The following is a 72,089-nucleotide window of genomic DNA, read 5'->3' as shown; positions in this document are numbered from 1 at the left end:
AGAAAAGAAGAGACAAGAAATCTTTCACCTGCATTCAGTGTGGAAAGAGTTTCACACGCAAACAAAGTCTTGATGTTCACATGAGGATCCACACTGGAGAGAAGCCGTTTAAGTGTGATAAATGTGGGAAAGATTTCATTCGATCTTCATCCCTTAAAGGACACATGAGGATCCACAATGGAGAGAAGCCGTTCTCATGTGATCAGTGTGGGAAAACATTTATCTGTGCATCACACCTGAAGTCACACCTGAGAGTTCATACGAAGGAGAAGCCGTATTCATGTTCTGTGTGTGGAAAGAGTTTTTCACAGCTGCAAAATTTACATAGACATGAGAAAATTCACACTGGTGTGAGAGAGTACATGTGCTTTGAGTGTGAGAAGACTTTTATTACAGCTGAACATTTAAAACTGCACCAGATAATTCACACTGGAGAAAAACCTTACAAGTGTTCACACTGTGACAAGAGATTCAGTCAATCAGGACATCTGAAAACACATGAGAGGATCCACACTGGAGAGAAGCCGCACACATGTGATCAGTGTGGAGAGAGTTTTGCTTTAAAAAGTAACCTGAAGCTACACATGAGGATCCACACTGGAGAGAAACCATTTAAGTGTGATAAATGTGGGAAAGATTTCAGTCGATCTTCAGACCTTAAACGACACATGAGGATCCACACCGGACAGAAGCCGTTCTCATGTGATCAGTGTGGGAAAACATTTATCTGTGCATCAAAGCTGAAGAAACATCTGAGAGTTCATACGAAGGAGAAGCCGCATTCATGTTCTGTGTGTGGAAAGAGTTTTTCACTGCGGCAAACTTTACATGGACATCAGAAAATTCACACTGGTGTGAGAGAGTACATGTGCTTTGAGTGTGAGAAGACTTTTATTACAGCGGAGAGTTTAAAACAGCACCAGAGAATTCACACTGGACAAATTTGTCCTGGGCACAGTGGCGGCTCTAGAGATTTTCTGTTGCAGGTGCCGTGATTTTGCCAAGTAAGACATGTTCCTGGATCAACAAATTTAGTTGATCCTGGAATAACATTCCTGTCCCAAAATGTAGTCCTTACCCTATCCTCACCCCTAAACCTAACCCTACCCATAACTTTTCCCTAAAATCAGAGGGAAATGATAGATGAATGACACTGATGTTGAAGCACCTCACTCTGGTTCTAAGTCTAAACTTGACATAAACTGTAAACTTGTCCCTCAAATCTGATTGGTTGATTGGAAAGTTGTTCCAGGATCAACAAGGATGTTGATCCAGGAACATGTGGTACTTAGTGAAATCACGTTCACCTGCAGGTGCTATGGGGATGCTCACTTAAGAGAAGGTGCTTTTAATTTTGGGGCGTTTCATTATGAAGGTCGCATCGGACCACCCTTGGTATACACATGCGTACACGCCCGCATTAACTATACTCGTTCCACGACTATAAGCATATACTGTATATATATAATGAAAGGGCTATAGACAGGGGCGCAACTCCCCAGTATCAGAGGGGTATGCAGCAACAATTTTGGCCATCATCAATCTGGTGCACTTTGAGAGTTAAATTAAAAGCCCCAACCCATATTCAGTGTGCAAATTAAAAAAGAAAAATTTAAACCTCTTGTAGTTAGTGTCAGTCTACATTACACTACTACATAATAATAGTTATAATATTAATCCCATGATACTAGCCTAATAGCCATATATTGTAAAACAAATGCACTGAAAAATAAAAGAAACTTTCATTATTAGTTTTGTACTAATTTCTATACTTGAAAGAGTATATTTTTCTATACTTCATATTTAAGATGTGATTGGGCCAGCCCAGTGTCAATCAAGAAAAGAACCAATGGGTCGCTGATCTATGTGTTTCATGGGGTGTCAGAAATAAAACGAACGCTGACATTTTTTGATCAATGCATTACACCGGCACTTTACACAATTAAGCAAAACAAAACAAATGGGCCGCCGATGTACGAGTTTTATGGGCCGTTAAGACAAAAAAAAAAAAAAAAAAGTATGAGATGTATCGGACCGGTAGTCCCGATAGCCAGTAGTCTATGCCTGGACGTCACACTTTAAATCCTACCTGTTGCCTTTCACCTTTCACCTTTCACCTTTCACCATCCACTTATTCACAGTATTTCATTAATTTTTTTTATTTTTATTTAAAGGTGCTGTATGTAACTTTTCTACTAAAATGAATCCTTTTTTATTGCATGTGTGTGAAGGGGTTGTAATCTCACATTAAAATGATCCACTTTGCAGGTTTTGCTATTACCTCGGAAAGCAAGTATTCTTATTTTTATGTGAAGGCCCCGGGTCGGATTTTCTACTGACTTTGCACTCAACAGCGACGACACTGCAACCTGACATGGACTTATGACTTGTGCAACTTATGACAAGTCTGATAACACTTAGAAACGACCTGCTCCCAGCACAACACAGACTCCAACACAAACTCCACATATTGATAAAAAACAAAAAACAAGGTCAGACGTGAATCGGACGAACTTCGGGTGAAAACACGGATCAACAGCGGCAGGGCATTTGAATCATGGAGAAACCTTATCTACAAACCTAGAATGTACATTTCCTGAAGAAAATGTGAAGTAGTGCTTGCAGTGGCACAATTCGGCATGGTTGATGGGGTTCCATACTCATCATGGTACGAGCATGGAGCATTAGTTCAACGTCAAGCTGATAAAAGTAGCCAATTATTGTAACGTTGCAGTGGGAGTTTACCTGAGTTTCCAGCATGTTGTGTGATGCTTTCTCCGGTGTGTTGCGTCTCAGTCTGGAAGGTACCCACAGTGCCGTTTATATACTGTCTATGCACAGTGCTCGCTCATAAATTCGAGCACGGTCAGCACGCGCAATGGCAAGAGCACGCGCTTGTAAACTTATTGGTTGCAATCTGAAACATCACCGCTAGAGGTCGCTGAATCCTACATACAGCACCTTTAAGTGTCATGCACAAAATTTGCGCCCAGCCCACATGGGCTTATAAGACACTGACATTTCAAATGAAAAGCGGACCTTATACCATTATAGACAATATCATTACATCTTAGGATAGAGCGTTCTTTGCCTTAAGGTCCAAGCTTTCTCCACAAATGTTGCCACACTAAACCAGTCATTACTAAACAACCAGCCCAACATATCCCCTTCAGATAACCAAAATAAATCAGGATTCTTACATTGAATCTTTTCAAACAAAACATTTCTCAAATCATTATACAAAGGACAGTAAAACATAAAGTGAAATTCATCCTCAACCAAACTCAAATCACAGACAGAACAAAGCCGGTCTTCCTCAGGAACCCCTTTATACCGACCCACTTCCACCTCCAAAGGCAGCACTCCTGCTCTGAGCTGTGCACACAGGGATCTCTGTCTCCTTTTCATATTACAATTCACATAGGGCTCTGTGGAAAAGCAGACCTTGAACTGCACATAAATTCTCAGTTTAGGTTTATTTAACACTTCTAACTCCCACTGCTTTTTATAAATATCAAATAATGTTTCTTTTATAATAGGTATTTTAAATTGTAAATTATTCTGAAACAAATTTTGAGAGTTTACTTTATATGAGATCTCATGAACATCTTTAGTCCAGGGGTGCCCATTAGCTTTATCCCAGTTAAAGACTTTCCTGGTAAGTCTATAGTCAGGTAGGCTCACCAAACAATTCCACAATCTAATCACTTCAACCCTTTGCCTCACCATACAGGGCTCCCAACCCATGTCTCCCTCTACAGCTACCTTAGGGGTGAACCTATGAACACCGAGAAAACAACGTAAAGCTCTATGCTGAACAGAGTTACACTCAGGACTCTCCATAAATCCCCACACCCCAGCAGCATAAAACAGCACAGGTGCAACCATAAAATCATACAGCCGCGTGAATATAGGGAAACTCAAATCAGGACATACCTTCATCTTATTAACCACAGACCCCAATGCCCTTCCAGCAGATTCCCCCAAAACTCTCCTGCCCACAGAAAACCTCATATTTTCTTGAAAAACAAAGCCAAGGTACTTATATGTTGCAGAATAGCTCAACAATGAGTGACCAAAATAAAATGCATAATCACTTTGACAGGTAGATGGCTTTCTGAAATGCACAATTTGTGTTTTCTCTAAATTAATAGTAAGTCTCCATTTGATACACCAATCATTCATAATATTCAACATTTTTTGCAACTCAATTTCTTTTTCTGCAATCAACACAATATCGACAGTGTATGAAAGAATACTAAGATTAAGGTCTTCAATAGTTATTCCCAGATTTGCCATTTTAATTTCTTGTGCTAAATCATTAACATAAAGAGCAAATAACGTTGGAGAAAGAACATCTCCTTGTTTCACCCCAAACGGAGTAGGAAACCAACCAGTCCTTAAATCATTCACCTGAACACAAGCTACTGGTGCTTTATACAGGGCTTTAATTGATTTATAAAATTTACCATTAATCCCGTAATTAATTAATTTATACTCCACAGGGCTCTACAGTGCGCCCATTTCACTCGCACATGCGAGTAAATATTTCGGCGTGCGAACGTGAAAAAATATTTGGGCGCACTCGTGCGAGTGACACAGCATTTTTCTATAGAAACAGCTGCAAATACATCATCATGAGGAGGGGCAGAGTTAGGACACTATATTACCGGGAGATCAGTTATTTAGGCCTAAATCTTAAGTAGCTAGTCTGTAGCCTCATAAAAAAAACTACAGTGCCCACACACGAACTATTTTAGGGCCCTATAATTTCCGCGCTCACGGACGGAAAAGCGGAATTGGCAAATTAACGCGGAATCTAGTGTCAACGCGGAATTTTACATATTTGGAATAAAATTCTGTTTTTGTGTGGGAGAAAAACGTATGTCTGAGGAAAATCGCATATTACTGAAAGAACGAGCAGAGAGAGAGGCCCGGTCGCGCGCGCGTCTTCAAACTGTCTTGCTCTCTCTCACTCCCTCGCGTTTATTAATCTAAATCAATTGAGAATTGACACAATGGTAAAAGATCGGAAGAACGAGGTTTCACGTGGAGCATTCGGATATTTTTTTTTCCTGAATTAGGCTACCGCTGGGTGTGAATTGTGCAAAAAAAAAAAAAAAAACTTTTTTACCTTTCCTTCTTCTCTGAAAAGCGTTCCGCCCATTCAGCTGACATAAAAAACACTTTCAATAAACTAAACAAAACCTATCCAATGATGAAATGTTTTCTGTGTTGACAAATCTTGTGCGATGTCCTAAAACTGCCGGGATAATCACACAACGCGTACAAGTCTGCTAATGATGTCCGATTCGCGAACTAATGACTCCTTTGAACCGATTCACTTTAATGAATGGTTAAAACAACTGATCTGTCCAACACTGAATCGGTTCGGTGTATAACAAAATCGGTAACACTTTACAATAAGGTTCCATTTATTAAACTCTAGTTAACTAGATCAGTTAACATTAACTATTAATAAGCTGCACTTTTACAGCATTTATTAATCTTTATTAATGTTAATTTCACCATTTAGTAGCCTACATTATTTAAATGAAAAGTTGTATTTGTTAACATTAGTTAGCTTAATGCACTGTGTGAAGTAACATTAAAAATACAGGGTTAGGGTTAACTAAGATTAACAAAGATTAATAAATACAGTAACAAATGTATTGCTCGTGGTTCATGTTAGTTAGCCTAATACATTCACAAATGTAAACAAACCAAACCACATTTAACATCTCTTAAAATGAGAATTTTGTTTGTAACCTCAATAAATTTATGGTCATTCCTATTTTATTTGTGTACATTTTAATCGTTAACATTAAAAACACTCTTTTTACGACTAAAATTACAGTAAAGGGTAAAAAAACCCTGAATTCCCAAAAATTTAAACGGAAAAAACAGAATTTGCAAAAATTAAAACGGAAAAAACGGAATTTGGGAAAAAATAAAACGGAATTTGGGAAAAAATAAAACGGATTTTATAGGGCCCTACTAATTCGGATCAGCACAGAGGGGCCCTCCCTGGAACTGGTTGATCCTACAAAATGTGCTGAAAATTGGCTGTCTGCTGGAAAGAGGTCAAGGCGACCAGGCTACAAAGCTTGGCCAAAGTGACTCAGACATGATCTTCATTTCAGATAAAATGTGAAACATACATAGGGCCTACATACAATGATAAATGAAATCTACATGATGATAAAATAGAATTAAATGAAAATCTTTTGTTTGAAAGTTTTGGTCTGATGTTCTTAACCTTACAATGAGCATTGTAAATTTAATTGTTGAATAATTCTAATAATAAAACTATAATGATAAACTTATACAACAAAAATGACTGTGCCCCCAAATATTTGTCTGTGCTCCTAATTTTTTTTATTTAGGCGCACCAGTGCTCCTTGTTCAAAAAGTAAGTGTAGAGCCCTGCTCCAGGAGGTCTCTGTTTATCCAATCAAACGCTTTTTTTAAATCAACATGTAACCGGGTGGTCAGAAAAAAAAAAGAAACACACACAGCAACAGATTAATCTTGTTTGTAAAGGGGGTTTATCTGACTGCTGTTTATTTCCTTGAAAGAAGTTACAGCGGTCGGTGGAAACACAACTGAGCAAAAATAAATAAATAAAAGTCAATAAAATACAAGAAAATAGGAAGTAAGAAAAACTACTAAATTCGGATTATTACTCAAAAAGTTACACAGTGCAATGACACTGTAGACTTACAGAAATACTACTAATAAAAATGTGGTGTTTCACTGGTTCCAATGTAACAAAAAAAACCCAAAAAAACCCTTTGATTACCAACAGATGAACACTGGTTGAAAACCAGTACGAAACAAACACATCCAAATAATTTACTTTGGAGTGTACACAACCAAAAAAATATCTCTTACTTGATCAGGCTGTATAGACAAAGTCCAAAAGAACACTTAAAGGGGGGGTGAATTGCTGTTTCATGCATACTGAGTTTTTTACACTGTTAAAGAGTTGGATTCCCATGCTAAACATGGACAAAGTTTCAAAAGTTAAGTTGTACGTTTGAAGGAGTATTTTTGTTCCAAAAATACTCCTTCCGGTTTGTCACAAGTTTCGGAAAGTTTTTTTCGAGTATGGCTCTGTCTTACGTAAGATAGAGCGGAATTTCCTTATATGGGTCCTAAGGGCACTTCTCCGCGGCCGCGCGCGCACTCGCAGACCAGAGAGAGAAGAGAGCGAAAGCAGTACGTTACCTCAAAGCGCTCTGCTCGGCTTTAGGGAAGTCAATGTCACCAAAGAAGTGGGTTTTTGGTTGGCAGGGCAAGACAACCCTGCACAGATTCCCAAAAAACCCAGCGTTAAGGGAATAGTGGATGGAGTTTGTTTTTTCGAAGCATCAACGGAGGTTGTGCACGACTCTTTGTTCCCTGCATTTCGACGATGATTGTTTTATAAACAAAGCCCAGATCGACTTATTTGCAGATCGTCTAATGCTTAAGGATCGAGCAGTCACGGTGAGTAAACTACTTCAAATGTCTCTCTGTGTTGTTGTTAGATCAGTTAGCACAGCTATAGCACACCGCCCACACGGCCCGCCCCCAGCCGCTCGGTTTTTTCCGGAAAGACTCGGTACAGCCAATCTTTAACTTATAAATATAATAAAACTAAAGACGTTTTGGAGATATGAAGGATGCAATACTACTCTATAGGTACTCAAGATTAACAGGAGATTGAGTGAAAATGAGCATTTCACCCCCCCTTTAAATAAATCTTTTTCACTTCACCAAAATCCTGAATCTTTATACACAAATGGTCAAAAAAATTAGGTAATGACACAGTAAAGAATACGGTAGTGACTGGAAATTTCCACTATCACCTGACACGAGGTTCACGTGGATCACACACGATCCGATCTCATCCAGAAAGACAGCATCACTTCATAATAAATCTTCCCGATGCCAACACAACGACATTGCACTCGGCTGCTACATCAGATTATCACGAAAATGGCTGCTCTACGCACATGCAAACAGGAAATCTCGCCAGCAGAGATCGGTGATCTCTTAAAGGGGCCATACCCTGTTTTAACATGCATTAAAAACATGCTGTATTTATACCTCTGGCCACATTCTCCCCTGCTAAAACCCATCATTGTCCTCAATGACATTCAGTGCTGGTTCCTGACCTCATTTACTGCTTCCCTAAAAAACACACTACCAAGGCTAGTCAAAACCTGGGAAAAGACTTCAGGGCTGATCGAAACAGAATTACAAACCGACCTGGGTTCATTAAATGGGTTTGGATGCACACCAGCATTGACACGGCTAGTCCTTCTTGGTGCAGGGACCGGTTTCCTTGGCACAGGTCTATCTGCAACAAGAACAATACCCTCTTCTCCCGTGTGCTCTAACTCCAAGGGTAGCTGTCCCTCATTCTCCAAAACACAATCAGGTCCCACTGCTAAAGTTTCCTCTGCTGACCCAGAGACTTCCAGTTCCACATCTCTCGTCTCTTCTATGTGAGGCCAAGTAACCTCTTCCAGTATTACACACTCTGGATCAACAGGTTCAGCTTCCACTGAATCAGAGGGAAACTTAGCTACTGGAGCTGTCACTCTACTCACTGCCTCTGCTGTTTCAACCACAGGTCTCTCGCACGGTCGCAAATCAACTCTGTGGACCCGTTTTTGAGGACCTCCCTCTACAGGCTCAACCGTATATGTGGTACCTTGTACCTCTACTACCCGGTGCACAACTGGAGCCCAGGAATCCTGTATCTTGTGTCTACCTACAGGGCGGTGGCGCAAGTACACCGTCTGCCCAACACCAACAGATGGACAGTAAACCTTGTCATTAAATGGAGCCAATCTCTCTGCCGCTTTCTGCTCTGCAAATGCTCTCGCCTTTTCATGAGCTTCCCTGAGTCGGCTCTGGTGAATCACAAACCAATCTTGCCCTCTATTTACAGGATGTTCCTCACCCAGGAGAGCATCTACTGGAAGGCGTGGTTCTACACCAAATAACAAGAAATAAGGTGAGTACCCAGTTGTAGCATGTGGGGTTACATTATATGCATAGATCAGCTCAGGAAGGTGTTCTGGCCATCGCCTTTTCTTTTCTGGAGAAAGCGTTCTTAACAACTCGTGGAGCGTTCTGTTAAACCGCTCACACTGAGCGTTGCCTTGCGGATGGTAAGGGGTTGTACGTGTTTTCTTTACTCCATACAATCGACACAACTCAGCCACCACCTCACTCTCAAAATTCCTTCCCTGATCAGAATGCAACCGCTCTGGCACCCCGTATTTCATGAACCACTCCTTCAGCAATACTTCGCTGTAGTATCAGCTCTCTGGTCTCTGGTGGGGAACGCCTGTGTAAATTTAGTGAATACATCGGTGACAACCAACACATTTTCGCGACCATCCGTGGCAGGTTCAAGCACAGTATAATCCACGGCCACCACCTCCAGCGGTCTAGATGCTAAAAATGGCTTCATAGGCGGACGGATTCGCGGCTGTGGCATTTTGGTTGAAATGCACCTGTGACACCTTTTAATCCACCTCTCGACATCCTTGTCCATGCCGACCCAGAAACAACGTTGTCTCAACAGGTCGAGTGTACGCTCAATGCCTTGATGTCCCATCTTATCATGGACACTGCTCAGGACTTGTTCTTTTAAACAGGCTGGCAGAAGCAACTGTTTGCACTCACCCAAGCGAAGGTCATTCACTACCCTGTAATACAGCCCATCCATCACTTGGATATATTTCCACTGTTTCAGCAGTGACAACACAGGCCTAGGTAGGCTGCTTCTCTCTAGATTTGTGGGCTTTCTCTGACTACCCCAAAACTCATTGAAGGAGCCCAAAACAGGGTCACTTAGCTGAAATTCTTTTAACTGAGCCTTGGTGTAACCTGGAAGAGCAAACATACATTCCTGGATGTCACTTTTCCCGGGTCTACCCTCCTGTGCACGGATCTGTCTAACCTTACAGCACTGGTCACCCACCATCAACAACTCAGGGTCTAAAAGTGTACCCTTGTTGACCACGTTACAAATGGCAACACAGTCATCCAACTCTTCAGGACGGTCAGGCTCCCCTGCCAACGGGTGCCTCGAGAGGGCGTCTGCAGCGACATTATGCCGTCCAGGGCGGTACTTGACCTCAAAATCAAAAACAGCTAATTGAGCCACCCATCTTTGCTCGATGGCACCCAACTTCGCTGTCTTCAGATGACACAACGGGTTGTTATCCGTGACAACCACAAATCTCGCACCCTACAGGTACCCCCTAAATTTTTCTGAGACAGCCCACTTGAGAGCTAGCAGTTCAAGCTTCATACTACTATAATGCCTGTCATTTTTCTCCGCATTACGTAGCCGACGACTTGCATAGGCGATCACTCTCCTAGAGTCACCTTGCTGTTGGTAAAGGACAGCACCTAAATCTGCAAAACCTAAGACTGGGGCTGTAGTAAGATTCTCCTTTAACAGTTCGAAGGCTGTGCAACACTCCTCTGTCCAAAGTGAACAAAACTCAGGTCTCTTCACCATACTCTGTTGCCTCAGACAAAAGTTCACCAGGTCATGAAGCGGACCTGCAATTTTAGAAAACCCTTCAATAAATTTCCTGTAATAACTACAGAATCCTAAAAAGGACCTTAGTTCTTTCACTGTACTTGGCGTCTTCCATTTCCTCACAGCCTCTACCTTTCCTGGATCAGTTCCAATCCCCTGAGCAGAGATCTGATGACCCAGGAACTTGACCTGTTCTTGGAGAAAACTACACTTGTCAGGCTTAACTTTGAGTCCAGCCTCCCTTAACCTACTGAAAACCCCTTCCAGCCTCTTTAGATGTTCCTGGAAAGTAGATGCATAAACCAGAATATCGTCCAAATAGACCAGTATCGTCTGAAATATCAAATCTCCCATTATGGATTGCATGAGGCGTTGGAATGTGGACGGTCCGTTACAGACCCCAAAGGGCATACGGGAGTATTCGAATATGCCAAACGGGGTGGTGAACGCAGTTTTTGGTTGGTCTTTCTCGCGCACGGCTATCTGATGGTATCCGCTAGCCAAATCAATGGTTGAAAAGAATTTCGCACCTTGCAACGCATCAAAACTCTCATCGATGCGAGGCAAGGGGAAAGCATCTCGCTTTGTCTTCACGTTTAAGTGCCTGTAGTCCACGCACAATCTCAAGTTCCCATCAGTTTTCCGTACAAGTACTATCGGTGACGCATAAGCACTACTACTAGGCTTAATTACCCCCTTCTGGAGCAGCTTAGTAATATGCTCCCTGACTTCACTATACTGGGTTGGTGGAACGCGACGGTAGGGCTGTGTTATCGGTACATCATCTACCAAATGGATCTCGTGTTGTACTTTGTCAGAAAACCCTAATTCCTCATCACTTAATGCAAACACATCCACATACCTCAGTAACAAAGCTTTAAGCTCAGCCTGTTGCTCTGCAGTTCCACCCAAACACAACCTATTAAGGAAGTCTGATAAGCCCTCTGTCACCACTTGCTTCTCTTCTGTGCTTACCGTAATCTCCTCCACCCCAGCCTCAACCCGCTGGAACTTTACTTCACAACCCTCTCCAGAATGTAAGGATTCAACAGGAGAGAGGATACCTAGCCTGGTACGAGGCTGCAGCCATATATCCTCTGTGGAGAGATTCACAACTCGTATTGGAAATACCGATGTTGTAGTGGAAACAAGAGAGGGTACCACTATCAAACCCTGAGGGAGGGGAAACTTCCCTGGTTCCAACAACAGGTTGGAATAGCCGCCTGGACAACTACTCCCCCTTCCTTTGACTATCAAAGTCGACATTGACCAAGCAGGAATATGCTGGAAAGAAGTCTCCTTTCCAGCTATATGTGCAACAATCTGTTTCTTAGCTCGACTGACACTTTGCATCTGCTGGAAAACTTCTCTCCAGTCAGACTCTAACTCTCCACCTAAAGTAGTATCAAACTCAGCATGTACTAACTGTCTACACCTACTTATAATATTCATGCCGATGAGTGCCGGCACCGCAGAAGAATTTCGTCCATCTCTAACCACCAGGAATCCACACTCAGGCAGGTTAATACCCATAGTTTCCACTGGTAGTTCAAGATACCCCAAATACGGGATGTCCAATCCATTAGCGGCAGTAATTCTCAACCAACCGGATGTGGGAAGCATATCCTTATCTTCACCTGCCAAGTGCTCTTTAAAGAAGTGCTCAGAAATTGATACCCCAAATACGGGATGTCCAATCCATTAGCGGCAGTAATTCTCAACCAACCGGATGTGGGAAGCATATCCTTATCTTCACCTGCCAAGTGCTCTTTAAAGAAGTGCTCAGAAATTGTACTGACTTGGCTCCCCGTGTCAAGTAGACATGACACATTCACACTTCCAATTTTCAGGTCAACTACTGGACACCTTCCCACAGCATGTCGGAGTAATCGATCACGATTTGAGTCAAGGTAAGTTGAGCCAATAGCTTGCCCTCGCATCGCCTGGCTCATAGCGACCGAGGGTGTGCATTTCCCTGCTGTAAGGAGGATGACTTATCGTCCTTGACAGCTGGTTTGTTTTTTCTCACACAATTTTTCGCTATGTGCCCGACACCATTACATTTAAAGCAAATAGGTTGGCCGTCATCAGAAAATCTAGGCTGCATTGTAGATTTAGGACGATTTAAGGATTCTGGTTTAGGGCAGTGTAGAGTCAGCCTCTGAACAGCTTGAGTTAACTCCCCTATGGCTTTGCCCTGCTCTGCTACTACTTTCAGAACATCATCAAGAGTAACAGGGCTTGCTACAGGCATCACCATAGCCGCACACTGAGCTTCAGTAGTCTCAGAGCTTACACTACAATTACTGGCTACCTTACTAGCACGTAATTTGGTATCTTCAAGAGACCACATTAATGCTTCATCCCTGACTTCAATCAAAGTGCACTGTGGCTTGTTCCTTACCAACTTACGAAGTTCCCTTCGGAGTGCTACATCCCTGACTCCCTCCATGAACTGGTCTCGTAGAGCAACATTAGCATTGGCAATGGCATTAGGAGACTGCTTTAAAACAGTATTCAATATCTGTGAAAGGGCATGAGAGTATGTACGGAGGTCTTCACCCTCCAGCTGTTTGCGAGTATAGAATGTCTGTAATAGCTGGGCCGGACTACGTTTTTCTCTAAAGGCCGCTCTCAAATACAAGAAGATGTCCTCTGTTCGTGGAGGCTGCCCTCCTTGCCTTAACCTAACCTCTTCTACAGCAGCACCTTTAAGCAGGGAAAGAACAAAATCAGCTTGATCTTCAGGTGTCTGATTTCTTACAAGCAGTACTCTTTCCACCTCTTCAATAAACTCATCCACATTTCTACCATCTTTGCCAAGTTCGCCACTAAAGGGCTGAATGTGACGTTCTCTGGGCACATACACATAGGACCTAGTTTGTTCTCTACTCAGGTTGGCAATAGCTGCCATAGCTTCAGCATGCTTTCTACTGAGCTCTTGTATCTGTTCTTGCACACTACCCGCTCCCCCTGCAATAGCCACCCCATGTACTCCCGCAGCCTCTTCCTCTGGCTGTAACATGTTGATGAAATTTTAAAAGTCTTTTCACCGTCCTTTCACCAGCGCAAAGTCCTTGTTAAATGCTCTTTGTTTCTCGGTTCAAAGGATATGCTGTCTGTAATGTGTATATAACACTTTCTTCTTCTTCTGCAGAAGACCCGTCACTGGCTCCCGATCCGCAGCCACACTTATAGTTCAGCAGCAGACAGCGATGTCTCCTCTTCCTCCAGCTACCCGTCCCTTGGCCTCAAAACCCTCGGCCGACGTCTCCAGCAGCTGGACGAACACTGCACAGTTGACCACTCCGACTGCGAGTCCTGCAACTCAAGAACCAGCCACTACCGTATTCAAAAAAAACAAAAATACGCTCAACTCTATACTGCTCCCGACCGTCAGATGACCCTGGTACCAAAAATGTAACCGGGTGGTCAGAAAAAAAAAAGAAACACACACGGCAACAGATTAATCTTGTTTGTAAAGGGGTTTTATCTGACTGCTGTTTATTTCCTTGAAAGAAGTTACAGCGGTCGGCGGAAACACAACTGAGCAAAAATAAATAAATAAAAGTCAATAAAATACAAGAAAATAGGAAGTAAGAAAAACTACTAAATTCGAATTATTACTCAAAAAGTTACACAGTGCAATGACACTGTAGACTTACAGAAATACTACTAATAAAAATGTGGTGTTTCACTGGTTCCAATGTAACAAAAAAAAAAAAAAAAAACTTTGATTACCAACAGATGAACACTGGTTGAAAACCAGTACGAAACAAACACATCCAAATAATTTACTTTGGAGTGTACACAACCAAAAAAATATCTCTTACTTGATCAGGCTGTATAGACAAAGTCCAAAAGAACACTTAAATAAATCTTTTTCACTTCACCAAAATCCTGAATCTTTATACACAAATGGTCAAAAAAATTAGGTAATGACACAGTAAAGAATACGGTAGTGACTGGAAATTTCCACTATCACCTGACACGAGGTTCACGTGGATCACACACGATCCGATCTCATCCAGAAAGACAGCATCACTTCATAATAAATCTTCCCGATGCCAACACAACGACATTGCACTCGGCTGCTACATCAGATTATCACGAAATGGCTGCTCTGTTCACGCACATGCAAACAGGAAATCTCGCGAGCAGAGATCGGTGATCTCTTAAAGGGGCCATACCCTGTTTTAACATGCATTAAAAACATGCTGTATTTATACCTCTGGCCACAAACAAAACAAACAAATGTACTTTTTCCCTCCTGTAGCCGTGCTCTCACCACGGATGATAGGACATAAATGTGGTCAATACATGCCCAATTTTTCCTGAATCCATTCTGCTCATCAACCATTATTTGATTCTCTTCAATATACTCGCAAAGCCGATTGTTCAAAATGGCAGAATAAACTTTATAAACTGTACTCAATAAACTTATGCCTCTGTAATTTAGAGGTATTCTAGGGTCGGCCTGAGAAGATTTAGGGATTGGCTTGATGATTGATTTATACCAGTGGTTCCCAAACCTGTCCTGGAGGACCACCAACACTGCACGTTTTCTTTTTCTCCCTAGTCAAACACACCTGATTCAACTCATCAGCTCATTAACCCATGTGATAATGAGCTGATGAGTTGCATCAGGTGTGTTTGACTAGGGAGAAAAAGAAAACGTGCAGTGTTGGTGGTCCTCCAGGACAGGTTTGGGAACCACTGATTTATACCACCCTGATGGAATGACACCACTACAAAAACAATTTATAAACAAACAGTGCAGAGTATTCAAAAGCTTGGGACATTTAACCCCTTAACTGTCACCCCCCTTTTTGAAAATGGACATTAAAATGCACTATTCAAGCTTAAATGGTTGTAATTCAAGAATGCTTTGGAGTATAGACCTAACTTTGGTCTTGTTTTAAAGGTAAAAAATAGCAGATTATTGCTGAAGTGAAAGCACTTCAAAAAATTAAAGTATGAAAAAGTTATGGAAGTTTAAATTTACATTAAATCAAATATAATTTATTTAATATTTTTATTTTATATAAAATATATATTTTACAAAATATGTTTTACAAAAAAATTACTATAAAATCAAAGCCAAAAATCTAACCAAGTTGTGTTCCAAATTTGAAGTTGATATCACAAAAAATGAAGTTCCCATGAGATTTTGTTTAGGCGTATTACCAAAAATAGCCACCGGGTGTCATTGAATTCCATTGAATTTTACTGTATGCATTCTACCATAACAAATTAATACATTTCTGTCCAAATATCACTTCTGTCACAAAATATGGAACCTTGAGACTCAGACCTTTCTGACAATATGTGTTTTGTCAAGATTAGAAAATATTTAGATCATAAATTATTAAACATAAGGATGCCCAAAAGGGGAGGAGCCTAATAAAATAATTTAGAGTACCGTTTCTATGGTAACACAATGTCCAATTTCAAAACAGTTTTCACAGGATGAATTCTGAGATCATAAGCTTTCAAATGATACCTAATTTATGATAACTAATAAAATATGTAATATAATAAAAAAAGCGATAAAAAAATATAATACAATATTTTAGAGGATAATATTATACTTTTTAGAAGATAATATTATTTTATAATTTTTTATTGACAAATACTAGATTATATATTTTCTAATGAAATTTTAGCATAAAAACCAACATATCAATTATTAAAAGTGTGTGCGTCAACTTTTTGTGACGAAGGTCAGAACTCCTATTATGTAGATTTTTTGAGGTGCACTCTTGTCATAAATTCATCTATTTCTGTTCCTACATAATTTATAACAAAAAACAGTCCTAAATATCTATTTAGGAGTCTTAGAACTTTCCAACGATATATAGTTTGTCATAATTAGATTAGGATTAAATAGTAATATAGGGAAGTAAAGTTAGGCGTCCCGTATACGGGACGGTGACAGTTAAGGGAATTTAATTTGTCAATTCATCTTCTCCCACAGCTTTTTGTAATTTAATTTTTTCAATTACCTTTTGTACCTCCGCCACTGTAATGTCACTGTTTAACAAGTCATTTGTTAGGCAGTGGTGGACTAACATTGTTCCCTTCGAGAACTGCCTTGGCCTTACAGGTATTTATAAAAAACTGGTCATCAAACTGATAGGAGCAGCTACTAGCAAACAAGTTGCTATAATCTGCCTCCCATCTTTCCAACACCTGATCAGTTTGAAAGACAGATTCTCCACTCTCTGTGATAATTTCAAGTGGGATAGTTTTTTTCTTCTTAGGCCCAAGCTTATTTATTTCTTGCCAGAAGTATTTAGAATTACTATTATGAAACTGTTCCAACTGAAGAACTTTCCCCCTCCTATAGCTCCTTTTGTAAGCTCTGAGCTTTTTATCAAATTCAGATTGACCCCTTCTAAAAGCTCTATATAACTCCTGCCTTGAGGAGGGATCTTTACATTTCAAGTATTTTTTCTCAGCCATACGAAGACTTTGCCACACACTCTGCAGTTCATTATTCCAGTATGGCTGTTTGATTTTATACTGCCTTTGTTTAGTTCTATTGTTCTACTATGCATTTCACTTTTGGGTCCGTATTTACTAATTTCCTTATTTAATACCATACAGAGACGTTCATAACAATAATTCATATTATCCTGTGTTTTTTCTCCAAGTTGTAAGTCCTCTCTTATGACACTTAAAGCATTATCACAAACTTCAGAATCAAGAAAATTATCATGCAACTTTCTTATCAACCTTTTAGTTTGTAGACCAAACTCGATATCATTCCCAACACACAGAATCTGCTTTGTTTGAAAACACAAATAAAGCACAGAATGATCAGGAAGCTTACATCTATCATCTATCATATCTATCCCCTGTAGCCCATTTTTGTCCACCAGGTCATGAGGGGTAAAAACACTAAATTCAGAGCATGTTTTTAAGTCCACATGTGGGATCACTAAATAATCCACCACAGCCCTCCCCTTGACTGATACAGAGGTAAAGCCATCATTTTCAGGATTAACCCTTCCGTTCAGAACACAACATTTAGAATCTCTGAGAAAATCAATGAAACTTTCTCCGTGTTTATTTAGGCCTGCATCCAAGACGACTCTAGGGGGGATGTCCCACAGTAGCTGCTGTCGCAACAATTGACATGCCATCTCCTTTTCCCTCTTTCTTTTTCTATTTTTAGTCCCCGACAGCTTTTTTGCTTTATCCATCTTTTTTGACGACAACTCACTAACGTTACTCGTTCCTGCGTTCCTGCTCGCTCCACGCTCACGGCGCCCGCGCCTCTAAGTATAGAGTCTGTATGGGTTCATATTGTTTTAATCCTATGACTTTCATGGCCGTTTTGTGGATATGGATCAATTTGCTTTTCAATTGAACAGACAAATTTCCAAACCAGACTATAATTCCATAACGAATAAGACTGTCAAATGTGGCTCGATAAAAAACAAGTAAAATGTCACTGCCCACCCCATACAGTATTAATCCTCTTAAAAAGTAAAGTCTCTGTTGTAGTCGTGTGCACAGACTGTCAATGTGTGTCTTCCAACAAAAAACATTGTCCATATAAAACCCCAGGTATCTATAAGATGTAACTTGCTGTATCACTGTGTCTTTAATGATCACAGACTTACGTTCAGATACACTTCTTGGGTCAAGGACCATTTCTTGTGTTTTTTGTACATTTAACACAAGACAGTTCTTGTCACACCACTGAATAAATCGATCTATTTCACTCTGGTAGGATGATAGGTCCATATCCTTGTGTAAGAGACTCAGAATGACAGTATCATCAGCATATTTTATAATACTATTATTCTTATGTGTGCTCCTGCAATCATTTGTATATAAAGCAAAAAACACAGGTGATGACACACAACCTTGTGGCACTCCAGTGTTACTGTATCTCACTTCAGAAAGTATTTCATTAACTCTGACCTGCTGATTACTTAAGAAAGAATAAAACCATTTAATTAAAAAAGCACTGACACCCATACCGTACAGCTTCTCCAAAAGCAGATATGTCTACACCGTATTAAAAGCTGAGCTAAAATCAACGAATAAAATGCGAGCATAGGCTTTAGTATTTTCAAGATGCTTAGACACAAGATGAACAATGGTAAAAACAGCATCCTCAGTACTTCTGTTCTGCCTATAGGCAAACTGACAGGTGTCCAATTGTGACTTTACTTCCTTTTCCAGCAATGAATTTACGATTTTTTCAAAACACTTCATGACATTTGAAGTTAAAGCGACAGGGCGAAGATCATTATTTGTTATAGCGCCAGGTTTTTTAGGAATAGGAATTATGTAAGACTTTTTCCACAATGCTGGTACAGAATGGGTATCCAGAGATGTTAGTTGTTAGTGTGCAAGCGCTTAAAAAGGTGCTGCACATCACGCGGGTCTACTTCTACCCCAGGGGTCTCTTTATTAGCAAACACTGACTGCAATATGCTATGATCCTCGTCTAACTCAGGTTGTACCTCAAATCTCAAATAAAAATCGTTTAGTTCATTTGCTCTCTGTAAAGTATCTAATGTTGTAATATGCTTCTTAACAGGATTCATATTAGTTACTAATTTCATTGTTTCCTAAAGTTTTCTTGTGTTAGAAGTATAAAAACTGTATTCCATAGCCTGCCTGTGCTGTTCCTTTGCTTTTTTCAACTGGTATTTTAATTCTTTCTGTGCCACTAATAATCCTAACTTATCCCTGTTCCTAAATGCCAGCTTTTTTTTTATTGATGCACTCTTTGATGTCCTTTGTAATGTAGGGCTTATTGTTAGGATAAACAACTACATCCTTTTTTTTCTACCACATTACCTGTAACGGTCACCAGCTGGAGTGCTCTTGAGAACCACCAGAGGGCACTCCACACCCGACTATTGTCACTGTAACATTGTAACTACATTTCCCATAACTCACTGCCCGGACTTATCATCACTAATTGCATTCACCTGTGTCTCACCATCCTTGTTAGTTTCAGCCTATTTATTCCTTGTTCATTCATTCAATCATTGCAAAGTTTTCTGTCATGAACTGCTCCGAGACTCGAAGGTAGATCCAAATGCAGCTTTTATTAAGAGGCAATCCAGACACGTAATCCAATAAACAGGCAGTGGGTCAAAACACAGGTAGGCAATCCAAACAAACAAACAAAAACAAAACAAGACAGGCAGGGGTCAGAGGCAAGAGAGTAATCCAAGGAACAGGCAAGAAATCCGAAAACCAAGAAACAAGAAAACCAGGAAAAATGCTCAGAGTTGCAGTGTGACACTAAACAAAACTTCGCAATGATTGAATGAATGAACAAGGAATAAATAGGCTGAAACTAACAAGGATGATGAGACACAGGTGAATGCAATTAGTGATGATAAGTCCGGGCAGTGAGTTATGGGAAATGTAGTTAGTGAGAGAGTGACAATAGTCGGGTGTGGAGTGCCCTCTGGTGGTTCTCAAGAGCACTCCAGCTGGTGACCGTTACATTACCAACACAGAAGTTAATATATTCAGTCATTGTATCAGTGGCCTCATCAAGCTCTAATTGGTCAAATATGGACCAATCTGTGCACACAAAACAACCCTTAAGTGTTTCCATTGAATCCTCTGTCCATATATTAACTGTTTTATACTCTGGTTTGTGTGACTTAAAAACTGACCTATAAGAAGGAATCAAATGTACAACATTATGATCCGAATTACACAGAGGGGGCTTTGACCTCGCTACATTTTTAACATTACCATAACATTTATCCAAGATTTTCTTTTTCCTGGTGTCGCAGCGTACAAATTGTTCAAAACCCGCTAACACAGATTATACTTTACAATTATTAAAATCACCCAAAAAGAAAATTGGGGCCCCAGGTGAACGCTGAAGCTGCTCATGTGCACACTCAGCGATGCATGCGGCAGCTTACCTGCGTTACCCTTAGGCGGAATGTACACTGCACATATGATGACACAAGCGAATTCTCTCTGCAAATAATGTGGTCTAAGTGACAAACAGAGCAATTCGATATCAGGGGTGCACATCTTGGATCTTACTGTGTGTTGTATACACCACCTGTCACATGTACATACAAACTCCTCCTCCTTTCTTTTTGCCGGACTCAATGCAGCAATCTGCACGCACCAGCGTATATCCATCAAGTTCAAGAAGTGAATCCGAAATTCCCCCGTGAAGCCAGCTTTCTGTAAACACTAGGGCTGTAATCAACCAAAGAAAATCTTGGTCGACTGAAGTCCAGAAATTTTCGACAAAAAATCGACTAAAAATGACGTTAGGAAAAAAATGTTACATTAATTAGCTGCACACTGTGCGCAGTAATTTGTAGCCTTGTTGTCCGCCTAAATGAATTATAATTAAACATAAAAAACTAGTAGGCTATTTGCAGTATATTAAATCGTTTTTGGCCTAATTATTTTGCACTGAAATGAGTCTGACACACGAGTCTGTCGGCTCTGACAGCGTTGCATCACGTGCACCTGTCCTGTGCAATATCAATATCAACTATGTTGTCAACTAGTGATATCACAAGTACTTTTTAGGAATATGCAACATAATTTAGACAATTGTTTTTGTCATATGTATTATAATAACTGACAGACACTATCATTTCAGCCGCTCTGTGCAGCTCGCACAGAGGCTGGCTGAACATAGGAGCTCAACTTCGCGGCTGGCTGAGACACGAATAGAATAGACTAACGTTATTAACTTAAAGCTTTTACTCTTAAACACAAAAGGCACGTCCACTTTAATAAAATATTAATATTTATTAAACAAACCAGATCAAGTAATAATATTCAGTAAACCTTCTAGTAGCCTACTTTCTTCAATCTGTCTCTCTTCTCCAGTGGGTTGGGCTAATCCAAAAGAAGTGAAAACAAGGGGGGTGTTCTGAAGACAGACTGTTACCTGTGAAACAGGGTTGCTCTGAAAACACCCCCATTAGCAATTAGTGCTTTCCACCTGATGAACGCAGCAAAACTGATGAAATGAGCGCGGCAAAACTGATAAAATAAATGCGGCAAAAATAATGAAATGAACGCGGCAAAAAATCGACCAATCAGAATTTTGGTCGAGCCAGAACGTATCGACCAAATAATCGACTAATCGACTGGGAGATTACAGCCCTAGTAAACACCTTAAGATTGGACTCACGATATTCAAAGCAGGTCTTTGTGATGGTACGGAGTTCATCCATCTTAGGCGCCAGTGACCTCACGTTGCTCATGATCACTGAAGGCAGCGGTGGTTTATTGATTCGCCGGCGGAGACACTCCCGAACGCCTCCCCGTTTTCCTCGCTTGCGCCGCAGCCGGGTCCCAGCATGTGTCGCACGTATAGCCGATGGAAGGTAATCCATCGCTGCATAATGATGTTTTTTTAGAGACAACAATGCACTCCTGGAATATACCAGTCATTGAGTTTGGTCCCGTTGTAGTCCTAAGTCCAATGCGAAGCATGGAATGAACATTTCCCCGACAATCAGAGTCAAGAATAGAAGGAACAGACACACGGCCATTGTTTAAGTCCACAAACAGTAGTTTCGTATTAATCGCAGAACACCTTGCGTCGCATTTAAATGTGTCAACTTTACAATCCGGACTCTAAAATACTGAACAATCGTTTAAAAGGCACTTAAACAAACAAACAAAACAAACAATCGTAGCACGAGCCCGTGTCGCTGCAGAGCTGCGCCAACGGAAGTCAGAAGGAAGGAACCCTTTTCAGCTATAAATGCTTAATTCTTGATTTATAAGCATATCTATAAGTATGAAATTAAAGTATGAAAACACAATTATTAAACAGATCATAGATATGCTTTTAAATCAAGAATAAAGCATTTATAGATGTATTTAAAACTGCTTACTAATGTCTATTAATGCTTTATAAATGATGAATTAGCTGTTTACTAATGCTTAACTAATGATTAATAGCGTGCAGTTATTATAAAGTGTTACCACAAACACAAACAATTTAACTCCTAACAGACAGTTTACCTGTAAGTAGGCTAAATAAGCCAAATATGAAATAACTTTAACTTATTAAATAAATAAACACACAGAATTTAGAAAATAGGCTAGATATAATTTAAATTAAATACAAAACGAAATAAATAAAATAAATAGAATGCCTCAAGAAATCTCACAGATTTCACATTCAAAATAGATTGCTTAACAGGCTATGGCAAAAAGTAAATAGCCTAAATAAATAGGCCTACTAAAATAAAAATATTTAAAAAATAAAGTAGCCTACTTAAACAAATGTGATCACTGGGCCTTGCATTGCTTACTCCATTGCTTACTCCAATTACTGTTGGGACCAAAGTTATTTTTATTATATATTAATGATATTTGTAAAGTATCTTAAGTATTGAATTTTGTATAATTTGCAGATGATACAAACATATTTGGTCCAGGGGACAGCTTACAGCAACTCTTGGAATTAATCACTTAGGAATTTAAGAAAATAAAAAATGGTTGGACATTAATAGGTTGTCGATAAATTTGAGTAAAACTACATTCATGGTATTTGGAAACTGTAAGTCAAATCATCAAGCACAGATACAGATAGAGGGTGTTAACTTAAATAGAGTACATGAAAATAAATTTCTTGGAGTGATCATAGATGAAAAGATTTGCTGGAAGCCTCACATAAAATACATCAAAAACAAACTGTCCAGAAGCATTGCAGTTCTAGCAAGAGCTAAGCATATACTGGATCTTAAATCTCTTCGCATCCTGTACTGCTCATTATTGTTACCTTATTTGAATTACTGTGTAGAGGTTTGGGGAAGCACTTACCAACATTCACTACAGCCACTAGTCATAGTGCAAAAAAGAGCTATGAGACTCATTCATAAGGTGGAATTTCGGGAACACACAAATTCATTATTTTTGCAGTCTAGATTATTAAAATACCACGATCAAATTGAATATCGAATTGCAGTATTCATGTTCAAAGTAAGAAATAGGTTATTACCTGGGAATATACAAAATATGTTTTCTGAGAGGGAGGGAGGGTACAACTTAAGGGGAAGGGGAAATTTTAAAACTAAAAGATTTAGAACAACAAGGAAAAGATTGTTTAGCAATCTGCGGAGTTAAATTGTGTAATAAACTAGATGAAGCAATGCCCTAACATAGGTCTGTAATTTGCTTTAGAATATGTCTACAAACAAATTAAATTACACAGGCTAATATTTAAAGTCCAACTGAAATCAAAATTGACCCTGTTTACTTTGTTAGCACATATTACTAGTCTTGTGGTGAACAATTAATCCGTGCAAGTTAATTCACAGAAAAAAATTGTTTGCCGTCGTAATCTTAAATCAAAGTCTGAAAAGTTTCTTCCGGTCTGGAATGGCGTTCCTTCTCTGATGATGTAGGTTTGACAGCTTGGGTTGGGAAACGCTTAACCACTCCCCTCAAACCGTTAGTCTGCTATGAGCGAGAGATGGAGAGGAGGAGCGCTAGAGTAAAACCCTGCCCTCTGTTCAATATTCCGTTTCACTAGGAAATACGTCACAACACTGGAGAAAAGTCGTTTGCAACTTCCGGTTCACAGGGACTTTAAAACAATATAGCCTATATATTACCTATTCTTTCATATTACACACCTCTGATCACGTCATCTCTTGCATCTGGGCACAACATCCGTAGCAATCACATTTTGGGAGTCAGAAAAGTTGCAATTCTGTAGATCATGTGGAGGGGATTTGCTGATGTGTCACTTGTGCCCATCAGTTCTTCCAGACGTGAGACACACACACTGGCAGCTTCAGAGAGCAGAGGCTCGAGGGATGCTGCTTGGCAGTGTTCAAGGAGTCTGACGGACCATGGCAGCGCAAGTGATGCGTTTGGAGAGGAGTTTTCGGACTCGAGGTCGTTAGTAGCCTCTTTAAATAACTTGAGAAATGCAACGACTGTTTTCAATTATCTGTGCAATTTTGTCATACTGGTTATTGGCCATCAGCAATGTGGAGATCTCCTCATACTGTTGCATTATTGAATCCATCATATTCCACCTGGTCTCGATGGATTGTTCGAGGGATGTCTTCAAGCTGTTCTGCTGTCCCGAATGTTTGAAATACTTTACCAGTTTTTTTGCACTGGTCAACAGTTCAGACAGCTCGGGTGTCTTGGCCAACACGTCTGGGGCAAATGCGCTGGACAGGATGATGTTCAGGATATGTGCATTGCAGTTCAGCCTGGTGTACCCACGCAGAGCGGCAACTATGTTGGCTCCGCGATCAGTCACAAACACAACACGGCCAATAAGCAGTGACGTGTCTATTCCAAATGCACAGAGTTTCTGGAACAGCAAGTTTTTTATGTTCTCTCCTGCCGTTTTCGAATGGAGCCGCAAACAATGCTCTTGAAACAAGAACAAAATCATCGTTTGTGTAATGAATGGTGCTGGATATGAATGAAGTCTTATGGTAATCCTCAGTCCATATATCCGTTGTAATGGCACACCCATACATCTCAATGATGGCTTTATCTCCATTGCCACAGACGACTGCAGGGCCTGTGCTTTTCCCTCAACATGTCGAGACACAGTGGTTGGATGTGGCAGAGCATCTCTCACATCAAATGTACCATATTTACCTGCTGCATTAACAAAGTGCTGAACAATGTCAACAAAGCCTTTCCCGGCAACAAAGTCAAATGGTCTGATATCTTTACAGCAAAGTGCAACACATTTTTCTGTAGTTTCTTGCTTAACGTGAGCAGGAAGTGCTGTATTGGGGAATGAGAGCTTGCTTTGACCAGAGAGAACTGTGCAGGTATGTCGCCTCAGGGCAGAGGTGCCAGATTTATGTCCGTTATAAACGAACACTTTTGCACATTTATCGCAACTAACGAAGTTTAATTCTTTCCAATTTTTTTCCGTGACAATTGAAAATTGTTTCCAGATATCTGACTTGCCTTGCTTTTGTCATGTAAACAGACGCTTTAATTTTCTTCTCAACTTCATGTGTTGACTCCATTTTTATTGCACGCCAAATCCCACCGATTCCCGCGGGTCTCCCGCAAAATTTTCTGACCGCCCACTCCCGCCCGCAGCAAAGGTAAAACCGCCCGCCCCCGCGAGATTTGCGTCGGGTCCCGCGGGAGCCCAAACCCAATGCAGCCCTCTAGTTCATAGTAATTGTTCTGACTTCATGAAGCCTCATGGTGTGAATGAAACTTCAAACTGACTAGAACAAACTCTTTGAAATGTATATATGATACTGGATATCAAGGATGAAACTGTTAATAATGTAGACAGACAGCAATCTCAGTCAATGTCAGTCATGTGTGGGTGAAATATAATTTATTAGCCATTTAAAAGCTGTATTCAGAAAATTAAACATGGAGATATCAAAAGTAAATGACTAAAATAATGAACTGATTCCTGATTTAAGCAGAATCAGCAGAAAATAAAGGACAATAACAATGAGATGTTAATAAAAAGCGTAAAGAGTTTAATCAATCACCATATGAAGCAAATACAAAAATAAAGTAAAAGTGAAAGCAAATGAGACAGATCTCTCTCTTTACTGACTTATAAGAGCCAAAGCATCTCAAGAGAAGAAGAGAAGAAAAGAGTCCAGTTTCAAAGATACATGAAAATATATCTTGTGTTTGCATGGAAGAGTAGAAGTGGAAGAGAAACTAGATGTTCTGATGGAAAAACAATGAAGAAAAATTAATTTCAGATTCATGTCTCTCTAAAAGTGTTATGGCCTCTTCTTCAGCTCCTGAACTTTGCCTTGAGATGTTATATTTTCCAGTGTGAATTTTCTGGCACTCTTTCAGTTCATCAAATCAAATCAAATCAAATCAAGTATATTTGTATAGCGGTTTTCACAATACAGATTGTATCAAAGCAGCTTCACAGTATTAAAATAAAATAATACAACAAAGTTTGTTTCTAGTGGAATTTATTGATTGATAGAATAAAATTAAATATCCCCAAAATATCCCCAACTGAGCAAGCCAAAGGCAACAGTGGCAAGGAACCGAAAAACTCCATCAGGTGACCTAATGGAGAAAAAAAAAAACCTTGGGAGAACCCAGGCTCAGTCGGGGGCCAGTTCTCCTCTGGCATTTATGAACTAGAGGCCGGATTGTAGTTTGAAACTGTGAGATTAACAATATTATATGAATGCCTGGCTGAAAAGATGCGTCTTTAATCTAGTTTTAAACTGGGAGAGTGAGTCCGAGCAACGAACAGTATCAGGAAGGCTATTCCAGAGTTTTGGAGCCAAATGTGAAAATGCTCTCCCTCCTTTGGGTGATTTGGATATCCTAGGTATGACCAAAAGCCTTGAATTTATTGATCTTAAAGAGCGCGATGGATTATAGGGTGATAGAAGATCCGTTAAATAGACTGGAGCTAAGCCGTTTAGGGCTTTATAAGTCAGTAGCAATACCTTATAATTAATACGGAACTTTATAGGTAACCAATGCAGTGATGATAAAATCGGTGTTATATGATCATATTTTCTTGATCTAGTAAGAACTCTAGCAGCGGCATTTTGGACTAACTGTAGCTTGTTTATTGAGGATGCAGGACAACCGGCTAATAAAGCATTACAGTAATCTAGTCTTGAGGTCATGAATGCATGAACTAACTTTTCTGCATCAGAAACTGATAGCATATTACGTAGCTTAGCAATGTTTCTAAGGTGGAAAAAGGCTGTTTTTGTAACATACGAAATATGATTTTCAAAAGACAGGTTACAATCGAGTATAACACCCAGGTCTTTTACTGTAGAGCAGGGATGGGCAAACTACGGTCCGCGGGCCACATACGGCCCGTTAGGCTGTTTAATCCGGCCCGCCGAGTATTTAAAAAATTGTCTTAAGATTGCATTAATTTTGCCTTTTTTCTTGCAATACTTTGCCTTATATATTTCGTTGCATATATTTGACAATCGGAATATCAGATATTGCATGCATGCCATAGCTAACAAACGTAAAAAAGGAAAAATGACATAAAAGCTGATCATCATTCATTCAGCGCTGTTGTGGCTGCGGTGCGTCACGTAACAAGCAATGACGCGTCACCATGGAAACCAAACAGAGCGACTTAAGCGCATAGACTGGTTGCACGTTAATGTTTTTTCCTTTTTTGGAAGCTCACAGAGAAAAAAATGTTTGGTAACCGCTTGCACACCTTAGTTTTTCCTTTGATTTGTCTGCTATTTAGTTTTAGTTATTTTAAATATTAGTTATTTATCTCCTCTGGATTTGTGGATGTATCCTGACTGATTCCGTTTATCGCCCGGCTTTCGACTACGCTCGTGTCTGCCATGTAGTGCTACAGAACCCGTTTTTTTTCATTAAATGTTCTGATCTGCCTTTGCTTTTTATGTTTTAATTTATTATTCTTAAAATAAATTTGTATTCGTTTATTTCGTTTTTTTTTTCCACAAATGTATGACTTTTGGAAGTGCAAATTGCCATGCAGTTTTGATAGTTGAATTAACGTAACCTTCTGTCATTTTTACTCTTCTAAGTGTACACTTGCAGGTATTTTGTTTCTAATTTACTGTTGGGCCCATTAAATAATAATAAGAATAAACAATATTTAAAAAGTATATGCTATCTAACATCTGACTAATTAAAAATTAACATCAAGACATAACATGCTAAATGGGGGATATCTAACATAAAAAAATTTATTGTCAGAATATCGTCTCTCAGTTGTTGAATTTCGCGCAGACGTTGCCACAACGTAAATGTCTGTCTGCTCAGCCCGATCTCATGAAAGTGCGAATACCACGAATTGTATTTGTAGTGCTTATGATACGCAAATTTCGCGTGCATATGATACGCACTTTTTTGGCATGTAATAGGCACGCACTCCACACCCCTAATCCTAACCAAGGGGTTTACAGTGCGTAGCATATGCACGCAAAAAAAAACAAAAAAAAAACAAACATTTTTGGCGTATAAATGGCACGAGAAATAAAATTTGTGGTATAGATACGCACTTTCATGAGATTGTGCTTCATAATCTGCTACTGGGCCGGCCCTCTGTCAAATTTTAAAACCCAGTGTGGCCCTTGAGCCAAAAAGTTTGCCCACCCCTGCTGTAGAGGATAAAGTAACAGGACATCCTACGATGTCAAAGTTGTATTGTGAGAGGTTCTGTGGGCGGTTTTTTGAACCGATAAGTATTACCTCTGTCTTGTCTGGATTTAATAAAAGAAAATTACGCGTCATCCAATCTTTTATATCTTTAACACACTCTGTCAATTTGGATAATTTAGCGTTTTCATCCGGCCGTGATGAGATATATAGTTGAGTGTCATCAGCATAACAATGGAAACTAATTCCATGTTTCCTTATAATATTTCCAAGTGGTATCATATATATTGAGAATAACAGAGGGCCCAACACAGATCCCTGCGGCACTCCATAGTTTACTGGAATTATGATCAATTTTTCTCCATTTAAATAGACAAAATGGTAGCGGTCTGATAAGTATGATCTAAACCAGCTTAATGCTTGTCCTTGAACACCAGTATAATTTTGTAGTCGATCTAAGAGTATTGTATGATCTATAGTATCGAACGCAGCACTTAGATCAAGTAAAACTAGTATTGAGATGCAGCCTTGGTCAGAAGCTAAGAGTAAATCATTTGTGATTTTAACGAGCGCAGTTTCAGTGCTATGATGCGGTCTGAATCCTGACTGAAACTTTTCATAGATATCATTTTCTTAAAAGAAAGAGCCCAGTTGAGTGGACACAACTTTTTCTAGTAGTTTAGACATAAAAGGTAGATTTGAAATGGGTCTATAATTTGCTAGATTATTATGATCTAATTGTGGTTTCTTAATGAGAGGTTTTATAACTGCCAGTTTAAATGTTCTTGGAACATGACCTAAAGATAAAGACGAGTTAATAATATTGAGGAGAGGCTCTTCCACTACAGGTAACACTTCCTTCAGTAGTTTAGTTGGTATAGGATCTAATAAACATGTTGTTGTTTTAGATGAAGTGATAAGTTTATTTAACTCTTTTTGTTCTATAGTTGTAAAGCACTGTAATTGTTCTTGCGGGGGGAAATTGAGGCTGAATTATAAGGTGTGATTGAGGATTGAACGTTTACAATTGTGGTTCTGATGTTTTCTATTTTCTCAGTGAAGAAGTTCATGAAATCATTACTACTAAACTGTAACGGGATATTTTGTTCGGGTGACGTCTGTTTATTTGTTAGTCTAGCCACGGTGTTAAATAAAAACCTAGGATTGTTTTGTTTGTTTTCTATTAGTTTGCGGAGGTGCTCAGCCCTGGCCGCTTTTAGGGCCTTTTTATAACGTGACATACTGTCTTTCCACGCGATTCTAAAGACCTCTAAATTAGTTTGTTTCCATTTACGCTCTAAATTACGGGTTTCTCTCTTTAGAACATGCGTAGTATTATTGTACCATGGTGCTTTAATTTTCTCTCTGACCTTTTTTAATCTAATGGGTGCAACAACATCCAATGTTCTAGAGAGAATGGTGCTCATAGTGCTAGTTAGTTCTTCTAGTTCATCTGTTTGTTTGGGTTCAGGCAGCAGCTGAGACAGATTAGATAAGCAATTTGAGAAATTATCTATGGTGGATGGAAGGATTGTTCTGCCTGGTCGATAACGTGGCGCCGCATGACATATTACAGCAGTACGTAATATGCAAGTTACCAAGTAATGGTCAGTGACATCACTTTGTGGAATGATATCTATATCGGTTGGATCAGTTCCATATGATATAATTAAATCGAGTGTGTGATTAAGACGATGAGTTGGTCCGGTGACGTTTTGCTTGACCCCAAATGAATTTAATAAATCTATAAACGCAGCCAATCACGACCAATCAGACGGGGTTCGTGCTTATAGGAGTATCCTGATGGAGTAGACTCATTTAGACCGAAATAATCATTAGGTTTAAGCCAAGTTTCAGTAAGGCAAAGTACATCGAAGCTATTATCTGTGACTATTTCATTTACAATAACTGCCTTAGGTGTGAGTGATCTAATGTTTAGAAGACCTAGCTTTAGAAATTGTTTTTGATTACTAATAGCAACATTTTCTGGTTAAATAACAATTAGATTTTTTCTAGATCCTGCAGTAGATTTATTATTTGATCTCACTAAACGAGGAATAGACACAGTTTCTATGCAATATTCTACACTATTTATATCAGTTAATTTGGTGCAGCAGAGACTATGATTTGGACTTTTGGTTACTAGTCAAAAGGTATTTAACATTTTGGAGATGTTATCTGACAGAAGATCCGATCCGAATCTGCTTGGGTGTAAGCCATCAGCACGGTAAAGCCTAGGACGCTCCCAAAACAGATTCCAATTATTTACAAAGAGCAGTTTCTGCTCATTGCACCATGATATTAACCATTCATTTAGCGCGAATAATCTACTAAACTTTTCATGACCTAGTCGGTACGTGGGAAGCGGTCCTGACACAATGATCGTTATATCAGGCGATGTGCCGCGTACCGTATCGATCAGATTCCTGAAGTCTTTCTTCAGAACCTCTGTCTGTCGCAGCCTGATGTCGTTCACTCCCGCGTGCAGGACCACAGTTCCGACGCGCTCGTTATCGTTCAGAATCTCGGGAACGCGAGCAGCAATTTCAGAAACACGAGCACCAGGAAAGCAGTGACTATGCACCTTACTTTTATTTAACGTAGCGTGTACGTGTCGAACGATGGAATCACCGATGATCACAGCATCGCGTTCTGTTTCTCAAAGAGGGAAGAAGCGGTTTTGTGTGGATATCTCGAAAACCGGGAGGGTCGGAGAGAGTTTTCTTGGTCTAGACCTGACTTGCGTCTTCCGCTGCGGAAATATCCAGGCTTCATGGTGGCATGTTGGAGCCGGCGTAAACGAGACCATAGCTGATCGCGGCCTCGACGCTCGTGACTGATGCTGAGTAACGCACGGAGTAGACGAGGTCGGAGTCAGCGGGTTAGTAACGTTAATCTCTGATTTGTGTGCATCGGCGCGTGATGTTTCAAGAGCTAACCGCCGATCTATCAGCTCGGCCTGTCTCACTAAAAGGTCGTGGATCTGTTTCTCAACAGCTTCCAGCTCAAACTGTACCGCGTGTAGCTCAAATGTGTCCTCACCTGCACCAAAAGGTAGACTACTTACATCTGATATATTCGCCATTTTAACAGATAGACAGTAAGTTAAGTTAGCAACGACGCTACCAGTGATGCTATCAATATTAATACTAATTTATGGCTTAAGTCTTCAATATAATCCGTCTTTTTAGTGGTACGGGTGTGGAGTAGACGCACGATAGGCGAAAAAAAATGTTTGTTTATAAATGAGTGCGGAGAAGACGCGTTCAGCCGTGATCCACGGACGTAACCTGTAAGAGTATCCAGCGTTGGATCACTAGGCTTGAGACACGTCTGCTCAACAGTCCGCGTTGTAACTATGAGGTGAGGAAAAATAGAAAATGTTCGTTGTAAGTGAGTTTAAAGAGAAATCAAGAATTATAAATCAATCGATGGAGCTCCAAAGACAACAACGCGTTCAGACGCGACGCATGCGCATTCGAAACAGGAAGTTTGCATTCATCTTCTGTAGTAAAGGACTTCTGCACTGAAACACACACCGCCGTGTCTTTTCTGCTGTGATATTACTAATGAATCTTCTCCTTTGTGTGAATCTTCAGGTGTTTCTTCAGGACTGACGCCCAATGAAACTGTTTACCGCACTGATCACAGTTAAATGGTCTTTCTTCAGAATGAGAAGAAGTGATTTCAGAGCGAAAGCCTGAGCCGCTTCTTCCCAGTGTGAACTCTCATGTGACGCTTAAGAGATGATTTACAGATTTAGGTTTACAGACTGCATTTTTAGCTTTTTCCTTTCTTGTTCACGTCCATCAGGTCTAAAAGAAACATAAAATCAAGTGAGATTTCAATTGAGAGACAAATGTGAAATGAAAAGTGAAGCTGAAAGTCAAGATCAATGATGAGTTCAACAGTCATTTTAATCTCATTAAATCTGGTCAACAACTGCTGTGCACGATTATGATCTATTTTAATGTCATGAAGATGATTTGTGTTAGAAGTCACTAGTTTGGTCATGAAACTCTAGATGACGCAGGCTTGACGTGATCTGTAAGAAATCACATCGTTTCCTACACGACACAAGCTGATTGCCTCTAAACTATGCAAAAATGTGAAACAACTTGTTGGCAGATGGCCCTTTCACAACCAGCATCAAACAAATATGTGTTGGACTGAAGGAAAGGTTGTTGTAAAAATTTCTGCCAAAGCAATAAATGTAAATGTCTTGTAAATGCAAGAAAAAACTTTCAATGGACTATTTTACACAATTGACTAATCATGGATTAATCGCTTCAGTTCAAAGTGTCCAGAAATGCAGAAATAGAAGAAGTAGCAGAAATGCTAATGTTTCATATAAAGGGGTGGTAAAACACAATTTCACTTTTCTAACTTTAGTTAGTGTGTAATGTTGCTGTTTGAGCATAAACAACATCTGCAAAGTTACAACGTTCAAAGTTTAAAGCAAAGGGAGATATTTGCATTTAAAGAAATCAATTTCTAAGAACTACAGAAAACGGCTGATAGGGACTACACGACATTCCTGCGGGCTTGCTGACATCACTAAGCCCAATATTTACATAAACCCCTCCTCTGGGAACACAATACATAAAGGGGGCGAGGCCATTTTATGTTGCTTTGGAGAAGAGTTGTTGTGGTAGTGGAGTGTCGTTGCCGCTGTTATTTTCACCCAGATTGCAGGTCCACTTCGTTCAGTTTTCTTAAGGATGGTTACAATTTATTTTTAACTCGGTCCCTTATAATTATAATCTAAATGTTGCTCTCTATGCTGCACATTTTCCGGAGGAAAGCTTCCTCAATCTACACGAGTTACAATGTAGGATTCGCAAACGGCTTGTCCTGAAAGATCGATCAGTTCCAACTTTTTAAAAACAGAAGCTGTTGTTTACGAGCCACAACCTGTAAGTATGATTTTTTTCGTTGATGTGTTTTCCTGTAATAGTTCGTATTGTTAATTGTACGTTGTAGCAAGGAAGTAAACGAAGGAAAACGCTGTTTGGCCCCACAAACCAGTTTGTTAAATGCTAATTCATACTTATCCGACAAACACATACAAACTTCTGTTTAATATCACCAGCGGAGCAAACTTGGAATGTTCGTGGTTGTTGTCGTTTATGTGATCACTGTAAATTATTCTTTGATTATAGCTTTTATGTATTGTTTATCTGCATGCTTGTTTATCTACAGGCATGCTAAACATGGTTTGTGTTTGATTTGGCTACTGTTGTAAAGCCAATGTTTAGTGTTCGTATTGGGTTAATAGTTCTGGCGACAGATATTTAGTTACAATCGTTCTAAATATACAAAAGTAACAGTGTCATATAACGATCACAATAGATCTGCAGTCTTAAAAAAAACATACCTTTCTGAAACGTCCTTTAACAGCCGTTCTTGAACAGGTTCTGCTCGATCCTCTCCACTAACATTCTCTGGGTCTGATTCGGGCTCAAACTGGTATGGCAATATTGACGCCGTTGTTTAGGCTACTGAAGCCCAAACTACCGGTAAGGGGGCGTGACGTTACTGAACAATGTGCACTCGGCGGTTAGCGAATCACATCACACTGGGCCAGCTAACCAATCTGAGCCCATTGCGTATTTTCGAGGGGGGGGGGTCTTCATAGAACCAGGAATCATCCGACCGTTTTTACAAGGAGGGACAGAGCAGTGTAGAATAATGGTTAAATATGTGAAAAATAATGTGAATTTTTAAAAACTAAGCATGAACACATGTTACAGTGCACCGCACAAACACAATCAAGCCTTCGAAAAAATGTGTTTTACCACCCCTTTAAAGTAATTTTAATCTTTAATGCTGGTTTCACTAGTGCCACTAGTGAATTTTCTCATGTCTATGTAAAGTTCGCAGCTGTGAAAAACTCTTTCCACACACAGAACATGAATGCGACTTCTCCTTCGTGTGAACTGTCAGGTGTGTCTTCAGGTCTGATGCCCACATAAATGTTTTCCCGCACTGATCACATGTGAACAGCTTCTCTCCAGTGTGGATATTCTTGTGCCGTTTAAGATGTGCCAATTGTCTGAAACTCTTCCCGCATTGATCACATGTGAACGGTCTTTCTCCAGTGTGGATCCTCATGTGAACTTTAATATTTTCTCTGTATGTGAAACTCTTCCCACACTGAGTGCATGTGAACGGTTTCTCTCCAGTACGAACTCTCATGTGAACCTCTAGTTGTTGTTTGCTTGAGAATCTCTTTTCACAGCAATTACAAGTGAACGGCTTCTCTCCAGTGTGTCTCCTCATGTGAACATTAAGACATTCTCTGTATGGAAACCTCTTCCCACACTGATCACATGTGAACGGCTTCTCTCCATTATGAACTCTCATGTGTTTCTTAAGTAGAAATGATCGCAAGAAACTCTTCTCACAATGATGGCATGCATGATGTGGCTTCTCTCCAGTGTGATTAATCATGTGAAGCTGAAGACTTTGTTTGTATGCAAAGCTCTTCCCGCACTGATCACATGTGAATGGCTTCTCTCCGGTATGAACTCTCATGTGAATCTCAAGATTTTGTTTGTATGCAAAGCTCTTCCCGCACTGATCACATGTGAACGGCTTCTCTCCGGTATGAACTCTCATGTGAATCTCTAGACTTTGTTTGGTTGTGTAACTCTTTCCACACTGAGTGCACGTTGTAGATTTCTTGGCTCTTCTTTTCTTTAAAAATGTCTTTTTATTCTTTGAGCGACTCAAAGGTTTTTCTCCAGGTTTGACATTATGTTCCTCCTCCACTTCTCTCAGTTCTTCACTCTCCTCCTTCACTTCACTCAGTTCTTCTCTCTCCTCCTTCACTTCACTCAGTTCTTCACTCTCCTCCTTCACTTCACTCAGTTCTTCTCTCTCCTCCTTCACTTCTCTCAGTTCTTCTCTATCCTCCTTTACTTCCATCAGGTCTGAAATGAAAAGGGGGGGGGGGGGGGGGGGGCATTATAGAACATTTCCAGATATTATTACATATTATACATAACATATTCCAGAACATTATAGGCACATATCCCATGTTTCTGTAGTAAGAACTAAAATTTTATTTGAACAACAACACAGTTACCTAATGTAATATTAACATTAAATAATAGAGAATACTGGCATCCAAATGGCACCAACTTTTGCCATTTGATTTATTTGACTAAACTTCTTAATATATTAAAGGCTGGTCAAACTAGACTTTTTCTTCCATTGACTTTCATTTATACGCATGTGAATGTAGTACCCCTGCATTTGTATCAGGTGAAGACTCGTGGCCAAGATTGACGCATCAGTTAAATTAAAAGAAGACCAACTCATTGCAGTCAAGTGGAGTAGATTGGTATTTTTACATTTAGATGTATTATTATTTGTATGTTGAATTTATCTAAAAAAAAAAAGTGTGTGGTGTTCTGTTCTTGGGTGTAATAAGGAACACAGCAGTCATGCTGATGTTCCTAAATCCGTACAGCTGAAGACGCAGTGGTTGAGTTTGTTTTTGAAGGGAATATTCCCCACGATCAACGTCAATGCTTTCATGTTTGCGCGAATCATTTCACCAGACTGCTTTACAAACGAGGGTCAGTATAAAGCTGGTTTTGCTAAAAGCTGTTCCTGAAAAAAGGATCGGTACCAACTATTCGTGTTCCTGCTGCACCTCCAGAAGAACTGAAGTGAGTGTAACGTTTTATTAAGCTTTATATTGATATTTATATTAATCTTTGCAAATCGCTTGCACGCTTCACGATGAATGCAGCTATTTTTACACTCAGGGTACATTACGGCATGTTTTCTATGTACGACGTTCTCAATATAATTCATAATCCCACGTTTATAATGAACAACGCGTTATGGTTATTGTGTTAAATTATTTCAAACGGTGTCCACACAGAACAGAGGGGCGGGGTGAGCAAAGCTCATTATCATTTAAAGACACATGCACTTAAACGGAGTGCTGAAAACAGAGCTGTTTTTGACCAGGTAAAATTTGTGTTTTCTTACAATACTAATGAGAATTTTTAATTAAAGTATATTACAAACTTTTAATTTAGACCCTAAAGAATCATATTAGCTTGTACAAAAATGGCATTACCCCTTTAATGCTCAGTAGTACACATACACTCACCTAAAGGATTATTAGGAACACCTGTTCAATTTCTCATTAACCTGTTAAGCTGCAACGCCACTTTTGAAAAATCCCCAGAAATGACATACCCAAACTTAAACAGATACAGTTCATGAACCCTTTGTACTAAAAGCACAAGTATGATCTCATTTGAAAGCTGACACCTGGCAGTTTATTGTAAATGTAGAATTAATTATTGTCATAATGAAAAATAAATAGCTTCAAAGTTTTGTAAAGTTATTAGAAATTAATTTTTATGAAACATCCTCATGAAAATAAAATTGAAGTTGGCACTGGAGCAATCTAGAAATGCACTACAGCTAAGGCCACATGTCTAAACATTTTATGTTTAAAATCTGAAGATAATAAGTCCAAAACTCTGTATTTAGTTAAATGTTTTTCAAGACCATGTCAATGACTTTATTTTGATTTGCTACTTTAAAATGCTACTGATGTTTATTGCCATCTTCTAAACATCAATTCAGTATATTGTCTCTATTGTTTTGTGGTGCAAACGAGCCCCATTCAGTCTCAGTCTCCCCCTGAACACATTCACACCTCTCCAGCCTGGTTATGGCTCGAAATATGCATTTCTTTTGTCTGCATTATAGTTACTAACGACTGGCTATTCACAAGCTATTCATAGGGTTTCAATCCCTAATTTCTTTTATCAAAGTTCTCACTTAACATTTAAAAACTGGATCAAATGCCCTGCTTGAATTTCAGTAAGCATATTTAGAAAAAAAACATAAAAGGATAACTGCTATATGTGGCAGGTGCACCTAGGGCTAGCTAGCATGTTAGCTTAGCACACCATCAATACACGACAATTTATGAGATTAAAACCATGTTTGTGCTCCAAACTTAATTTATAACGCAAGTCGAGTGTTTTAAATAATCTTCTGTGATATAATTTCGCTTCAGATAAAAAAATCAGACAGAAAATATATATATATATTTTATTCTGCACAATGATAAAGTCTATATCGATTAGCATTACATTATAAATATAATCTATTATTATGGAAATACCTGACATTACTCGAAGAACACAGGTAAACCAAATATCATTTCAATCATGTTTATTGTCTTCAAAACATGTTACAGCGATCTCTGATAGCTTTGAATGTGTTCGAGACTTCCTGGAATGTCACATGATCATGCCTCTTCTTCATGTTCTATATATGGACTATTATTGTGCATGTAGCGCCCTCAGGCCTAAAAAAAAAATTAGTTTGGTTCCGGTTTCCGACCGACCCTGTCAATTTATGTGCGACCCAAATTTATTTTATGAGACTGGGGAAGAACGGTCTTTCACACATCGTTAATTAAATTACAGTTTCCTTTAAATGCTGTTTTACACTTAAGTAATCCGTTAAAAACCATTAAGTATTGCATCAAAACCCTTTAACTGTCAATTCCTAAAGTGAGCTATAACTTAAGGTTTGGAAATCGTAACATTAAGAGAAACACGGGGGGGGGGGGGTTTAGAGAAACACGGGGGGGGGGGGGGGTCAACAATATATCGCGGAACAGAGAGGGCACTGACAACATGCTGACAGACAGGACATAGTTAACATTACCAGCTTACTTTTAATATGAAACAAAGTCTCATTTGGTTATTTCACCTTTCAAATGTGGTCATTTTTTAAAGAAATGTAAACAATAAATACCGTTTTGTGGCTCTTGAATGTGTCGAACAGATCGCTGTAAGTTAGATCATCAGTTAAAACTAACTGATCGTCTCTTGCTTCTAGTTAATTTATAGCATCAAAATCAAATAAACCACATAAATGAACATAACAAAGAATGTTGTTTGACTACAAAAAGATGTCTGTACACTCCGTTTTTCAAGTTCAAATCCTCCATGTTAATCTACTATGAGATCGCCTGTCAAACTCCCGCGAAGGCTTTTTGTGTGTGTGTGTGTGCGTTTTGCGTGTCTATGGCAACAACAGACTTTAAACGGGAATACAGAATCACTGTCGTAAAAGTTTGATTCGCCCGCGTAAATTAGTAATATATCAAATACAGTAGCGTAACTTTAGCCTAGTCCATATCAACATATTATTCTTTCTTTTGCAATGATGGACATGTGTAACGTGATAATTATTTGCCCATGCAACACAAGCATGTCAACCAAAATTGTAAAATTGGGTTTAAAAACATTTGAAACCGTGCTTCAAGAAGTCAAAAAATGCTCTTGTAGATTCGTATCAGCTGCCGGCAAAGTCGACAGAGCTGAGAAATGGACAGACCTAGCAAGCGATGTGGTGTCGACACCAACTCACCAGCTTGGTTCGGTTGTCAGTGGTGTGACGTCCTTATTTCAGTTCAGGTATTTAGCACTGAAGTGCGCATCAGACCCAGAATCTCTGCCCTCCACGGCTCAAAGTACCCCGACTCCGTCCGCATTCAAGATGCTGTTTCGCGCGCAGCAACATACTCATTTGCCCCCACCGAAAGTTGTACAGACCAGAAAAGACGAACTGAACAATGCCATTCTGGGGAGCCTGCGGACCCGGGGAGTCGGCTTTTCTCTTCCAGAGAGCACAAACCAAGGCTCATTTTTGCTGATGGTAAGTGAAGTATAATATTTTAAGAGTTCCACTTTTCTAATAGCCACAGGATCTCGTAAGATATTTTTCATATCATAATTTGTATGCATAGAGGGCCTACACATAAAGGCTACTTATATAAAAAATATTAAAATTGTTTTGTGTTAGGCAGAATAGTAGAAGCTACATGTTCACAATTTTAATAATAATAATACATTTTATTTAAAGGCGCCTTTCATGATTTATTTAAAAAAAAAATTTTTTTTTTTTAAAAACCAAACCAGTACAGCAACAAACATTAAATCAAATAAAAGCCTGCCTAAACAGATACGTTTTAAGACGAGATTTAAAAACTGAGAGACTAGAACTGTTGCGAACTTCCACAGGAATAGCCAAAAGCTCGTGACCCCATAAAAGCTGTCCTAGTGCGTGGCAGAACAATTTATGCATGTTTGAAGACTTGAATAGGCTTCAAACATGCATCAAATCAGCAGAATGATTTATTTGGTTATGTGACACTGAAGACTTGTCATATGAATCATATGCATTTAATTTTTTTATAGAACAGTAATTTTGAATTATAATATTACTGTTTGTGTTGCAATTTACTGTTACAGTTTTTGACCAAATAAATCTTTAAAACATTAAAAAAATTTCCCAAATTTTTGTACAGCAGCAGTATAAATTAGGGCTGTGCAATATGCATATCGCAACAGCTTGCAATAACTGGGGTCATGACTCATGAACAAAAGGAAAAAAAAAATCACTCACTGCTCCTGGCTAAACAACATTTGTAGCTTTAATAAGAATTAGTATTTAATTCATACAGTGAAAACTTAGCAGTGTTTTATTTTTTACATGTGATTATTCAGTTTCTGTTGTTTAATAAACCAAATGTAGGATAACCTAAAACACTGATGTTCACTTTCAGAAGTTGTAGGGATGTTTTCTCATCACAAAAAGAATGTAAAACACATGTAGGTTATATCATTTTAAATATATTTGAAACAATTTGTTTATTACACACTTACAGCATTATCGTATTGCAAATTGAATATCGCATTATTTTGCAAGATATCACATTTTTCTTCAATATCGCACAGCCCTAGTATAAATCAACAAATAAATACAAATAAAATATGTATTTAATCTACCAACTCACTTTGGTTGTATTGAAATTATATAGAGCAATGCAGTCATACTTGTACCTCTCAAGAGACTCTCAAACAAATGTGATTGCTTGTAATTTTTCTGTGATATGCAAGTGCTGGGTTATATCTCTATGCACTGCACCTGTTTAACATCAGCCAAGCCTAAAGTTTCAATGTGGAACATTTAGCTGATTCTGAGATTCTGAAATATATAAACAAAATTTCTGAGATAACCCCATCTAAATCTGATCCTTCTAGGTCTACAGTATAAAATGTATAAAATAGTCATATTAAAAAAAACAGCTTTAATATTAATTTCATGACACCATTTTGTTTCTTTGTATTTTCAGACACTAACAAATTGCCTTTGGTACATCACAAACCAGCACACTGTGATACGTGATGCTTCTCACCATGACAGAGATGTGATTCCTGTTCCATCATGCTGGAGCTTTGAAGGCTACAATGAAGTGAAGAGAAAGAAAATGAAGGAGCAACCCATGTGTGCTCCATTTCTGAAGAGTCACTACCAAGCCCTGTTGTCTTTGTGTGAACGACCATATATGTCCTCAACTGATGCTTGGAGAGCACTGAAGGAGGACCTTTTCAGTCTTGCCACCTGCCTTCGCAACTATGTGGAGTACCTGGGGAGGAAGAGTGATACTACATCTGCAAATCATAGCTCAAGTAAACCTGTCAGAGTTGTATCTGAAAACATTTCCGTGACACACCACAAAAACACCCTTGAGGTGGCTGCAAGGTACCAGTTGCTGGACAATGTTATGTGTCAAACAGATCCTCTAACGCCTGTGCTCCTGGATGAGACCGTACACCTGCAGGAACCGTTTGCAAGTTCATGGCACAGATTTGACTTCATCAACAGAATTCAGTTGTCTGTACCTGTCGATGTGCTGAAATACCAACCTGGGGGCAGCAAGACTGGAATCACTTTTCTGTGGAAAGTGGAAAGGACCAGAACACAGGACGAGCAACTGACCCAGACCACTCGAGTTGTCAGTTCTCTGCAGCCATTTCTCCCACAGTACCACACCAGATACATGAAGAAGGAATTCAAGAAGAAGGTAGCGAACGTGGCTAGGGTGACACCAAGTATTATAGAGGCAATCTATCAGGAAATCTCCCATGATTCTTCAGCCCCATCGAATCCTCTTATGAATCAGCGCATCCAAGTGGCTCTCCTGGGAGAGCCTGGCATTATTGTCGACTTGCGCACCCTTAACAGTGGTCGTCCTGGTGACAACTTTGAGGAATTCTTCTCTAAGATGGAAGAAGCAGTCAATGAAGTCACTGCAGCAGATGATCGGAGACATGGCACTGCCCACCTGTCAGAGTGGTTGTCGCTAGAGGATCTCATTAAACAGGTGAAGTCCAAATGTCCAGAAGGAACCAAGGTGCCCAGCAAAGCCCTTGTGAGATTGCAATTTGCACCACAGAATCCCTACACCCGCAGAGCCTTGAACTTCACTTCACGCTTTGAACTCAAGTACAAGATCCAGCGAAGACAGCTCCGAGCATCTCACCCTGATGCACACTTCTGTGCTGCACTCTTCAAGTTCTTGCGTCTACACATGTATCAGCTGCATTCAGACATATTTGTCTTATTCATCGACGATAAGGCCAAGATTCCGGTTGGAGAACCAGGGGAGCCTATGTCCACTGGTGTCCGAGGTCGACACTCAATTGCGCCTTCAACCAGCCAACTAGCAGCACTGGACCATGACATGACCAACAAAGGATCCATCACATCCACAGTATACATGCAACCCAATGTCCCTACTCAGCCAGAGGGTTCATGGTACAGTGGCAAGGTAAAGATCATGGTACAGGACTCCGTCTTCCAAAAGTCTACAGCATACAGAAATGCAGCAGCAACAGTAAGGCTGGCACAGGAAGACCCTTCAGGATGGAAACCAATCCATGTCAAGTACAGTGATGGTGGAACAGAACATCGCACCCTACTGGTCAAAGTTCAGCTCAGTCTGATCGCTATATTTAAGATGCTAAAACTGGACATGCTCATTGCCTGCAGAGCAGCTCCTGGCCAGAGCTGGCAGAATCCAGTTGAGAGAGTGATGGCTATACTCAACATTGGCCTGCAGAACTGTGCATTGGAGAGAGACAAGACAACAGAGGACATGGAAAACCTGCTGAAGAGGTGCGGTTCTATGGCAGAGATCCGCAAAGCTGGCGAGAAAAACCCGCAGCTTGCTGAGGCTTGGAGCACTTCAGTTGCGTCAGTGCTGGACACAGTGGCAGGACGCTACAGTCGGCTGTCGTTAAAGGGAGAGCCAATCCAGATCATAGATGCGGTCACAGATGCAGAGGAAGATTCTGTCATGCAGGTTATCCCCACACTCTTTCCAGCAATCGATCCTGCAACAGTGACCAAGCAACAAGCAGACAAGGATCCAGCATTCACTGAGTGGATGCAGAAACACTGCCGGCAACGCCAGTATCTGTTTCAGGTATTTTCCCTGTGTTTTTCTATATAACTCGTAATGTTTATTTTATTATATGTTGGATGTAAAGAACTTCCTGTATGAAAAATGCAATATAGCTGAATAAGTCTTTTTTTTTCTTTCAGCTACGCAAATGTGATGACACCGAATGCTGTTCAGTACCAGTCCTCCCGCCTGAAAGAATGATCTGGCTTCCTGATCCAATGCCTGATGCTTCTGGTAAGAATTTTACTTTAACATTCAATGCACTGTAAAGTAAGCCAACTTTGTGGATTATCCACTTAACATGCTTTAGCTTAATATACACCTGTTTACATATTCAATACGCCCACAGCTGAAACCAAATTACTTAAATGAATGTTTGTGTTGTGCTTTTTTGAAATAGGTGACCATTACTTGACTCTGGCTGAGGTTATGGGCAAAGACACAGTTGACACTCATCGACCTTCTGCCCAACAGTCCCACAAGAACAAGCATGCTGTGTGTGTTGACTTTTTCATGTCGGATGCACTGGAGAAGCAGCAGAAAGAGTCTGGACTGTTTACTGGCCAACATGCACGTGCAGTAGTCAACTGCATGGAATGTTCCAAACCTCGAGTTATCTACTCAATGCGGCTCCTCTCCTCTCGCCACCAGGCCATACTAGCAGAGGCACTGTCCGATGACAGCATGGACTATACCTGTGGCAGTCACATCCTGGAGCCAAAACATGTTCTTGCATCAACTGTCCAGGTCAGGCTGGCTCTCTCATGTGGGGATCCCATAGAGCTGGCCTACTACCGTGCATCTTTTGGGAGGCAAGATCTATGTGCACACTGTGGTGAGCCTCAAGGCAACACCTTGCCATCACTGTTGGAAAAATTCAAAACTGTCTTACCCTGCTGCCAAGTTTGTATTGAAGCTGGCAAGAAGCACATTGTGGCCAGACCATACGGGAAGCAAAAGTGAGCAGAGTCAATGGCTGCCATAAGTTTCCTTAAGTTCAACGGTTTGAATTGTTACATTTTATTTTGAAGATTTTCTGAGAAGATTTGTATTGAGGTTAATACTATTAAAGATATTAGATGAAACATTGCTTGAGATGTCTGGTTTTTAGTAGAAAAAAGTACCGGTACACACATTTAAAATCAGCGCGTGTGTGTGTGTGAAAAACTGCCACTGGAGGAAAAAAAATAAAAATAAAAAATAAAAAAAAATCCCTACCGACCCATGACCTCAACTGACAACCAACCGGAACCAAACTTTTTTTTTTTTTAGGCCTCAGGCTGTTGGTATGGATTGAAAACACAATACGTCACAGTATCCAGCGCTCATAATGATTACATCGACGCATTTGGGCATAAATTCAATATATATTATTCCTGTCTATAGAAATCTGATGAAAACCTATGAAAATATATCAATATTTCTCCAAATCTGCACATTTTTGAGCTAAAGCCCTGAGGGACGTTGTTTTGTGCATCGCTGTCATGACGACAGCACGGGAGTTTTTTATGAATGAAAGCGGTTGACGGTCATAATTCATATTAAAGGTATCAACTAATTTTTTCATTTCATAACTCCTGACACAAATTAAGACATAACTGTCACTATAAGTTTTTCAGAATACAATAGTGGTCAAATACTGAAACTTCAGTCTTATATCTTTTTAATGATGTATAGTTTGTCAATGTATAACATTAAATCTGATAGTAATTTTTAACTAAATAAAAAAAAAAACGCTTCAGTGCGCCGACGCACTGGTGAAGCTTAACAGGTTAATACAATTATCTAAACAACCAATCACATGGCAGTTGCTTCAATGCATTTAGGGGTGTGGTCCTGGTCAAGACAATCTCCTGAACTCCAAACTGAATGTCAGAATGGGAAAGAAAGGTGATTTAAGCAATTTTGAGCGTGGCATGGTTGTTGGTGCCAGACGGGCCGGTCTGAGTATTTCACAACCTGCTCAGTTACTGGGACTTTCACGCACAACCATTTCTAGGGTTTACAAAGAATGGTGTGAAAAGGGAAAAACATCCAGCATGCAGCAGTCCTGTGGGCGAAAATGCCTTGTTGATGCTAGAGGTCAGAGGAGAATGGGCCGACTGAGAAATAACCACTCGTTACAACCGAGGTATGCAGCAAAGCATTTGTGAAGCCACAACACGCACAACCTTGAGGCGGATGGGCTACAACAGCAGAAGACCCCACCGGGTACCACTCATCTCCACTACAAATAGGAAAAAGAGGCTACAATTTGCACGAGCTCACCAAAATTGGACAGTTGAAGACTGGAAAAATGTTGCCTGGTCTGATGAGTCTCGATTTCTGTTGAGACATTCAGATGGTAGAGTCAGAATTTGGCGTAAACAGAATGAGAACATGGATCCATCATGCCTTGTTACCACTGTGCAGGCTGGTGGTGGTGGTGGTGTAGTGGTGTGGGGGATGTTTTCTTGGCACACTTTAGGCCCCTTAGTGCCAATTGGGCATCGTTTAAATGCCACGGCCTACCTGAGCATTGTTTCTGACCATGTCCATCCCTTTATGACCACCATGTACCCATCCTCTGATGGCTACTTCCAGCAGGATAATGCACCATGTCACAAAGCTCGAATCATTTCAAATTGGTTTCTTGAACATGACAATGAGTTCACTGTACTAAAATGGCCCCCACATTCACCAGATCTCAACCCAATAGAGCATCTTTGGGATGTGGTGGAACGGGAGCTTCGTGCCCTGGATGTGCATCCCACAAATCTCCATCAACTGCAAGATGCTATCCTATCAACATGGGCCAACATTTCTAAAGAATGCCTGCAGCACCTTGTTGAATCAATGCCATGTAGAATTAAGGCAGTTCTGAAGGCGAAAGGGGGTCAAACACAGTATTAGTATGGTGTTCCTAATAATCCTTTAGGTGAGTGTATATGGTTCTGTAATGTATTTGCATTGTACTAAAATGTGTTCATTTTCAATGGGCATATATGCGGCTGAAACAAGTAGCCTAGTGCATCCCCAAATTTTCAACATTAACATTTTAATATAACATAGTCATTATGGCTTGTAGGGAAATTTGTTTTTTGTTTTTTTTGAGGTGGGGTAGTGCACTATAGGCCCATGTGCCGCAGCCTAGGCTTTTGTCCTTCATTACATTACTTTTACTTTTATACTTTAATTAGGTTTGAAACCAGTACTTTTACTTGAGTAAAAAGCTTGAGTTGATACTTCAACTTTTACAGAAGTCTTTTTAAACCCTATTATCTAGGGCTGTAATCTCCCAATCGATGATTTGGTCGATACGTTCTGGCTCGACCAAAATTCTGATTGGTCGATTTTTTGCCGCATTCATTTCATCAGTTTGCCGCATTCATTTTCATCAGGTGGAAAGCACTAATTGCTAATTGTCTAAATTAAGTTGCATATTCCTCAAAAGTTCTTGTGATGATATCACTAGCTGACAACATAGTACTATTTTCGTAAATCATAGGCTCTGATATTGCGCAGCTGCACGTGATGCAACGCTGTCAGAGCCGACAGACTCGTGTGTCAGACTCATTTCAGTGCAAAATACTTAGGTCAAAAACGATTTAATATACTGCAAATAGCCTACTAGTTTTTTATGTTTATTTATAATTCATTTAGGTGGACAACAAGGCTACCAAGTACTGCGCACAGTGTGCAGCTAATTAATTTAACGTTTTTTTTTTCCTACCGTAATGTTTAGTCGATTTTTAGTTGAAAATTTCAGGACTTCAGTCGACCAAGATTTTCTTTGGTTGATTACAGCCCTACTATTATATATACTTCACTTGAGTAATGGATGTGAAAACTTTTGACACCTCTGTTCATGGGACTCTTATGATATTTCATATTTTACACGCAATAAACTGACAAATGTAGTCAAACTGAATGACAAGTAGGGTTGGGCCGATAGACGATGCCTTCGTCCATCGCGATGCCAGACAGACATCACAATCTTGAGCCGGCATCGCGGCATATATATATTTTGATAATGACCAGGCTGCGATGTCAAAATTAGCGGTGCTAGAACTGACATATTGTGTGCGCACGTGAGACGCCGGCGCGAGCAAACACTCCTCAGCAGTGGAAACAAATTAATAATCTTATTTATGGCCATACAAATAAGAGTGCATCTTACAAAACGGTAAAGTGTCTATTTTTTATGTGTGTATACATTCAAAATAACTACAAAAAGTCATGCCTTTTAAAAATAAAAAAAAACAACAGGATGCGGGTTCTGCCGTCTCTGTCTCCTTTCTGGCGCACGTGCCCAAAAATCAACCAGAACACAGCGAATAGACTACATGACGCACAGACTTAAGAAATATAGGTATATAATTTATCTATAGGAACCTTTAAGATTCTACTTTTTTATTATTTGACGTTAAATGCATTATATAAAAGTCACCAAGTCAGAATAAATAGCCTAGCATTTTTTCAGATGATAAAGAAAACACGACTCATAGTCTGGAGAAAGCGAAAGGCTGTTATAAATTATTTCGCGGACCCCACTTTGAGAACCACTGCACTAGAGGATGCGTTCCTTCCATTCGAATGGGAACTTCTGTTATTTATGACATACAATACAACATTAATACAACGTTCCTTACAAATCTGGTTTTGCTCACGTTTCTCAAACCTCCCTTTACTCACCATTTGTTGATAACAAACAACATTTGTACCATTTCATAGTTTAACTGTTTATCTAAATGTGATGAAGAGCGTGAATGTTTCTAACATGAATGTTCTTCAGCATCATGAATGAATGAGGAATAAAGACCAACCTCTTTGTTCTTCAGGATCTTCAGTGTGTTTCATTCTGCAGGGTTCTGGATCACCCATGTTCTCACTGTCCTCTTTAATAAACTCAGTCTTTGCAGATTTCAGCTCTTCCTGATGCTCTGATGCTCGTCTTCACTTGTAGGATGATGGGAATTTACAGCATTTATTGGAGAATTGATGTGGGAGGAGCTGATCTGACAAAATAAAAAATAATATCAGTTCCTGAATATGTTTTTATACTAAATATCACATCTAAGCCTTTATGTCTGTCTGAAGTAAAGTAACTGATGTAGCCTATTCATGAATTTATAACTTATGCTATGGCTAACCAGAACACTCCTGCTTTTTCCATTACAATAGCTCTAGAACTAAAAAAAAAACAAGTATATAAAACATCATATTGTCTTCCAAATATTGACAAAGGTCAGAAAAAAAAACAGTTGAAAGCATAGACACAAAAATAAATGAAGAGTTCAGATGCAAGATCTAGAATGATCATCTTTATCAAGCTTGTATATTTAAATGCAGTAATTTCACTTAAATGGCAATGGAAATGACCATTTAAATTGTCATTTAAGTGAAATTACTGAACTTATATATATATATATATATAAAACATTTATATTAATATAAATATAAAAATGATCATTCTAGAAGAAAATTTCAGATGGCACTTACAGCCTTTTGCATCTAAACTCTTCAAATGTAGGCCTATCTTTGTGAGCAACAAATAGGCTACAGTCTGCTGACACCAATGAAATGAGCTTTAAGTGTCAATTTACAGGAGATCTGAAGACATCAGCATAATAAATGAGGTGAAAACAGGAACTATTGTCATGAAATAAAGAGTGTTTTCAGCAGATCTGTTAATATTGATGAGCCTCAGACTATCAACACTCATTCAACAAGCCATTCAGGATCATCAGCAGATCATCTCACTTTATTCTGAGTGTTTGCTGTTAGAAACACATTATTTGAGTCAGGATACATGATAAAAGCCTGTGAAACTGCTCTATTGAAAGACAATACTGTTGGTTCTCACAACATGATAAAGATAAAACATAAACAAAATATATATATAAAAAAAAACACTAGTGGCATTCATCTTATTTAACCACCTCATCTAAATAAGTACAGCAGCATCATGTCAATATCTAAATATATATTTTGATTTTGTAGTACATTTATTGCACTAATGTTATTAGATCAAAACCGACAATGATCCTAAAAATTATAATCCTCATTAAGCTCAATGTTAAGTATTTAGACATATGTCCCTAACAATATGGAGTAACACATTTAATTTGTTAAAGATAAAATAAAACGGCAGCATCACTTCCCCTCACAGATCTCAAACTTTAACTCTTGTCTTGACATTCAGTGGCAGTTCTCACACAAACATCGAGACAATCACACAAACGAACACAAAATCGCTCAGGTCTGAATGAACTCAACATATTCTCCTCATGCTCGCTGCTGCTGCACTAAATGTTTATTTCAGTAGGAAGACGCCAGAAAAGACACACAAGTATCGCTGTGATCGATGAAAACAATACAGAAATGAGTCTGTCGCTGAATCAAACTGTATAAAGTGTGTGTGATGGTTGTGTAAATGTGAGAAATACCGTGAACTGCTCTCATCAACTTCTTCTTCTTCTTCTTCTGGTGTTTAATGGCGGATTGGCAGACCAACATAAATGCATTCCCGCCACCTACTGATCTGGAGTGTGGAGTATACTTGGCTTTGGAAGAAAAAAAATTATATTCTATTTATTATTCCTGTTTTATTTAGATATTTAAATAATAATTCATGAATTCTTGATTGTCTTGACCCATTTTTTAACAATACTTTTATTGAAATTGTATCAACTTCCATCCAAAGTAACTCTTGAATTAGCTGTTGTCTCTCTCTTTCATATGCAGTACTTTCTAAAAGAATATGCTGCACTGTTTCTAAATCCCCGCCTCAACTTCTTCTTCTTCTTCTTCTTCTTCTGATATTTGCGGCAGACTAGTCTCTACAATGGTCTATTGCTGTCCTCCTCAGTTCATTTGAAGAATTAAAAAGTGCAAAAAAGTTTTGGTGACTATTAGTACATTAATGATTATAAATAGCTTGAAATTCCAGCTTCCGACAGCTCTGAGTACATGAGATTTCTTTCTGTACGATGACATTTAAACAGTCCATTAGTGCATGGCTCACAGTTTCTACTTCTCCACATATGCTTGTTTTCCAACCATCCTTCCTAAACCTATATTTATATGGCTTTGAGGTTTTGAGGCAATGAAATTATGGATGTTAGGTGATTACATGAACTGATTTAATGTTTGTATTTAGCAACCTTTGAAACATGTGCTGAATATGTCTGTTGATGCATAGCTGCCAACTTTTGAGTTTTGCTTGGAGTTAGAATTATGGAAATACTATACAATATACACAATTATTTACATGGTACAATTTCAGTTTTTTTTTATTATTGCTTGAAACAAATTTCATGATTTCAATTCAATTCTTGTGATTTGATTTAATATTGACTCATTTGGATAAATATTAGGTACACAAGATAGGCGTTAATTTTTCTCAAGTAAAAGTTCGTCGAGACAAACTTTAAGTTGGCTTGAGAAAGTTTGGACCAGAAAGTTTTTTGCTAGGTGGTCGCTAGAGCGTTCTGGGTGGTTGCTATGGTGTTGCTAGACGGTTGCAAAGGTATTCTGGGTGGTTGCTAGGCGGTTGCTAGGGTGTTGTTAGGTGGTTGCTAGGGTGTTCTGGGTGGTTGCTATGCTGTTGCTAGGTGAAAAAAAAAAAAACTCACCTAATGCTGTAAACATACAGAGAGCCCTATCAGCTGGTAGTATTATTTAAGGTAAAAAAAAAAACTCAAATTAAATATAATGCATTTTTTTTATTATTATTATTATAATAACAACTTTATTTAATTATATAAGTAAAAATAGTAATATAGTACACATATTTAGCAAAATACTCTCTATAGCTCTTTTTTTCTAGCCAACTAACGTGCTATATATTATGGTCATTAAATGGCTTTCCTGAGGTAAATGTTTTGTGACATAATTGTTCTCCAGCTGTTTTATTGACCCTTTCCGCGGTTGAAAAACACTGATTGATCGATATTATGTTTGAGAAATATACATTTCAGTAAGATGTACTGTATCTTTCAACATGTTTATTTACTATTAGCTAGTAGAGATGATCGGTTCTGCCGCTAGGGATCTGTCACGTCACATTTACAAGCGCCAAACGGTATTTATTGCTTGAATTTCTTAATAAAATCGAGAGAATCTGAGAGCTGAGATTTTTTTTAATATCATAAGTAACCTGCTCTGTCTAGTCCAGGGGTCTTCAACTAAAATCGCTTGAGGTCCAGTAAATGAACCCTCCTCACCAGCCGAGGTCCGGACAATTATATACCTAAAAATATGAATTGATGGGTTTAACTAGACTAAAGAAATGAGTGTAGATAAAAAAAAAATTGTTCATTAAACAAAATATAATGTTATGGATAAACATGTTTTTCTTATGTATAAGCAGATTTAAGTAATCCTTCACAAAACTGATCTCATTTTAATGTTGTTCTGTTGCTTTGGTACAAAATTTCTGAATTCAACCAGCAACAATGTCTGACAAAAATATGATAAAGGAAACTGTGCAAAATGCCTTCATCTCTAAATATGCACTGAGCATACATTAATTTCAACATTAACAACTTAAAAGGAAAACTAAAGTGTTTTTTTTTTTTTTTTTTTTTTTGGCTGAACTGAGATTAACAATCACAATCAATGAACGCAAACCTCCCTGTTCAAATAAATCAGAAATCTCATATCCCATTTTATCTTCATTTACATGTATTGTCTCTACTTAACTAAATGTATCTAATGTTGAACACTGCTCTCTTCAGTGCTTCAAGTTGCATTGGTAAAAGATAATCAGCAATATCATTAAGAAACACAGACAGGCAAAAATAGTGCCACCGGTGTTGGAAAAATGAAAAAGTGCAAGAAACCCTTTATCTCTTATTTTGTACTGTTCCTTTAAGTCCATAAAAATGTAAATAACCTCTTATGAAATGTTAATAAAATTGTCTAAAATCCACTGTATTCTCAGTGAACACTCATATGCTCGTTGTTGGGCGGTGAATGAGTGAGAGAGGACCCGTGTAGATCGCTCATACTGGGCTTTGAGCTCATTTATTTTCCGTGCCCTCACCTTTCTTCAAAGTGTCTTAGTTTAGCTTCGTAATGACGTTTAATGTTTCCACTTCTGCTCAGACTCAGAGCAAAAGAGACACACAGGCCTCGTACAGCTCGATGCAGGAAGAATAAATGCGTATTTTTCCACCCATTCATCTTGGAATATGTTTTCAGCGTCAACTTTACTAATTTTTGAAAATGCCATTGTTTTTCACTCACTGAAAGTTTTATCTATCTGCGTTTTTCACTCACTGAAAGTTTCATCTGTCTGCGCGCACTCTGCTCTCTTCATTGTACACATGACTACGCGCATCTGAACGTAGCAACAGTGAGCATAGTAACTGTAGTATCAACCATACTTCAACCCGTTGCGCTGTAGGGCCCAAACAGCTCTTCTGAACTGACTTTGATGTGCCTGATATAAATGTGATTTTATTAGAAAATAGCGGCATTTATTTCATTATGTCAAAAGGCTTCGCGGTCCGTATGGACGCATTTTGCGGCCCGGATTAGGACCGGAGTCCGCCAGTTAGTGACCCCTGATCTAGTCTGTCGGTCTCCATGTTCTCTTTGCTTTGCGATTTTTCTGTGCGTGAGAAAATGGATGTGTGGCGTGAGAGCGTGTAAAAAGTGTCAATCGCGTGAGTCTCACGGTGAATGTGTGACAGTTGGCTGCCCTGGTTGATGTATTATTCTACATGATCAGTTAAATAATCATTAAAATACAATAAAACACAGGATGTGCTCTATCAGCATTAATTCTTCCTATTTTGTGCTTCATTTAAAAAAATTCCTTTCACATAGTAACTGGACTGGAGTCACTTCAGTTCTAAAATAGTACTAATCGAATGCTACAGTAAATATTGGAATCTGCGTGGCCCTCATTGGCTGCGGGGGTGTCCCGTTCGCGCATGCGTCGGAGGCCGATGACGTCACCGCTTGCTCGCGCCGTTTTTTTCCCTCATTGAGTTTCAGCGTCGAGTCTTCTGAGGTGAGGAGAGCAGTTCACGGTATTTCTCATATTTACACAACCATCACACACACTTTATACAGTTTGATTAAGCGACAGGCTCATTTCTGTATTGTTTTCATCGATCACAGCGATACTTGTACGTGTCTTTTCTGGCGTCTTCCTACTGAAATAAACATTTAGTGCAGCAGCAGCGAGCATGAGGAGAATATGTTGAGTTCATTCAGACCTGAGCGATTTTGTGTTCGTTTGTGTGATTGTCTCGATGTTTGTGTGAGAACTGCCACTGAATGTCAAGTCAATTAGTTAAAGTTTGAGATCTGTGAGGGGAATTGATGCTGCCGTTTTATTTCATATTGTTAATACACTGGAACGTCTAAATACTTCACATAGAGCTTAATGAGGATTATAATTTTTAGGATCATTGTCGGTTTTTATCTAATAACATTAGTGCAATAAATGTACTACAAAATCAAAATATATATTTAGATATAGACCCTTTGCACGTGACGTCACGCTCTACTCGCGCGAATTCTGAACGCCATGACGGACGGCGGAAGAGCTATTCTGTAGACGGACGGCAAGCCAAACGAGTACGTGTTTGTGTTAGTTCTTGTAGTAAAATGGTTATTTCGTGTTGTGCCGTGGACTGTGCTAATAGTCAGGGTAAAGCCAATGTATCTTTTTATCGAATACCATTTGATGGGGAGAGAAGGCAGCGATGGGTTGCTGCTATCAGCCGAAAGGACTGGCAGCCCTCCAAGTACTCCAGGATTTGAAGCGAGCATTTTTTACAAGGTAAGGTTCATGTATTTCCCAGTTACGTGTAACGTTACTTCATTTGTGTAATACCATACCGTCATCCTTGTCCAGATGGAGACCCAGACAAATTGTCTTTTGTAACATGAGTAACCTAAGTTAGCTATGTAATGAGCAAGTACCAGCTAGCGTGATAGGGCTGTGCAGTCTAACGTTACCCATTCACAAACGTAGCTAATGTTAGCTTAATGTCAGGAATACACTGATCACCCGTCTCTAACAGTGTCATCTGGATCTGACACAAATAACAACGCAGATTTTGGTGCCACTTAAATGTCTATGCTTCTCTCTGATGCGCATACATTTACGTTAGAGGCAATGTAAACATTGACACATGTGAGGCTATTTAAAGGGATAGGCCTAGTTCACTTTAAAATGAAAATTCTGTCATCATATACTCACCCTCAAGTGGAAAAAAACAACACAGAGCAGACCTCGTGCTGCTTTCAACACGTTTATAAAAGCCAACCTAAATTGCATAATGTACACTCATATACAACTTCTTTTATAACGTTTGTCCTGCATGTTTCAATTCAATACAAAGTGTGAATGTGTTAAGGGAACTGACACATGACAATTTTAAGTGATTGTAAATGACCCTTTCCCAGTACAGTACATTTGTACCAGTACATTAAAGGGATAGTTCACTTTAAAATGAAAATTCTGTCACCATATACTCACTCTCATGTTGTTTCAAATCTGTATGAATTTCTTTCTTCTGCTGAACAGAAAGGAAGATATTTAGAAGAATGTCCGTAACCAGACAGTTTCTGGTCTCATTGACTTCCATAGTAGGAAAAAAATATACTATGGAAGTCAATGAGACCAGAAACTGTCTGGTTACTGATATTCTTCTAAATATCTTCCTTTCTGTTCAGCAGAAGAAAGAAATTCATACAGTTTTGAAACAACATGAGGGCGAGTATATGGTGACAGAATTTTCATTATAAAGTGGAGTATCCCTTTAACAATCAATAGTTTACTTATCCATTAAAATCAGCTGAAATGTAACATGAAATGAGTTATTAGTTAGTAGTTGCATAGAACCCATATTTGTGGATGAGAGCTTTTTTAAGACCATCTATTATATACTATTATTGAAGTTATGTATCAGGCTAGTGGCTGCGTAATCTAAGATGGTGTGTACAGTGGCTACTGTATCACTCTGCTGTTTTATAAACCTCTTAAAATTGTCATGTGTCAGTTCCCTTAACACATTCACACTTTGTATTAAATTGAAACATGCAGGACAAACGTTATAAAAGAAGTTGTATATGAGTGTACATTATGTAATTTAGGTTGGCTTTTATAAACATATTGAAAGATGTTTTTGTAAAATAAACCAGCCCTCAAACTTTTGACTTTGCTGTTGTCCTTTATAAAAGGATATTAAATGAATGTAGAATTACACACTGGCAAATCTTACTGATAATTCAATTACATTTTATTTATAGTATCAAATCATAAGAAATTAAAAGAAAAACATTACAAATGGAGTATGTCTAGACCACACTATAATTTACAAAGACCCAACAATTCTAGTATTCACTTCATGAGTCTGTGGACTGTGTTTTGTCTGACAGCAGTCTATCTGGGCATGTATATGTCTTGGCCAATAACTCAGATAAAATGGCTGACCTATAGAAGGCCTCAACATTCTGCACTGCTTCTGTAAAAAAAGTCAGCATCAGGCAAAATTCTCTGTATAAAAAAATTGGATGTTGACCACACCATGAAGTCACAAAACTTCCGCTTCGTCACAAACAACTGGGCTTGCACCTGGTAGTGGTATTGATGATCTCTGGTAAGTGCATGTGTACCATCTGTGTTCTCAATGCAGAAATGTTTCTTTTCAGTGGCACTGAGGACTCCGGTGTCTTTGGCACAGTGTGGGCACTTGATTTCCAAAATACCATCGCCACAGCAGGAGCAGGACACCAAGGCATCTGGAAATGCTCCAAGGTAGGGACGGGAGGTATCAATGTGGAGACCTGCATCACGAACACATAGGTCCTGATGATGTTGTTCAGCGTAAGCCTCATACGTCTCTCTGGCTTTTTGTTCATGTTCACATCCCCATCTGAAAATGAGAAAAATAATGTTAAGTCATCGTAGCTCTTTGAGTGCCCTTTTCATTGGATTTGTTCTCTCATTTCCCTAAGAACTACAGTATAAGTACTATAGATGTCAGTACCCAAAATTGGCCTAATCTTAATAGCACATAATATTCTCTTGTATCATATTCTATCACAGAGTAGTTTAAAAAGGTGTAAATGAAATATAACAGGAACCATTTAAAAGGAACATTAGGAATAAATAGGCAAAGGACCTACACCATACACCTGGGATTAAAAATAGATAAGGGCACTCAAAGAGATTGAGGGATGTAATCTGTCATCATGTTTGTAATTTAATGTTGATAATTTGTAATACTGACTGTAATAAATATTCCAATGATAAATGCATTTCTTTGTCTTGTGTTTGTTTCTTTGATGTGTTTTTTAAGAAAGCAGGGGCCCTAGAACACAACATGTATTGCATACATTTCCATAGTTGAAACATAAGTTCATAGAACATCTAATTTCTTTACTCACTTACACTATGGTGAAATTAAAAACAGTAACTGTATGTTTGTGTCATTATGTCACACATGCCTGGTTGCAACTGTTGAAAATCTGCATAGGTCAGGGTAACAGATCTGCCTAATTAGGGATTTGGAAGGATTTGTAGGGTCTGTCCTTGCAGCTGACTTGAACCTAGATGCTGTCACCCTACCAGCCCTCATGTCAAACCATAGCCTTGACTTTCCCTGTTGTCGTGTCTCTTCCTCAACTTTTACTGCCTACAACATTGTAAATTATAGAAGATGAAATTAATGACATGACACCTTCAAGCACATTTTAGTCATATGAGATTTAAGAGGGATGACTATACCTGCTCTGGTGTGACTTCCATATCATTGAATACCGCATCACATTTTTTCTCAAGGTCCGAGGCAGACAGCTTCCGGTTCTGAGCACTGTATAACTCAGTCAGGGGCTGTGGTAGACCCAGAGACACCACCTTTGGTTGAAACTGTTTACAGTAGTGTGGCAATATGCGTAGGATACCACTCTTCTCTGAAGGGTTTGGAGTTGCATTATCCAGAGCCTTGTAGAATTGTTCTATAGCTGCAGCAGACACACCCACTTTTTTCACAGATGGACAACCTGAATGGCTTTGGTTGTTTACACCACAACGCTTTTTGGCAGGATTTGAGAAATCAATTCCTGATCCCTCTTCGTACAAAGCCTTGCCCGCTTTCAAAGGAGGAAGTCCCCACTGTCTGGGCCCATCAGTGCAGCTTTTGTCTTCCAGATGTTTAACAGCAGAGTCTATTGCGTACAGCAGAGCTGTCACGTGGGAGCACACCTCTCCCAGGCCCGCTTTACATGTACAGTGGCCGCACAAGACTGTCCCATCCTTCTTCAAAGATACCCATGGTTGTAGTTGGGTTTCAGACAGTGACTGACTGTGATGCACCTACAATTACAGAAAGTGGCATAAATATATTATTCTTACATGTGTGATGTTATTATTTACTGCTGCAGTGACACCATAAATGCCCCTTGTGAATACATCTTAATCACTATGATAGTCAAATCTTAACATAGGCTACAGCGAATATAATCACAGATAAGATGATGGCTAGATGTAACAATTTGTGAATACTGATCACAGACACTCCGTGGTTTACTGGCTATGATGCACCTACAAATACAGAAAGTGGCATAGATACATTATTTTTACATGAATGTTATTGTTTAATGCTGCAGTGACACAATAAATGCACATTGTGAAAACTTTGCTGTGATTAACTGGTAGAATCTTAAAGGAGAACTCCGGTCAATTTTAACATTGAGCTCATTTTTTTGTACATTTGGAGTGCTGTCAATACAGAGAACAACGACAAAAATCGGTGTTGCCTACACCGAGTTATTCTATTTTTAAAATTTGCACCCTGTTGACTTCAATAGGGCAAGTAGTAAGCCTGCTTTTTAGCCTCTTAACATCCTTTGTGTCATTACAAGTGCACAGAAAATGTGAGTGATTCCTTCCGAGTGAACACGGGTGGATCTGACTGCAGTAGATGTTAGAGATATTAATAAAAACAAAGTTAATTCAGCCAGCGCTCATACCTTTGTTTACATCCTGTTTTCGGTGGAAGGCCATAGTAATCGATTGTCGAGTTCACGCGCGTGATCATTGGTAACTAAACATATGCGCGTGAACTCGACAATCGATTACTATGGCCTTCCACCGAAAACAGGATGTAAACAAAGGTATGAGCGCTGGCTGAATTAACTTTGTTTTTATTAATATCTCTAACATCTACTGCAGTCAGATCCACCCGTGTTCACTCGGAAGGAATCACTCACATTTTCTGTGCACTTGTAATGACACTTAAAGGATGTTAAGAGGCTAAAAAGCAGGCTTACTACTTGCCCTATTGAAGTCAACAGGGTGCAAATTTTAAAAATAGAATAACTCGGTGTAGGCAACACCGTTTTTTGTCGTTGTTCTCTGTATTGACAGCACTCCAAATGTACAAAAAAATGAGCTCAATGTTAAAATTGACCGGAGTTCTCCTTTAACATAGGCTACTGCGAATATAAATCACAGATAAGAAGATGTCTAGATGTTACAATTATATGTGGTTACTACGGATCACAGACACACCGTGATTTACTGTCTGCATGGATTAACGTGTGATCGATAATTAATGACTGCACTTCCCAGAGCTGGGATGCGTCCAGGCATCCATTAAAAAGCCACGGCCGACCATGTCCTCTAAAATCATAGGCTACGTGTTATATAAATATTTATCAAGAAATAACAGACCGCATTCTACATTAGAATTCAACCAAGTCATGTAATAATACAAAATAAACCATAGATCGATGTCTTACCTTTGCCATTATGAGGTACCTCCCCTCGCCGTTAGCGTAGCAGCGCGTAGCTGTAACCCAGCCAGCTACAAAGAACTGGTAAGCATCCAGACTTTTAAAAGCTTTCAGATCAGCACCAGTGTATGGGGATACCCCGTTAACCACATAGTGGTACAAATCGTGTGGGCCGAAGTCAGGCAGACTCGGCGATTTAATGAGGTCCGTGAAAACCGAGGGATGAAGAAGGTAAGGGTCGGTATCCAAACCTGCTATCTCCAACTTCTCCAAATATCGCTCTTTGTGAGCACCTACCAGATGCCCTACCTCGACCGATAACGGCAGTACAAGTTCTTCAATAGAAGAAGCCATGAAGTTTAGTGGTAACGTTATCTATTTTAATCTGTTTAAAACTAATCAAATTTCCCGCTCGTCTACTACTGCTCAGCCTGCGCGTCCAGTGATTTTGCCGTCCAGCATGGCGTCGTCACGTGGTCGTGGTCACGTGTTTGCAAAGGGTCTATTGACATGATGCTGCTGTACTTATTTAGATGAGGTGGTTAAATAAGATGAATGCCATTAGTGTTTTTTTTTTTATATATATTTTTTCTATGTTTTATCTTTATCATGTTGTGAGAACCAACAGTATTGTCTTTCAATAGAGCAGTTTCACAGGCTTTTATCATGTATCCTGACTCAAATAATGTGTTTCTAACAGCAAACACTCAGAATAAAGTGAGATGATCTGCTGATGATCCTGAATGGCTTGTTGAATGAGTGTTGATAGTCTGAGGCTCATCAATATTAACAGATCTGCTGAAAACACTCTTTATTTCATGACAATAGTTCCTGTTTTCACCTAATTTATTATGCTGATGTCTTCAGATCTCCTGTAAATTGACACTTAAAGCTCATTTCATTGGTGTCAACAGACTGAGGGGATTTGTTGGTTACTATGTGTACATTTATTTCTGAGTTTAACTGTTTTTCTTATCATTATTTATATTTGGGAGAATTTACATTATTATATTCTGTTGTCCATGAGAAAAAAAAAAAAAGCCTAACTGATATATTTTAAATTTTGGCAGATCAGCTCCTCCCACTTCAGTCACATCATCAGTGAAGCTCCTCCCACAGCAATTACATCATCAGTGAAGCTCCTCCCACAGCAATTCTCCAATAAATGCTGTAAATTCCCATCAGCTACAAGTGAAGACGAGCATCAGAGCATCAGGAAGAGCTGAAATCTGCAAAGACTGAGTTTATTAAAGAGGACAGTGAGAACATGAGTGATCCAGAACCCTGCAGAACGAAACACACTGAAGATCCTGAAGAACAAAGAGGTTGGTGTTTATTCTTCATTCATTCATGATGCTGAAGAACATTCATGTTAGAAACATTCAAGCACTTCATCTTAGATAAACAGTTAAACTATGAAATAGCTGCAAAAGTTTCTGTTTTTCTTTATTCAAATGGTCAGTAAAGGGAAGTTTCATATTGATTGTCAACATCAGTTCAAACTCCATTTAAATATAAATTTAACCATTCAACTGTTTTATTTTACATTTATTTTATATATGGTTTACAATTTGTAACAATTTGACCAGAATTTGACCTGAATTTTGTGTGTATTTTTACAAACATGTATAACAAATAATAATATTTTCCAAAATGTACAAATGTACAATCTACTCCACTTTACTGCAAACATTTGTGTTCTTTCTCACAGTGAAATTCACTTGATCTTGTGTTTCTTGTCACACTTTCACATGTGTGTGAAGTCAATGGAAGGAGAAGTTTAGTGTGAACGGCCCGTAATAATTAAAACGTTTTAGTAGTTTTTAACATAACTATATATCAATCTAAAAGTTGCTGTCAAAATATGGCAGTATTGTGTATTTTAATGTTAAATTCATGTTAAATAATTGTGTCATTAATCAAATGTATTTAATAGTTCTCACGACAGAAACATGGGATTTGTGCCTATAATGTTTAAAAATAATAACTGGAAGATCAGTGAAAAGTTTCAGGGACGTTTAATTAATTTATAAAAAGACAAATTATTGTAATATTTTAAAGCAGTTGTCTGTTACATCTGGGATCATTTTTATCACCATTCCCTCCATATTACTCTCTTTTAATTTTTATGATTATTTTGAAAATTTGTTTTTCTTTCATGTCAGACCCGATGGAAGAGAGCGAGGAGAGTGAAGAACTGAGTGAAGTGAAGGAGAAGAGTGAAGAACTGAGTGAAGTGAAGGAGGAGAGTGAAGAACTGAGAGAAGTGAAGGAGGAGAGTGAAGAACTGAGTGAAGTGAAGGAGGAGAGTGAAGAACTGAGTGAAGTGAAGGAGGAGAGTGAAGAACTGAGTGAAGTGAAGAAGGAGAGTGAAGACCTGAGTGAAGTGGAGGAGGAGAGTGAAGAACTGAGTGAAGTGAAGGAGGAACATCATGTCAAACCTGGAGAAAAATCTTTGAGTCGCTCAAAGACTAAAAAGACATTTTTAAAGAAAAGAAGAGCCAAGAAATCTTTCACCTGCACTCAGTGTGGAAAGAGTCTCACACGCAAACATAGTCTTGAGATTCACATGAGAGTTCATACTGGAGAGAAGTTGTTCTCATGTGATCAATGTGGGAATAGTTTCACAACCAAACAAAATCTTGAAAGTCACATGAGGATCCACACTGGAGAGAAGCCGTTCACATGTGATCATTGTGGGAAAATATTTATCTGGGCATCAAGCCTAAAGACACACCTGACAGTTCATACAAAGGAGAAGCCACATTCATGTTCTGTGTGTGGAAAGAGTTTTTCACAGCTGGATAGTTTACATAAACATCAGAAAATCCACACTGGTGTGAGAGAGTACATGTGCTTTGAGTGTGAGAAGACTTTTATTACAGCTGAACATTTAAAACTGCACCAGAGAATTCACACTGGAGAAAAACCTTACAAGTGTTCACACTGTGACAAGAGATTCAGTCAGTCAGCAAATCTGAAATCACATGAGAGGATCCACATCAGAGAGAAGCCGCACACGTGTGATCAGTGTGGAAAGAGTTTCTCTATTAAAATTCAACTGAAGCGACACATGAAGATCCATACAGTGGAGTGAAGTGTCTTTATTTGTGTATACATTAAAGGGTTAGTTCACCCAAAAATGAAAATTCTGTCAGTAATTACTCACCCTCATGTTGTTCCAACCGCGTAAGACCTTCGTTCATCTTCGGAACACAAATTAAGATATTTTTGATTAAATCTGAGAGCTGATCACTCCTCCATAGGCTTCTAGGTGACCGAAACTTGCTGGCCCAGAAAAGTTATTAAAGAGATCGTTAATATAGTCCAAGTGACTCCAGTGGTTCAATCTTAAGTATATCAAGCGACGAAAATACTTTTTGTGTGCAAAAACAAAAAAAAATAACGACTGTATTCCACTATTCATTTCCTTCTCTCTGGGCCTCTAGTTGGTTCACGTAGGTTCAGCGCGTCTGTATTATACGTCATCACGCATCACACACATGACCAGCGTCGGCCAATAGTGAGCCTACGTGGTGACGTGTAACACAGACGCGCTGCGCAAAAACACTACGTGAACCAACTAGAGGCCCAGAGAGAAGGAAATGAATAGTGGAATAAAGTCGTTATTTTTGGTTGTTTTTGCGCACAAAAAGTATTCTCGTCGCTTGATATACTTAAGATTGAACCACTGGAGTCACTTGGACTATATTAACGATCTCTTTAATAACTTTTCTGGGCCAGCAAGTTTCGGTCACCTAGCAGCCTATGGAGGAGTGATCCAGCACTCAGATTTCATAAAAAATATCTTAATTTGTGTTCCGAAGACGAACGAAGGTCTTACGCGGTTGGAACAACATGAGGGCGAGTAATTACAGACAGAATTTTCATTTTTGGGTGAACTAACCCTTTAAAAATAACTACAAAAAGTCATGCCTTTTAAAAATAAAGAAAACAACAGGATGCGGGTTCTGCAGTCTCTGTCTCCTTTCTGGCGCACGTGCCCAAAAATCAACCAGAACACAGCGAATAGACTACATGACGCACAGACTTAAGAAATATAGATATATAATCTATCTATAGGAACCGTTAAATGCATTATATAAGTCACTTTTGAATAAATAGCATTTTTTCAGATGATAAAGAAAACACGACTCATAGTCTGGAGAAAACGGTAGGCTGTTGTAAATTATTTCGCGGACCCCTCTTTGAGAACCACTGCACTAGAGGATGCGTTCCTTCCATTCGAATGGGAACTTCTGTTATTTATGACATACAATACAGCGTTGATACAACGATACTTACAAATCTGGCTTTGCTCAAGTTTCTCAATCCTCACTTTACTCACCATTTGTTGATAACAAACAAAAAACATTCTGTACCATTTCATAGTTGACCTGTTTTCCTAAATGTGATGAAGTGCGTGAATGTTTCTAACATGAATGTTCTTCAGCATCATGAATGAATGAAGAATAAACACCAACCTCTTTGTTCTTCAGGATCTTCAGTGTGTTTCATTCTGCAGGGTTCTGGATCACTCATGTTCTCACTGTCCTCTTTAATAAACTCAGTCTTTGCAGATTTCAGCTCTTCCTGATGCTCTGATGCTCGTCTTCACCTGTAGCTGATGGGAATTTACAGCATGTGACGCGCGTAAAAACAAAATGTTGAAGCGAAATTTACACGCGTCAGAGGCGAAATCCGGAGGCGAAAGTTTCGAAACCCGTTGGCGGCCATCTTTTTTAGATGTTTATCGAGCATTAGCATTAGCATTAATCGAGAGAGTCACCGCTCGTATATGCTCTGGAGAGCAGAAACAGCTGCGTAGGGGACATCGTCGCTGTACTCGGGTCCACCAGACCCTCCGGAGGGTTTCAGGAGTTTCACAATTTGCTCCAGGAGCTAGGTTTGGTGGACCTAACGGTGAGGACGCTGACGAGGACAGCGTAGGCCGTATAAGGCCTCGGCCTCGAGTGGTCGCTGCTTGACGAGCGTGCGCTGTACAGCCCGGCTCAAGGTTCACCCTCGCCCGCACGCATCTAATCTGTCATTTATTTTTGTTTTGATAATAAATGGAGCCAGCCTCCAAAAGTGAAACCTGCCCTGTGATTTTTTTTTGTTGTTGTTTTTATACACTAAATTGTGTTTGTTGTCTTTAACGTTACATAAGATTAATAATGTTTCATATAATCTAGAATAAATATGAAATAAATAGCATTCAAAACAAAATGAGTATCTCTCATATATTGAAATCGAGTTTTTATGTGAAAGATTTGCTTTGTTGTGCATTTTAGTCATATTACAATCAATCAAAATTTATTGAGGCCAAACATAAAATAATGCTGCGTTCCAGGCAACCTGTAACCCGTGTTTTTCCAACTCGTAACTGGGAGTACATCTATCTAGTACGAGTTCACGGGTGGGAAGTCACGGGTTTGACTGCCGTTCCAGTAGCCTGACTTCGTCATACTCATATTCTAGTCAGAATGAGTCTGACACTGCTCCATAGAGATTTGATTATGGGGCGTGTCTCAACCGAACCAGGAAAAAAAAAACTCTGCACTCAATTGGATAGACCTTCAACCAATCAGAGCAACGGAGTAAATGACACATGTTCTTCATTCATATTTTCAACCAACAAAATGTCGCGGTTCTCTGTTCCTCTTTTAAAATGAATGAGCTGTCGATATCCTCTATAACAGACGCGATGGCGGAATCTACACATGATGTTTCATAAACAAAGTTCGGGAGGAGCACGTACAAATAATCAATCCAATATCAACTTGTCATCAAACAATACCATGTCTAACGCTACAGAGGAAGCATATTCACTCTGTCAACTTACCTAACACTCCTTGACAGTTTTTCAGCATCCCTCGGTCCCTCCACCACCCCGAATCCTCACTCTTGTCTTGTTCTCTCACAACCAGGAATACGGGGGGAGTATGGCTACCGAGCCCACATCCCTCTCCTCGGACAGCACGTCATATACGCATATCTGACTTATTTGTGTGAACTCGTGAAATCTCACATACGCATTTATTCTATCTGACTTATTTGTAAGTGTGAACTCGTGAAATCTTAATTCTCCAGCTGCAGTCGTCTTTGTTGTAAACGAATTCAAATCAAGCGCTCTTTGGTGACGTCACGTGGGTGATTACGTAACCGCAGATCATCTGTCCATCATCGATTAAAGCCCGCCTTGGCAATTTGATTGGCTCGGCCTTTTGGGAGCCTGGCATAATTACTCCTCAACGGATCGAGTCCAGACCGAACTTCCCGACCAAAAAATGTAGTGGGCGGGGTTCGGGCTGGCACCCAGGCTACCGTTCCAGTGCACTTTCACGGGTATAAGGTTGGAAAAACACGGGTTAAAGGTGAGCAACACTGTGCATCATTCCAGGGAGTCTGTGGGGTTCTCTGACTCTCTTGCTCTTTTTACCATAACAAAAAAGAAAATGAAATATTATTTAATGACAGAAATCAAACACAAATTATTCTCTCACATAATGACCATTATGACCAAAAAAAAAAAAAAAAAACATCTGTCTGTAGGCCTACTGGATGCTGTTAGAAACAGTGAGTAGCTTACCTCAACCTGCATGTAAGTAACAGACAATATTAAAATAATCCAGTTTGATGCGTTCATTTAGACTGAATTTTGGCCATTAAATGACATCTATAGATACAGACTTTTTAATTCCCATCATTACAAACCTCAAAACCTATTGATTTAGTGATCACTGGATCTGTTTTGTAGCACTTTAATAACCCGTTTTACACGTCAACTTTATTTTGTTGTTGGCATATTTGTGCAGTTATGTTAAAAAATCTGCTGTTTTCATTGTTTTGAGATGATGATGTTAATTTATTTTAATAATAAAAATATATTTTAGGTTTTAATTTTTTTTTAAATCTGTCATTAATTTTTACAATAAAAATACATTGAGACTGTAAAGGATTGCCTTAAGGACATTTTTATGGTGGCTTTTGATCTTGCATCAAATAGTGAAGTGCATACTGTATGCAGACTTGCATTTCCAAATCACCAGCAGTAAATATTGTGCTAGTACTAGTATTGAACTACAAGAAGCAAGACAGTTGCAAGCCTTTGATTAGAGTTATGTAAAGCTTTTGATGGGACAGTTAGGTCCTAGAGATGTGGTGACAACAGCTGCACAGAGGGGGCCCAATTAGATTTTTTTGTCATGGGGCCCAAAATTCCTGGCGGCACCCCTGACCAAGGGCGCCGTAAAGGGGTGGAAGGTTAGGACGATTCTAAGGGCCCAGGCTGATTTAGGGCCCAGAAGAGCAGACCCCCTTTTTCTTTTCTTATTTCTTTTCTCTTTTTTATACATACATTAAATGTGCTAGGGCCCCTCATGCACTAAATGTGTATTTTGTCCGTTTTGACCATAGATTTAATATTTAAAAAACAAATAATGTATATACTGTTTCAGTCACACCCCTCCCCCTTACAATGGTTCATTCCACCTGCGCTGTCCGAGCTACGATCGCTAGTGTAGCGTCTCTTGCTTATTGCACTTGCTATGATGCAGCGCAGACAGTGACACACGCAGGCATGTCACGTCAAAAGTTAGGGCATCAAAAAAGGAAAGGAAAGAGAAGACAGAGAACGCCGAAGTCGACAGTATGTCACACAGTTTTTCAAAAAGAAAGGTAGCTTGCCCTATTCCTGTATTCCAAAACTTTCAGAGTTACTTATTTTTGTTGCTACATGACTTGCTTTTATCTAGCTAGCTTAAAAAAATACTGAATTATGATTTACATCCAACAATAATAACATCTCTGGGTTATCATGTCTCTACACCATAGACTGTAGAAAATAGCTACACAGATTCAGCGGCTGCTGCACACCCACGTCCTCCTTCTCCCCCCGTGCGAAATTCGCGTCCGATATTTTAGCACGTTAAAAAATAAATACAACCTCACGTTATGTCAATCACACTTGCACACTGCCTCCGAAACTTTCGTCCGTCAAAAAAAAAAAAAAAAAAAACGGATCGGGTTCGATTTTCTGGGTTTTTCGCATCCGTAACAAGGGTTTTGGTGTTTTGACAGTTGAAAGAGCCACAGAATGACGGATACGAAAAAGCGCATGCGAAAATTTCGGATTCAGTGTGCAAGGACCTTCAGCTGAACAAGGTGAGCCTGAGCGCGAAACTTCACGAAGATTGAAGCCTCTCAACACGTCTTATCTACTGTGTTCGCCACATGATGATAACTTTACAAAACAAAAAGTAATCTATACGCTTCAAAAATCACAAAATCAGTTTGCCGTGTGTGTCGTGTGTTCTGTGAAGTGACAGTGCTCGCTGCTGCTACGATCGATTATGTCAAACTTGATGTTCTTAATATGAATAAAATGCCCCAGAAAAAAATATAAAAAACTGAATAAAACATGTGTCTGTAGTAACCATTGGCTATAAGGAGTTTACAAAATAGATATTTTAATATTTTATATTATGAAAACTAAATAGGCCAATAGAAATAATATGGTTATTACGTGTGTGTTTGACTTATACAAATATTTATTTTTTCTTGTTTTTGTAGGCTTTGTACTCATCTTTAGACATTTTAACTACGCAATGTGCTAAGTATCTTTTTTAAAGTATACAGGGCATGTTTATTGGGTTAAATTTTATCTGTAAAAAATGTAGGGGGCCCAGAAAATTTGGTTTCCATAGGGCCCAGAATTTCTGGAGGCACCCCTGCCCCTGACTACAGCAGCATAATGTCATTATCTAAAATAAATTTTGATTTTGTAGTAACTACATTTATTGCACTAATGTTATTAGATCAAAACTAACAATGATCATAACAAACTCATTACAAGTTCAATGTGAATTATTTAGCCGTCTCTTTTCCAGTGTATTTTAATAATATGAAGTAACACATTTGATTTGTTAAAGGAGCATTTCACCCATGGGAACATTGATCTTTATTGAAAGTGGGTCATATATGTAGTCGAAATGTAAAATAAATTTCGAATTTGGTGCCTTCTTGACCGAGGAAAGACAGAAAGTAACTTCAGGACACATTTGTATGAAAGACAACAACTCCCACAATGCACCACATCTCACAGCTGCGCAAGCCACTCCCACTAATCCAGAACAGCATATCACTCATCCGTCCATAAGGCTAGCTACCACCGGAGCTTGAAATTCATTTCACACAAAATGTCTAGTTAGCTGGCGAACTCAATAGTGAATTAATCCTCATTTGTATTTCTTTCGAAATGGTGAATTATTGCATGGTAACGTTGCCGGAATGTTCAGTCAGATGCGGTGCGAAACTAGGATGGTTCACAACACAAACGTCCGTGTCCTCGTCTGATTCAAAGATTTCGTCCAGGATAAGTTGGATCGTTGAAATTCTTTGCAGCAGACGGAATCTATCTCTGTGTCCGTAGACGAACAGTGAGAGCACCGGCGCCACCAGTCCGCCCCCAGCTCGAGCCAGTCCGGGCTCCTCGTCCGCGACAGGCAGGTCTTCTGCCTCGGCTGCTCTTCGCTATGATGCGGCTTGTAAAGGTAGCCACAAACACCTGATTTCAAGCATCAGACTTCCGAAATCCTCTTCTTCTATATCATATTGAGGACCCTCTGATATTGTCATATCTTCACATCTGTCTCCACAGCGCCTGTTAGCTTAGCTTCCAAACAAGATGGAGGATATTGCTTTTAGTTTCAGAAAGTAAAGTCCCACCCACTGATCTCTGATAGGCCTGTAGCGTGAGCGGGTCCCACCCCCTGGGAAATATGAGGAACGTGTTTGTAGTCTCAACCCCTCGACAAAGATATGGGACTTCCTGCTTATAATGATGCAAAATTATGATTTTTGTGTCATTGTAAGCAGGAAGTGCAACACTGAAATCCTTATTTCTCCCGTCTCAGGGGAAAATGAGGGAATAATGCACGACCATTCAAAAATATGACTGGGTTTCTAACGATACAAGGCTTGATGCAAAAGGGTGAAGTGTCCCTTTAAATATAAAATAAAACGGCAGCATCAATTCCCCTCACAGATCTCAAACTTTAACTCTTGACTTGACATTCAGTAACAGTTCTCACACAAACATCGAGACAATCACTCAAACGAACACAAACTCGCTCAGGTCTGAATGAACTCAACATATTCTCCTCATGCTCGCTGCTGCTGCACTAAATGTTTATTTCAGAAGGAAGACGCCAGAAAAGACGCACAAGTATCGCTGTGATCGATGAAAACAATACAGAAATGAGCCTGTCGCTTAATCAAACTGCAAAGTGTGTGTGATGGTTGTGTAAATATGAGAAACACCGTGAACTGCTCTCCTCCTTCTTCAACTTCTTCTTCTTCTTCTGATATTTGCAGCAGACTAGTCTCTACAATGGTCTATTGCTGTCCTCCTCAGTTCATTTGAAGAATTAAAAAGTGCAAAAAAGTTTTGGTGTCCTTAGTACAAAGTAATGATTATAAATAACTTGAAATTCCAGCTTCAGACAGCTCTGAGTTCAAGAGAACAGTCCATTAGTGCATGGCTCACAGTTTCTCCTATATTAATATTTATATGGCTTTGAGGTTTTGAGGCAATACAAGTATGCTTGTTAGGTGATCAAATGAAGTGATTTAGGCTAATGTATGTATTTAACAACCTTTGAAACCACATGCTGAATATGTCCGTTGATGTATTATTCTACATGATCAGTTAAATAGTCATTAAAATACAATAAAATACAGAATGTGCTCTATCAGCATAATTCTTCCTATTTTTGTGCCTCATTTAAAAAAGTTACTTTCACATGTAGTAACTGGACTGGAGTACTGGACCAGTTCTAAAATAGTACTAATCGAATGCTAGGGGAGAGCCGGGACAGTTGAAACACTTTTCAGATAAATGTCGATTTCTAAGATAAGATTTTTTTTGTGATTAACAACTCACATACGTGTTCTCTTAGTATCATGTGTTATTCGGTACAAATATATAATGATTTAAGTAAAATTTGACTTTGAACGGAAGTTGTGATTTGTTTCAATTGAAACACAGGGGTGGGACGGATGAAACATAACAGTTTAAACGGCAACTATTCATCTAATGCTTATTTTTGTGAACAATACCTGACAAGTAACTTATGTACATATTGTTACAAACATATTTTGTAATTTATTTTTATTTAAAGGTTCATATTAACCATTTTTGTTCTGTCGCCCAATAAACAATAGGTGATAAGCCAATGCGCATTTTGTAATCTTTCTAACAGGCTATTTTGACAAAGACAGACAAATCCGTTCACAATTAATTTTCTTACATTTCTTCCTTGAGTCATATTGAGTGTTTGCTAGTTGAACAGCCTGTTATTATGAAGAAAACGAGGTCAACCAGAAGACGATAAATTAAATTTATTGAAGATTGGACAATTGATGATTATTACAGAGATAGCATGTGTTGCGTAATTGAAAATTAATTTGCATTAAAAGAAACACAAGTCTAGAAACAGAATATGAATATATGAACAGTATAGGCTATGACCAGGTTTAACGGGCAGGACGCGCGGTCGGGACGGTTTAAACACTTGTTTCATCCGTCCTGACCTCGCCTCCTGTCATTTAAACCTCTTTTGCCCTTAAACTAAAAAACTCTGATAAAGCACACTTAAAGGGTTAGTTCACCCAAAAATGAAAATTCTGTCAGTAATTACTCACCCTCATGTTGTTCCAACCGCGTAAGACCTTCGTTCATCTTCGGAACACAAATTAAGATATTTTTGATGAAATCAGAGCTATGTCTCACTCCTCCATAGGCTGCTATGTGACCGAAACTTGCTGGCCCAGAAAAGTTATCAGTTATAAATCAGTTATAAAAGTTATAAATCTTAAGTATATCAAGCGACGAGAATACTTTTTGTGCGCAAAAACAAACAAAAATAACGACTTTATTCCACTTTTCATTTCCTTCTCTCTGGGCCTCGTAGTGTTTTTGCGCTGCGCGTCTGTATTATACGTCATCACGCATCACACACATGACCGGCGTCGGCCAATAGTGAGCCTACGTGGTGACGTGTAACACAGACGCGCTGCGCAAAAAGACTACGCGAACCAACTAGAGGCCCAGAGAGAAGGAAATGAAAAGTGGAATAAAGTCGTTATTTTTGTTTGTTTTTGCGCACAAAAAGTATTCTCGTCGCTTGATATACTTAAGATTGAGCCACTGGAGTCACTTGGACTATATTAACGATCTCTTTGATGACTTTTCTGGGCCAGCAAGTTTCGGTCACATAGCAGCCTATGGAGGAGTGAGACATAGCTCAGATTTCATCAAAAATATCTTAATTTGTGTTCCGAAGATGAACGAAGGTCTTACGCGGTTGGAACAACATGAGGGTGAGTAATTACTGACAGAATTTTCATTTTTGGGTGAACTAACCCTTTAAGGGTGTGTTGCAGTACTAATACACCTGCCGTATTATCATTACAATGGCACATGAAACAATAAATCCAACTTGTCAGTCAAAAAAAAGTGCCGCACGAGAGAATTCACTCACCGCACTCAAAAACAGCTTTGCGGCTTTAACTCCAAAACGGCACGACGTAAAGAAGAAATGTTTTCGCGGGTATGGTAGGCATTGCGTCAAACCAGTGGTGAGGAGTACCTGTGATGCCGAGTGATGAGAGGGTGGACATAGTGATCTGAGGATTCACAGTGTCGAAGACAGCAGACAGATCCAGGAGAATGAGAACTGAAGATTTGGAAGCAGCTTCTGCGACCCGTAGGGCTTCTGTGACTGACAGCAATGCTCAATCACTGTTTCTCACACTGGTCCGATCATCAGACAGGACGAGATCTGGATTTGCAGTGATTGGATCCAAAATCACAGGAGCTGATGAGACACAATCAACAGATACTTTTATTCTGATCAAGAGAGATCCCAACACATATTAATATAAATTATGACACTCATCCTGTTGATCAAACCTATCAGATATATTCCTCAGCTGTTATAGTAAAGATGCGCTTGATAAACTGATATTGACAAAATCAATCAAAACTGTACTGTCAAGATTTGCTGTATCACCCTAACTGTATATGTCAAGTCATTTTCTTGTTTACGGCTCATTTTGGTGCTGTAGCTCATATGGTAATTCACACATAATGCTAAAATCTTTAAAGGGCATCTATTATGGAATTTTGAAAATTACCTTTCACGTAGTGTGTAACATAGATCTAAGTGAACAAAAACATCCTGCAAAGTTTTATATATAAAATGGCGCTTTTCCACTGCATGGTACGGCTCGGTACGGTTCGACTCGGCGCGGAACGGTTCGGCTCGCTTCGCTTTTCCACTACGTGGTACGACTCGACTCGTTACGGCACGGTTCGGCTCGCTTTAGCTCGTT

The 72,089-nt window shown here is 39.2% G+C and overlaps 2 protein-coding genes across 2 annotated transcripts; one reads left to right on the top strand and one right to left on the bottom strand.

Annotated features, from left to right (window-relative positions):
- Positions 1-32,443: 32,443 nt before the first annotated feature.
- LOC307163371 (uncharacterized protein) lies at positions 32,444-49,425 on the bottom strand. Its single transcript, XM_079879398.1, has 3 exons — positions 49,376-49,425; positions 47,753-47,944; positions 32,444-35,577 (listed from the first exon to the last, which is right to left on the bottom strand). Exons 2-3 carry the CDS (start codon positions 47,808-47,810, stop codon positions 34,490-34,492), a joined length of 1,146 nt encoding a protein of 381 aa, XP_079735524.1. The 5' UTR covers positions 47,811-47,944; positions 49,376-49,425; the 3' UTR covers positions 32,444-34,489.
- An 11,436-nt stretch (positions 49,426-60,861) lies between these two features.
- Positions 60,862-61,788, top strand: LOC307165988 (uncharacterized protein; the record flags this gene model as incomplete). Its single annotated transcript, XM_079884075.1, has 1 exon — positions 60,862-61,788. The coding sequence occupies one exon, from the start codon at positions 60,862-60,864 to the stop codon at positions 61,786-61,788; it is 927 nt and encodes a 308-aa protein (XP_079740201.1).
- Between the last annotated feature and the right edge of the window lie 10,301 nt (positions 61,789-72,089).

The sequence above is a fragment of the Squalius cephalus genome (assembly GCF_949319135.1).
Source record: "Squalius cephalus genome assembly, chromosome: 1".
Classification (NCBI taxonomy): Eukaryota; Metazoa; Chordata; class Actinopteri; order Cypriniformes; family Leuciscidae; genus Squalius; species Squalius cephalus.
This window is presented reverse-complemented; position numbering and strand designations above follow the sequence as displayed.

Excerpts from the sequence above, each read along its gene's own strand:
- LOC307163371 (XM_079879398.1), bottom strand. The coding sequence starts at position 47,810 with ATGGGTGATCCAGAACCCTGCAGAATGAAACACACTGAAGATCCTGAA. Across the intron at positions 35,578-47,752 it reads AGATCCTGAAGAACAAAGAG|ACCTGATGGAAGTAAAGGAG; the intron begins GTTGGTCTTTAT and ends TTTTCATTTCAG.